At 48.5% G+C, this 72,089-nt stretch overlaps 1 protein-coding gene across 1 annotated transcript; it reads left to right on the top strand.

The window, feature by feature from the left end:
- Positions 1 to 24,261: 24,261 nt before the first annotated feature.
- Positions 24,262 to 34,388, top strand: LOC142468814 (AT-rich interactive domain-containing protein 3A-like). The gene is made up of 5 exons (XM_075575400.1): positions 24,262 to 24,441; positions 25,496 to 25,740; positions 26,830 to 27,096; positions 28,237 to 28,326; positions 32,464 to 34,388. The coding sequence occupies exons 1-5, from the start codon at positions 24,284 to 24,286 to the stop codon at positions 32,604 to 32,606; spliced, it is 903 nt and encodes a 300-aa protein (XP_075431515.1). The 5' UTR covers positions 24,262 to 24,283; the 3' UTR covers positions 32,607 to 34,388.
- The last annotated feature ends 37,701 nt before the right edge of the window (positions 34,389 to 72,089 follow it).

Genomic DNA, 72,089 nt, shown 5'->3' on the forward strand with positions numbered 1-72,089 from the left:
CAATTCCATCCTTCATCCTGATGTGAGGGTGGAATGAAGCCACTTTGGCCGTCTTGGCTGAGGGCAAAATGACCTCAAATGTCAGCCATCTTGGTAGAGGCAAGGCGCTCAGGGATGTGTTGGAGTAGGAGAGGGCTTCATGTCCTGTGCACCGATCTTGGAAAAGATTGGTATGAGCCATATTCCCAGGTGCTCGATGCACTTTTATCCCTTACACCCTACCTACCCCACACTTTTATATATTTTGATCTAACCCTACCCACCCAAACCCCCCCACCCACCACCACCATTCAGCTCTGCTCTCGCCTTTTTCTGCCCCTACCATTGCCCCTACAATCGTACCTGCTTGCCTAATCTCCGGCTGGGAGGCTGGCATCAATTTGTTGGTACCGAGTTCCATATCTGGTACGAAGAGAAACAATTGCGTGTTAATATACTGAATTACTTATATCAATACAGCATATCTAGTGTAACCATTCTCCAAACTTATCCTCCATAAACACCTGCGGTCTTGATTCAAATTTTAAGGAACGACTCACACCTTCTGAACTCAAAAAGTGGCAGGGAAATATTATCTTTCTTCAGGAAACTCATTTTAGCAATCAAGAACCCCCCCTCCCCCCCGCACCCCCCCCCCGCACCCCCCCCCCGCACCCCCCCCCCAAATACTTTGAAAAGTACATATCCTATGGCAGTCTTCTCTTTTAATGACCGGGTGGACATCTGGGATCACAGACATCTATTTGTCCAGTGACCAAGGAGAATATCTATAAAATGTATGTTTGGATGGTATTTAACACCTAGATGTTTCTAGGCTCTTCAGATGAATGCTGGAGACAATACGGGCAGGCAGGTGATCTTGAGCATGGTTCTGTCCAAAAGCACAGCCATTTTTGGATCATGATATAAAACCTAATAGAGGAAACTCTAGGAACTGAGACATAGGATAGAGGAGGTGATGTGAATGGAAAGACCTGCATCTTTCGTAAAACACAACACAAGAAAGTTCCACAAATTCTGGGTCCCTCGGGTGAATAGATAGTCTATTTCCCATGAATCATAACCACACAGGTAAAAAGCTGAGCGTCTCTCCAATGACAAACCTGGTGGGAACGAATATTCTCCTGGGTGTTACTCATTCCGCTATAGCTTAACTCGGTATTAGGTTGTGGTCACGTATCCCTCCCTCTATAACAGGGGAGGCCAACTCCTATCCTCATGGGCCACCAACAGGCCAAGTATTAGGGATGTCCCTGCTTCAGTACAGGTGGCTCAATCAGTGGCTCAGTCATTCTGGCTGAGCTAATGATTGCGTCACCTGTGCTGAAGCAGGGATATCCTTAAATCTTGACTTGTTGGTGGCCCATGAGGATAGGAGTTGGCCTCCCCTGATATATATATATATATATATATATATATATAGGCAGTGTTCGACAAACCTATACATTTGCACGCCCCGGGCGAGTGGATTTAACATCGTGGCGAGCTCCTATTGGCCCAAGCAGCACACGTGTGGTACTAGGTGGCGAGTAGATTTTTTGGTGATTTGTTGACCACTGTATATAGGCAATACGATACCGTGTGAACGAATATCAGAGGCAGCACTCCAGAAAGTAGTCAAAAAGAATTGTATTAGTGAGACATCAAATTCAACGTTTCGGTCCTACATGCGGGAGTGTCCCGCATTAAGCATGTAAGATATTGTTTGAATTTAATTATGTGTTGCACCTGTTTGTTATGGTTTGTTAGGGTATTTATATGTGTTCTATTGCACTCTGTATTCACATCCCCTTGAGAAAGGTCCCGCATGTAGGACCGAAACGTTGGATTTGATGTCTCACTAATACAATTCTTTTTGACTACTTTCTGGAGTGCTGCCTCTGATATTCGTTCACACGGTATCGTATTGCCTATATATATATATATATATATATATATATATATTTATATATATATATATATATATATATATATATATAATACTCTGACTTCGATTGTAAATGTTGACCACCTCACCCCCATCCCCTTTCCCCCACCCCTGTCCCATCCCCTTTCCACCACCCCTGTCCTGTACCCATTCCACCACCCCTGTCCCGTCCCCTTTCCCCCACCCCTGTCCCGTCCCCTTTCCACCACCCCTGTCCTGTACCCATTCCACCACCCCTGTCCCGTCCCCTTTGCACCACCCCTGTCCCGTCCCCTTTCCCCCACCCCTGTCCCGTCCCCTTTCCACCACCCCTGTCCCGTCCCCTTTTTTCTTTTTAGCCCTATAATTTCAATAAAGTTAAAAAAAGAGAGAGAAATGGAGTTGGTGTTTGGGAAGGAATACACTGCACATTTCTGTGTTTATTTATTGTAGTTCAGATATTATACATGTATCTTTTTTTGCTTCGGGTTCTGACACCGCCAATGGAGTGCAAGCTCATTGTAAAACCCTAAATGTGCAATAGGAAAACGTCGCTGTTATTGTGTTTTCAGCCCCGTATAAAAATCCCGGAGGAGAGGAGCGGTGGGGAGTAAATGTCGCTGCCTTAGGCTGCGTCCATAGACGGACAGGCCGTGCTGAGGCGTGCGGACGCTCCGCGCTGAGCCCCTGCATCCTCAATGAGGGTGCCTTGAGACACGCGAGCGTCCGCAGGCGTGCTCAGGCTTTGAAGTTTTCAGCCGAGCGCCAAGCTGTTTTTCAGCGCGCTGTCGGCTGAAAACCTCCAATCACTGCACAGCAGCGTCAACGTCACTGCCGCGCCTCCAACCACCTCCCCCCGGCTCCCTTCGCGCACGCTGGCTCGCCTGCAAGTCCGTGCAATCGCGCTGACTGAAACAGGCGAGCCTCAGTGTTAGCACGCCTCCGCTCTCCCTACACCTCTATGGCCCGGGCCTTAGGCTGCGTCCCCGCTAGCGCTGAGCGGGCGGCACTTGCGGCGGTTACTTACATATATTGATATATGTAAGTCCCTGCTCACGCTGTCCGCGCGCGGCGCTTAGGTAAACAAAAAAATCGAACTTTCCCGCGCGCTCAACTACCCGCAATGCCCCCCCCCCCACGCGCGTAAAAGCAGGACACCCGGCGCTCATGCTTGGAGCGCTCTCCAAGCATGAGCGCGCTCAGCGCCAGCGGGGACTCGGCCTTAGAAGCAGGTGAATCCAGTTTGACTCCCAAGGTCAGTTCTTATGACCTTGGGTAATGGGGTCAGTTTACTGGTCTGGTGCAAAAACAAACAGCACCAAAATTATCGCAGAAAATGAATCCCGTTGAAAGCAATTGCAGCTTTTCTTTAGCACTAGTTTTGCCTCAGTTTTGCATCAGCGGTAAATACGTCCCCAATACTGAGTTATAAACAAGCCGGGTTAGGAAATCACTATCGCAGCCACTGTCCAGGATGTGAAAGCAGAGACACACAGTGATCGTCCCGGGCTGCACGGGTATAGCAGGGGCTGCTGCACCCTCTGCAGCATTAGGGTGGGATATTCCGTGATATTCTGCGTTATCACTGCCACTAAATCCTATTGGAAATCTGAAATATTCTGCATTTGTTAGCGGGTGGAATAAATAACCCTTCATTCCTCTGTCGTTCCAAACCGTGCGGCAGCTATTCCAACGCTGCAGGGACCAGGGCAGTTGCCGACCTGCAGTATGTATGCAGTGCTAACTGTATTTAATAGTTGCCCCTCACCCCCCCCCCCCCCCCGTCCCTGACCCCTGCCGAAATAATGTCGTACAAGTATTTCTTCAAAATGGGAAGGAAGTGGAAGATTTCTCAATGTGGCATGGTAACAGGGTAAAAAGAGAAGATATAAGTAAAAATAACACAGGTTAACACACACGCACATCTCTCTCCGTGTATATATATATATATCATGTCAAAATATTACTTGTGAGCACATTCACATGTCTTAGACGGGTCTGCAACCCCGCTTTTCGCCATTATCACCTACTGTACCATACATCGCTCCCACTGCAGCAAGGGATTCTGGGAAATGACATGCAATTGAGCACACCGTGTCACCTTTTGTCTCAAGTCCACATTAAATGGAAAACCCTTAAGCCAATGCATGCTGCTTTAAACACAGCTTTTAAACATAGCCTGGGATGAGATGCAAAGCCAGTAAACCTACTCACAGACAGACAGTTTCGACCTTGTGGGTCTCGTCAGTGTGAGGTTGGTTGCACTGGCTTTGCAACTTGAGACATGAGTAGGTCTTCACCACACATTATTTAAGTTATGGTGGGTGAAAAGGTGACTAAAAACCCTCCACCTCTCTCTATATACAGTAGATATTTCTATGTGATGAAGGAGCTGCTGATAAGACTTTTTATCAGCCCAATGTGCCTCTTGCGCAAAGAGCTTACAATCAAATGTGTGTGCCAGGGAGATAAAAGGCCATATTAACTAAGTGATGCTATTCTACACGACGAACCTGACGTGCCATTCCCTTGAATTGGGAGTGGGGTGTCTTCCGGCGTAAGGAGTATTACGGTTTAACACCGCTAAGTAAATCTGGGCCAAAAATAACTTGCCAAAACATCACAAGAAGAACAAAAAAAGGTGGGGATCAAGTTCTTTCTGGCAGCAAAGGGGTTCCGATAATAAGCTCTAGAAGTAGCTATACTCAGTACTGCTTTATATTGCAGCAGACTCATTCTGAATTGGGCGTAAGCCCCACATCCTCTGCGGGTTTAACCCCTTCGCTGCTGGAGGAGCCGGCATTGCATGCCAGCCGCCGGTGAGGTTAGCGAGAGTCTACGTTGAATGTCTCCGATCTCCGGTGCGGGGAGTGAGTGACGCTCCCTTCCCCCGGAGTGAGTGACGCTCCCTTCCCCCGGAGTGAGGCTCCTAATAAGGGCCGCTTGACTCAGACTCATTACTCTCCCCCACCTGAGGGTGACCAGATCCCTCCTCCCACTGGCGCGCGGTTTTAACTAATGCACCTGTCGTCAGCCTAATGACTTCTAACCCGGGTTCCGGTGGCTGCCTGTCTAACCAATTACAGGACACTCCATTTGTCAGCTGGACAGAAGAATTAGCCAACTTGAGCAATGGACTTTCTAACCGAAAGGGCTTCTGCGTGGCCCTCGCTTAATTGTTATTAAACAAGCTGTTTAGTGTTGTTTCCTGCCTCCGGAAAGTTGAACCACTAATTCAACGTGTGTCTGTTTAAAGGGGCAGGGTACAAGGTTTCCCTATTCACATACGGCGACGTATTGACTGAGACACCTTCCTGTGCTGGGAGATACAGTGCAACATGTTCAAGTCCACAGGTTAGAAGGGGCCGTCCACCACAAGAAGGTGCCACATTATGGAAGGATAATGCCTAGTCAATGTGGGTTTATTGCCTCTATATTCCTTTTGTTTACCCAGGTGACATATTGCGTAGTAACATAGCCACTGTACGACATGCAGGGATCAAACCATTAGGGACATATTTACTAATACTCCGCATAAGACATCATTCCCTTATGAAGCCACGCTGGGAGCCACGCTGGGAGCCACGCTGGAAGGTGTCTTCGGAAGTAGAATAGCTGGTTTTGTGGTCTTCTGTGCTTGTTGTCCTTTATCGGCGCTGTTTTAACTTTCTGTAAAAAAGAGTATGTAATAATGATGATAATTCAATAGGCGGATAGCAGCGGGACCATTTCCCAGGTATTTATAACATCGGTCGTTGTATATATTCATAACCTGACCTCAGCGGGAATTGCCATGGGAAATGCTGCACTTGGCACACAGCTTGGACAAGGGGGACTAGGAGAACATTAGCAGATGGGCCACTCGGACCTTGGTGTGCTGGAATGGCCAGAGGCCACAAGTGTAAGAGCCCGGCTTTATATGCAGGTAGGGCCAGACTTAGGCTTTATATGCAGGTAGGCCCAAAGGCGGCACACTTCCTCCCCCCCCTCCCCCGCTCCCTGCCTGTAACAAAAAGTTAAGGGACCCTCATCCCTCATCCTGCCAGCGTCGCGGTGTCATGACGCTGTGACGTAATAAGATGTCACGCGTTGTCATAGGACGCTGTGGTGTCGTTTGACGTCGGTCACCATGGCAACGCTACAGGCGGGCTGCCTGCTCCGGAAAAGGTGAGAACCCTCTCACAGAGTGCTCACACACACACCACCCCCCTGCTCCCACACCTCTGCCGGTCATGGGGCCCCGCGCTCTCTCCTCCAGCTCCCCCCCCCCCCGTCCGGTCCAGTGGAAGTTGGATTTTGGCGCTGACAAGAGGAGGGAACACGGGGGCTCCCCGAAGACGCGGAGCCCAAGGCGGCCACCTTGCTCGCTTTGCCCTAAGGTTGGCAGGTCATATAAAGTCTTATATATGGCCTACGTGGTAGGGGATCCCAGAGCCAGGGGCAGCGTGGGGGAAGTCTTGTAGGCAGGAGTGAGAGGAGGTATCGGGGTAGGAAGAGGGGCAGATATCGTGGGCAGAATGTGGGGGCGTTAAGCTATGTATTTGGGCCCACTCTATCTCCATTTGCTCAGCACCAGAAAGGAGTTGCTATGGGACAGGGCGGTGTGTCTGAAAAATGCTAAGTACAACATACACTGCAGCACCGCGCAGGAGAGGAAGAGAACGGTGCTCGGAAAAGGAAAGGAATCCATGTGATTAGCGATTTGGGGTTTTTCAGTCACCCACCAGAAGATGAGCATGGCACTATAGATATATATATATATATATATATATATATATATATATATATATATATATATATATATATCTATAGTGCAGAATAAATTAGTTCTTCAGTATTAGGTGATACCTTTTTTATTGGACTAACAATTTATGTCATAGGACAAGCTTTCGAGTGTTCTCCTCTCTTCTTCAGGTCAAGCAATACTGATATTCATTTATTGTTAGTCCAATAAAAAAGGTATCACCTAATACTGAAGAACTCATTTATTCTGCACTATCGCAACTGGACTAGCACGGCTATTTTCTGCTTTATATATATATATATATATAAATATATATAGAATCCAACGCACAGCCGGCACACCATATGCAAGTAAATAAGTTTTGGTGCTTATCCCATAAATCAATAACAGACCATACGATACCGGTTGCAACACGACATCAAGGGACAGCACGCAGGTAAGTAAATCAAAAATGTTCTATATTTGATAGAAGACACAAAAACCGACGTTTCGGTCCCCCAGTGGGACCTTTCTCAAGGTGGTGCACCACCTTGAGAAAGGTCCCACTGGGGGACCGAAACGTCGGTTTTTGTGTCTTCTATCAAATATAGAACATTTTTGATTTACTTACCTGCGTGCTGTCCCTTGATGTCGTGTTGCAACCGGTATCGTATGGTCTATAAATATATATATATATATATATATATACTGAGTATTTTTATACGGTTCCCAGCTCCTTCTTTTTAGAGGATAAAAAACCTACATTTGTCAGAATCTGTGGAAATGTTGATTATATATATACTGAGTATTTTTATACGGTTCCCAGCTCCTTCTTTTTAGAGGATAAAGAACCTACATTTGTAAGAATCTGTGGAAATGTTGATTTTGCTCAAGTAAAATATTACCATAGTACCCCCATCAATAGCTGCCACCGGGCAGAATGTTTGAGGGGTGCTGCTCCCCTCTGCTCCCCTGGCAGCTCCTTCAGGGGTTCAGCATGCTGCACGTTGGTAGAAGTAAGCGCGTCTCGCAGAGGAAGTGAAGGCGCAGGGAGAGGGGGAACGAGGCTGTAAAAACATCCTTTTTTTTAATAGGCGTTAGGGCATTAAACACGAAAGCAGCCCGAGCTGATAAGTCCTCTTCATTAATCATTGTGCCGGCTAATTGTGACCTAACAATGGATATTTCCCCTGAAAGGGCTTTGTGAAGATTTGCAGGGAGAAGGTCCCCTGTGTCATCACTCTTGGTACAGGAGACAGCCGCCTTTGTCACCGCGGCGGGGTGCTGGCACCCTCCTTATAGCGATGGTGTAGCTGCCGTCAGGATTAATGTACCTCAGATTCATTAGGTTAAGCAAAGAGGGATAAAAGAAAGAAAGAACATCCCGGACCTTCATAAAAAGAGCCACCATCAATCTCAACGCTGGCACTCAAAGTCCGCATTGGGTCAGATGGAACAAGGGCCTTACAGAGAGGCACAATGACAAGGGCAGGGGTTAGCGGGGTGGGTAATTGTATTAGGGTTTAATAGGGACAAAAAGGCTACATTGTAACGCACATTAGGAAACTGAGCTTTTGCATTTTTTTGGAGGCTCAAATGTAGCCAACAGCATTAACCTGTTAATTCCCAAAACTGTATGCCTGGCAATCACACTTCTTTATGTGATCAATATTACAATGTAGTTGGAGCTCCTACATATATAAGGCTGTCCATAGGGAAGGTTCTGTAACTGTAATACCCCCCTGACACGGAAGGGGTTAACAGTCGGAGTTTATTTTGCCCCGTGGGACGGCTTAAGTCCCGCTTACCCGGATACAAGCATCTAGCACAGCGTTTTGACGATTTTAGCGTTACTATATACGGTTTGCTCGAGCTCGCGTGTTAAAATCCAACGCGCAATGATTTTGGAGATGAACGTTAATGAAATACTGGTAAATGTAGGTTGGAAAGTCCTGGCAATGTAACAGATGGACAAGGGCACACGGATTCCAATCATAAAGAATTTATTGTGCCATAAAACACACAACGTTTCGGCCTGCTGGCCTTCTTCAATGCCACTTCACTTGAGAAAGGCCAGCAGGCCGAAAAGTTGTGTGTTTTATGGCACAATAAATTCTCTATGATTGGAATCCGTGTCCCCTTGTCCGTGTATTATTACATTGGATATATTTGATGGAATACAGTCTTCCCTGGGACTAAGGTCAGGAGCTCCGGTAAATGTATCACTTTACTTTACATTTTTGGTGTGCAGCAAACGTCGCCTATTTTGTATTGTATTGTATGTCTTTATTTATATAGCGCCATTAATGTACATTGCGCTTCACAGCAGTAATACATGTGGTAATCAAATAAATAACAGATAATATAAATTAATAATAAATGGAAAGTTCTGGCAGTCACAAGCATGTTAAAATAGATAAGCAAAAAGGGAGACACTTGGAGAGTCATTACCCAGAATCCCTTGCTGCAGTGGAAGCATTGTATGCTAAGAGATAACGGGGATGAGCAGGGTTGCAGACCTGTCTGAGACGTGAATGTGCTCATACGGGGGATTTCTAGTTGCTGAAACCCCGGTGATAAATATGGCAGGGACTGCGATCCTGCAGCGTTCGGGGTAATGAGCAGACTATCTGGGAAGGAGACTCTTATCTGTCGTCTGCTCTAAGTGGTTCATAAAGTAGTGTTAGTTTTAAAAACACACTCACTTTATCCGCCTGATAACAGTTACTTGTTTCCTTTATCTTCTCTGGGGATTGTTCATGAAACTGTGATAGTGCCGAGCGGGTGCACTATCACACAAACACTCCCAATGATTTCCATGGTAGTTCCTGTGCAGAAGTTCCCCAAACAGCACTATCGTAGTCATCCCCCTTTTGAGTTTAAGCAGACAAGAGCCACAGAGATGTCCCAGTAGAATTCCACTGACTGGGAGCGCGTCCTTCACCCACAGATATGTCCCACTGGAATTCCACTGACTGGGAACACGTCCTTCACCCACAGAGATGTCCCACTGGAATTCCACTGACTGGGAACACGTCCTTCACCCACAGAGAGGTCCCACTGGAATTCCACTGACTGGCAGCACGTCCTTCACCCACAGAGATGTCCCACTGGAATTCCACTGACTGGGAACACGTCCTTCACCCACAGAGATGTCCCACTGGAATTCCACTGACTGGGAGCACGTCCTTCACCCACAGAGATGTCCCACTGACTGGGAGCGTGTCCTTCACCCACAGAGATGTCCCACTGACTGGGAGCGTGTCCTTCACCCATGGAGATTTCCCAGTGGAATTCCACTGACTGGGAGCCTGTCCTTGACCCACAGAGATGTTCCACTAAATTGAAGCGTGTCCTTTACCCACAGAGATGTCCCACTGGAATTCCACTTACTGGGAGCGCGTCCTTCATCCACAGAGAGAGAGCGCCCCCATATTTCAGGGCCTGGATGGGGGGTAACGTCACCTTTAGGTATGATCTAAATCAGCGGTGATCAACTCCAAGAATATTTTAGAGAAAATAATAAAGATATGACTTTATTAATACATATACTGTATATCACACCCAGACTCTCTCTCTCTCTCTCTCTCTCTCTCTCTCTCTCTCTCTCTCTCTCTCTCTCTCTCTCTCTCTCTCTCTCTCTCTCTCTCTCTCTCTCTCTCTCTCTCTCTCTCTCTCTCTCTCTCTGTGATATACAGTATATGTATTAATAAAGTAATATCTTTATTATTTTCTCTATAATATTCTTCTTCTGATATTAATTGTAACTTGGAATGTTAAACGTGTGTACAGTATATATATCCATGTGAACTTAAATGTATTGACAATATAAAAGAAATAACGATGGGGATAAGGGGGGCAGGTTTGAGCGCAGAGATCTAGAAATAAAAATGTCTACCGTACTTGTATATATGAGTCAATGACCCGAAGAGCTTACATTCTAAAGTAAGCTACTCCTGCTTCACTCTGAGACCGAAGAGGAGAAAACCAGTAGGATGTCCCACTCACTATTAATACTCTGTAAATACATCAGAAGCATCAATGGGGTCATTCCGCATAGATTGAGACGCCGCGCGGGCTGTTAGCAGCTAGAAAGTAACATTGACTTCAGACGGACTTTTCAGCCAATAGCTGGTGCGATCGGCGCATCGGGGAGGAACCCCTTTGTGGTGAACGTCTGTGGGTTACTATTGTGAGGTTAGCGGGTCAATACACCACACAAATAGCCGTGGCTGGCACTGTGGCAGTCTGCAGCTTGGGGCCACGGCACTTTCCAAGAAATTGAAGCTTAAAGCTTTTTCTTCTTCTTAGTTTTTAACATAGGATGGAAGCAGGGGGGTCTCCAGAGCTGAACCCCGTTAATTTCAGCTCAGGTGGTGCTATTAGCCGCTCTGGCTCGGCTGTGGGGTTCAAGTAATGTCCAGCGGGCCAATAGGAAGCCGTGACGTCATCAGTTGCAGCTTCCTGTTAGCCCTCGTGACTGGGGGCTTTTAACTCCCCCCGAGATACCGGCGCCCCCTACGGAGGTAAGTATCTCACGAAGCTGGGGGTCCCCGGAGCTGAAATTAACGGGGTTCAGCTCCAGAGACCCCCTGCTTCAATCCCCTCAGTCTTTGACCGAGTCACCCGTGCTGAAGCAGGGATATCTTTAAAACCTGACCTGTTGGTAGCCCCGGGAGGACTCGGGTCGGCCACCCCTGCCCTAGGATTTTAGCGGGGTACGGTAATGGAATGCATTAGCTGGAGACCCCGCAGGTAATAGGGCTGGCTGTGTAACCTCTGGTCCCTCTGACAGGAAAGAGTTAACAGCGGCACGTGAGCAGAGACACGATGAACATGAGCTATGGAGTATCTTTTAAGTTACATTAGGAGAGCAGAAATCACCGTGCAGCAATGGATCACCTCGGGTGTGCGGGGCGAGGCGGACAGGCAGCGGGAGAGAAATATATGACTTTTCAATACTCAGAGAGCTTGTTTTTTTTGTTGTTCTCTGGTAAATGCTCCGTTCCTGTTCTCACCCCGCTGCTCTCACCCGGATGTTACATATCATCAAAGAGTTTGCGTGATTTGATTTCTCTCTGTCGGCGGCTTCCTATCAATCAGTACAACAAAAAAGATATCAATACATGGACAGGGGAAATCCATCCTGTGTTTGCGGGACGCGTTTCAGCTGGTAAGGTTTTCGTTGTGCTTGGAACCCCGGGGCCAGCGGAGATCCGGGAAGGATCGCACAGGAACTCTGATAGAAGTCGGGGGGGTTTCCGTGCTTGGAACATTTGGGATTCTTTAAACTCAGATATTGCCAACGCTGGGTTGTCAGGATAATTGGACATGGAAGGAGACTGGTCAAATTAGACTTGGTAAGCTGTATGAAACGTCATAATCAGCATTCAGCTTGATAGAAGGGCCTGCTGTGAAAGCAGAGGGTTCTGGGAGTTAACAAGCATGACCACACCAGGCATCCATTTATCCATGTTTATTGGCTCCAGTACGTAAAACCAGCCTGCATTTTTTGGACATGATCGCATTAGGATTCTCCTAAAAAAACGTACAACTATTTCAGTCTGAAGGGAAATGGCCCAGACATTCAGCTATATCTGTCCTGAGTCACCCCCATAAAACTCACACCCGCAACACAAACTGGCAGTAAAAGGTGTTATAGTGCGGCCAAGTTATCAGGTTCTTCTGATTACATCATCTGCTTCTGGTTTTGTTCGATGAGGTCCCACTTTGTGCCCAGACAAAAATACAACGTATTTGAGAGTAGAGAAATACCATGTTTAGGCCAAGTCCGTGTGATGGTGCCTTATCTGCCTGTGCTTCAGGAGATCTCTCCCTATCACACTCTCTATCACACTCTCACTTTCTCAGTTCCTTTCTCTCTCTCACACACATCTCACACTCTCACACACACATCTCTCTTCCTCTCTCACTTTCTCAGTTCCTTTCACTCTCTCACACACATCTCACACTGTCTCTCACACACACATCTCTCTTCCTCTCTCACTTTCTCAGTTCCTTTCTCTCTCTCTCACACATCTCACACTGTCTCTCACACACACATCTCTCTTCCTCTCTCACTTTCTCAGTTCCTTCCTCTGTCTCTGTCTCTCTCTCTCACCCTATCTTCCTCATAAACTCTGTCTCCCTCTCTCACCTCTTCTCTCATCCTCTTCCTCATACACTCTCCCTCCCCCTTTCTTCTTCTCTCATCCTCTTCCACATATACTCTCCCCCCCCCCTTTCTTCTTCTCTCATCCTCTTCCTCATATACACTCTCTCTCTCCCCCTTTCTTCTTCTCTCATCCTCTTCCTCATATACTCTCTCCCCCCCCCCCTTTCTTCTTCTCTCATCCTCTTCCTCATATACTCTCTCCCCCCCTTTCTTCTTCTCTCATCCTCTTCTTCATATACACTCTCCCTCCCCCCTTTCTTCTTCTCTCATCCTCTTCCTCATATACACTCTCCCTCCCCCCTTTCTTCTTCTCTCATCCTCTTCCTCATATACACTCTCTCTCCCCTCCCCCTTTCTTCTTCTCTCACCCTCTTCCTCATATACACTCTCTCTGTCTCTACATGAGAGTGACATCACACGAGCGATCCCCTTTCTTCTTCTCTCATCCTCTTCCTCATACACTCTCTCTGTCTCTACATGAGAGTGACATCACACAAGCGATCCCCTTATTATTTCCCATACGAAGCCTTTGTAGCCGCAGACCAGCCGTGGGCACTTTGCCGGCTCCGGTGACACGGTAACACCTTTCTTTCTCTAAGTACCTGCTGCCTGGATGGTTCTCGCGACCTGTACCGGAGATAAATTCCGAGCCTTGACTGTGCTGTAAAAATGACAGCTTGGTTTAGGCCGCTGTAAAACTGTCAACGCTTTGTCTGTGTATGAATGTGTGCAAATCAAGTGCGTGGGCACGGACACCCCCGCAGGGTTACAGGACGTTGGGCGCTGCGCCCAGATACAGGGCAGACATAACGCAGAGGTGTATAATTACTGTTAGTAACATTTCAGCATCGCCTCGTTCTATGGCATCGTGAGTCCTTGGTCCCAGCCTGGTGTCCGATCTCTAACCCCAGTGCATTCTGGTTAGTGATAGCCCTACATCGGTACACATAATGGGGACCTAAATAAGATTTGGGCTTCAGTCTTGTGGAGCCAGGGTGGAAATGCTGGCATGTAATTACGCCGTGCCGGCATATTCCCTAATGGAGTACAATTGGGACTAAGAAATTATAAGGTGGTCCCTATCCCAAGGAGCTAACAATCTGTTTGCTGTAATCCCATACTGAAATCCTAATTCAAATCACTGGCGCATTGAAGGCGGAAATGTGATTTTCCTATATTTATGTGTCCGTGTTCGCTGGCTTGTCTAATGTGTCCTGTACAGGCGATTAACCCCAAACCCCAAAGACGTAATCTGTCGAGGACACGGAGTATTAAAGGGGTAACATCACTGGGCGATCACAGTTTCAATCTGTGCGTCAGCTCCTTGCGATCTCGGGCAAACGACTTTGTCTCCGCGGGACCTGGGCAAGAAAGATGGCACGTGTAAGGTGCAGGGCAGGGCCTTAAAAAAAAGCATCTGTATACTGCCAGCTGTATTAAAAACGGATTAGTAATATTATATTAGTATCCCAGAGCAAATGACATTTATTGGCGTGACAGTAAGGGGAAAACTCAGCTTTCCAAAGCACAACTGCAAATCCCCCATCACACCGCATGCTGTCTGCACAGTGTACCTGCTGCTGCAAATCCCCCATCACACCGCATACTGTCTGCACAGTGTACCTGCTGCTGCAAATCCCCCATCACACCGCATACTGTCTGCACAGTGTACCTGCTGCTGCAAATCCCCCATCACACCGCATGCTGTCTGCACAGTGTACCTGCTGCTGCAAATCCCCCATCACACCGCATACTGTCTGCACAGTGTACCTGCTGCTGCAAATCCCCCATCACACCGCATACTGTCTGCACAGTGTACCTGCTGCTGCAAATCCCCCATCACACCGCATGCTGTCTGCACAGTGTACCTGCTGCTGCAAATCCCCCATCACACCGCATACTGTCTGCACAGTGTACCTGCTGCTGCAAATCCCCCATCACACCGCATACTGTCTGCACAGTGTACCTGCTGCTGCAAATCCCCCATCACACCGCATACTGTCTGCACAGTGTACCTGCTGCTGCAAATCCCCCATCACACCGCATACTGTCTGCACAGTGTACCTGCTGCTGCAAATCCCCCATCACACCGCATGCTGTCTGCACAGTGTACCTGCTGCTGCAAATCCCCCATCACACCGCATACTGTCTGCACAGTGTACCTGCTGCTGCAAATCCCCCATCACACCGCATACTGTCTGCACAGTGTACCTGCTGCTGCAAATCCCCCATCACACCGCATACTGTCTGCACAGTGTACCTGCTGCTGCAAATCCCCCATCACACCGCATACTGTCTGCACAGTGTACCTGCTGCTGCAAATCCCCCATCACACCGCATACTGTCTGCACAGTGTACCTGCTGCTGCAAATCCCCCATCACACAGCATACTGTCTGCACAGTGTACCTGCTGCTGCAAATCCCCCATCACACCGCATACTGTCTGCACAGTGTACCTGCTGCTGCAAATCCCCTATCACACAGCATACTGTCTGCACAGTGTACCTGCTGCTGTTATTAGGGATGCAAACTATACAGGAGCCCAGGGGAGTCAAACAGTCCACATATTGTAACCACTTTTAGACCACTGACTGCCAAAGCTGTAACGAATATTACATTGTAGGATGTGGGGTTCATGTCCCTGTTTCAAGAGTCGCCCAGTGTGTAATGGGGATGAGTCCGAAACGCTGTGTTTTTAGTGAGTGTTAGGGGATGATTTTATCGCCAAACGCCATCTAAATCAGACTAGTTTTTCCTATTTGTCTTTGAGCACCACGTAGCTAACAAACAGGAGTTGTGTTCACTAGTGGTACATTTATTGTTATTCTTTTGATGACCCCCGGAGATGTTCTCTGAACATCACGTAGCCTGGCTCACTGCTCGTGGCCCATAGGACATGCAGTGAATGCGATCACAAGGGCCGTGACTGGGATACAAGAAGTGGACTCCCTCTCCTGTTCCGGACGTCGGGGTGCAGGGTGGGGCATATGGTCTGGGTACCACGATTGCCTTTGGCATGCTTGGTAGCAGCACTACGCTTTGGGTAAAAAGGCTGCAATATAACTAGAACTTAGCTCACAATGTATGTTGGAGGGGTTGGGCCTTTTACAGTGCTGCAATGACTGGTTGTGATCACTCTTACCCCAATCGCACGACCCTGATCCCTACCTCTTACCCCAATCACACGACCCTGATCCCTACCTCTTACCCCAATCACACGACCCTGATCCCTACCTATTACCCCAATCACACGACCCTGATCCCTACCTCTTACCCCAATCACACGACCCTGATCCCTACATCTTACCCCAATCACACGACCCTGATCCCTACCTCTTACCCCAATCACACGACCCTGATCCCTACCTCTTACCCCAATCACACGACCCTGATCCCTACATCTTACCCCAATCACACGACCCTGATCCCTACCTCTTACCCCAATCACACGACCCTGATCCCTACCTCTTACCCCAATCACACGACCCTGATCCCTACATCTTACCCCAATCACACGACCCTGATCCCTACCTCTTACCCCAATCACACGACCCTGATCCCTACCTCTTACCCCAATCACACGATCCTGATCCCTACCTCTTACCCCAATCACACGACCCTGATCCCTACATCTTACCCCAATCACACGACCCTGATCCCTACCTCTTACCCCAATCAAACGACCCTGATCCCTACCTCTTACCCCAATCACACGACCCTGATCCTACCTCTTACCCCAATCACACGATCCTGATCCCTACCTCTTACCCCAATCACACGATCCTGATCCCTACCTCTTACCCCAATCACACGACCCTGATCCCTACCTCTTACCCCAATCACACGACCCTGATCCCTACCTCTTACCCCAATCACACGACCCTGATCCCTAAATCTACCCCAATCACACAACCTTGATCCCTACCTCTTACCCCAATCACACGATCCTGATCCGTACCCTCTTACCCCAATCACACGATCCTGATCCCTACCTCTTACCCCAATCACACGACCCTGATCCCTACCTCTTACCCCAATCACACAACCCGAGCCCTACCTATTACCCCAATGACACGATCCTGATCCCTACCTCTTACCCCAATCACACAACCCTGAGCCCTACCTCTTACCCCAATCACACGACCCTGAGCCCTACCTCTTACCCCAATCACACAACCGAGCCCTACCTATTACCCCAATCACACGATCCTGATCCGTACCTCTTACCCCAATCACACGACCGAGCCCTACCTATTACCCCAATCACACGACCCTGAGCCCTACCTATTACCCCAATCACACGATCCTGATCCGTACCTCTTACCCCAATCACACAACCCTGATCCCTACCTCTTACCCCAATCACACGACCCTGATCCCTACCTCTTACCCCAATCACACGACCCTGAGCCCTACCTCTTACCCCAATCACACAACCCTGAGCCCTACCTCTTACCCCAATCACACGACCCTGAGCCCTACCTCTTACCCCAATCACACGACCCTGAGCCCTACCTCTTACCCCAATCACACAACCGAGCCCTACCTATTACCCCAATCACACAACCCTGATCCCTACCTCTTACCCCAATCACACAACCCTGATCCCTACCTCTTACCCCAATCACACAACCCTGAGCCCTACCTCTTACCCCAATCACACGACCGAGCCCTACCTATTACCCCAATCACACGATCCTGATCCGTACCTCTTACCCCAATTACACGACCGAGCCCTACCTATTACCCCAATCACACGACCCTGAGCCCTACCTATTACCCCAATCACACGATCCTGATCCGTACCTCTTACCCCAATCACACAACCCTGATCCCTACCTCTTACCCCAATCACACGACCCTGATCCCTACCTCTTACCCCAATCACACGACCCTGAGCCCTACCCTCTCTGCCTCAATCACACGATCCTGATCCCTACCTCTTACCCCAATCACACGACCCTGAGCCCTACCTCTTACCCCAATCACACGACCCTGATCCCTACCTCTTACCCCAATCACACGACCCTGATCCCTACCTCTTACCCCAATCACACGACCCTGATCCCTACATCTTACCCCAATCACACGACCCTGAGCCCTACCTCTTACCCCAATCACACGACCCTGATCCCTACTTCTTACCCCAATCACACAATCCTGATCCCTACCTCTTACCCCAATCACAGAACCCTGAGCCCTACCTATTACCCCAATCACACAACCCTGAGCCCTACCTCTTACCCCAATCACACGACCCTGAGCCCTACCTCTTACCCCAATCACACGACCCTGAGCCCTACCTCTTACCCCAATCACACGACCCTGAGCCCTACCTCTTACCCCAATCACACGACCCTGAGCCCTATCTATTACCCCAATCACACGATCCTGATCCGTACCTCTTACCCCAATCACACAACCCTGATCCCTACCTCTTACCCCAATCACACGACCCTGATCCCTACCTCTTACCCCAATCACACGACCCTGAGCCCTACCTCTTACCCCAATCACACAACCCTGAGCCCTACCTCTTACCCCAATCACACGACCCTGAGCCCTACCTCTTACCCCAATCACACGACCCTGAGCCCTACCTTTTACCCCAATCACACAACCGAGCCCTACCTATTACCCCAATCACACAACCCTGATCCCTACCTCTTACCCCAATCACACGATCCTGATCCGTACCTCTTACCCCAATCACACGACCCTGATCCCTACCTCTTACCCCAATCACACAACCCTGATCCCTACCTCTTACCCCAATCACACAACCCTGAGCCCTACCTCTTACCCCAATCACACGACCGAGCCCTACCTATTACCCCAATCACACGATCCTGATCCGTACCTCTTACCCCAATCACACGACCCTGAGCCCTACCTCTTACCCCAATCACACGACCCTGATCCCTACCTCTTACCCCAATCACACGACCCTGAGCCCTACCTCTTACCCCAATCACACGACCCTGATCCCTACCTCTTACCCCAATCACACGACCCTGAGCCCTACCTCTTACCCCAATCACACGACCCTGATCCCTACTTCTTACCCCAATCACACAATCCTGATCCCTACCTCTTACCCCAATCACAGAACCCTGAGCCCTACCCTCTCTACCCCAATCACACGATCCTGATCCCTACCTCTTACCCCAATCACACGACCCTGAGCCCTACCTCTTACCCCAATCACACGACCCTGAGCCCTACCTCTTACCCCAATCACACGACCCTGAGCCCTACCTCTTACCCCAATCACACGACCCTGAGCCCTATCTCTTACCCCAATCACACGATCCTGATCCCTACCTCTTACCCCAATCACACGACCCTGAGCCCTACCTCTTACCCCAATCACACGACCCTGATCCCTACCTCTTACCCCAATCACACGACCCTGAGCCCTATCTCTTACCCCAATCACACGATCCTGATCCCTACCTCTTACACCAATCACACGATCCTGATCCCTACCTCTTACCCCAATCACTCGATCCCGATCCCTACCTCTTACCCCAATCACACGACCCTGAGCCCTACCTCTTACCCCAATCACACGACCCTGAGCCCTACCTCTTACCCCAATCACATAATCCTGATCCCTACCTCTTACCCCAATCACACGATCCTGATCCGTACCTCTTACCCCAATCACATAATCCTGATCCCTACCTCTTACCCCAATCACACGATCCTGAGCCCTATCTCTTACCCCAATCACACGATCCTGATCCCTACCTCTTACCCCAATCACACGATCCTGATCCCTACCTCTTACCCCAATCACATGACCCTGATCCCTACTTCTTACCCCAATCACACGACCCTGAGCCCTACCCTCTCTGCCCCAATCACACGATCCTGATCCCTACCTCTTACCCCAATCACACGATCCTGATCCGTACCTCTTACCCCAATCACTCGATCCCAATCCCTACCTCTTTCCCCAATCACACGACCCTGATCCCTACCTCTTACCCCAATCACACGGTCCTGATCCGTACCTCTTACCCCAATCACACGATCCTGATCCCTACCTCTTACCCCAATCACACGATCCTGATCCGTACCTCTTACCCCAATCACACGATCCTGATCCCTACCTCTTACCCCAATCACACGATCCTGATCCGTACCTCTTACCCCAATCACACGACCCTGATCCCTACCTCTTACCCCAATCACACGATCCTGATCCGTACCTCTTACCCCAATCACACGATCCTGATCCCTACCTCTTACCCCAATCACACGACCCTGATCCCTACCTCTTACCCCAATCACACGATCCTGATCCGTACCTCTTACCCCAATCACACGATCCTGATCCGTACCTCTTACCCCAATCACACGACCCTGATCCCTACCTCTTACCCCAATCACACGATCCTGATCCCTACCTCTTACCCCAATCACACGACCCTGATCCGTACCTCTTACCCCAATCACACGATCCTGATCCCTACCTCTTACCCCAATCACACGATCCTGATCCGTACCTCTTACCCCAATCACACGACCCTGATCCCTACCTCTTACCCCAATCACACGATCCTGATCCGTACCTCTTACCCCAATCACACGACCCTGATCCCTACCTCTTACCACAATCACACGACCCTGATCCGTACCTCTTACCCCAATCACACGATCCTGATCCGTACCTCTTACCCCAATCACACGACCCTGATCCCTACCTCTTACCCCAATCACACGATCCTGATCCCTACCTCTTACCCCAATCACACGACCCTGAGCCCTACCCTCTCTGCCCCAATCACACGACCCTGATCCCTACCTCTTACCCCAATCACACGACCCTGAGCCCTACCTCTTACCCCAATCACACGACCCTGAGCCCTACCTCTTACCCCAATCACACGACCCTGAGCCCTACCTCTTACCCCAATCACACGACCCTGAGCCCTATCTCTTACCCCAATCACACGATCCTGATCCCTACCTCTTACCCCAATCACACGACCCTGAGCCCTACCTCTTACCCCAATCACACGACCCTGAGCCCTACCTCTTACCCCAATCACACGACCCTGAGCCCTACCTCTTACCCCAATCACACGACCCTGATCCCTACCTCTTACACCAATCACACGATCCTGATCCCTACCTCTTACCCCAATCACACGACCCTGATCCCTACCTCTTACACCAATCACACGATCCTGGTCCCTACCTCTTACCCCAATCACACGACCCTGATCCCTACATCTTACCCCAATCACACGATCCTGATCCCTACCTCTTACCCCAATCACTCGATCCCGATCCCTACCTCTTACCCCAATCACACGACCCTGAGCCCTACCTCTTACCCCAATCACACGACCCTGAGCCCTACCTCTTACCCCAATCACACGACCCTGAGCCCTACCTCTTACCCCAATCACACAATCCTGAGCCCTACCTCTTACCCCAATCACATAATCCTGAGCCCTATCTCTTACCCCAATCACACAATCCTGATCCCTACCTCTTACCCCAATCACACGATCCTGATCCCTACCTCTTACCCCAATCACACGACCCTGATCCCTACCTCTTACCCCAATCACACGATCCTGGTCCCTACCTCTTACCCCAATCACACGACCCTGATCCCTACCTCTTACCCCAATCACACAACCCTGAGCCCTACCTCTTACCCCAATCACACGACCCTGAGCCCTACCCTCTCTGCCCCAATCACACGATCCTGATCCCTACCTCTTACCCCAATCACACGATCCTGATCCCTACCTCTTACCCCAATCACACGACCCTGATCCCTACCTCTTACCCCAATCACACGACCCTGAGCCCTACCCTCTCTGCCCCAATCACACGATCCTGATCCCTACCTCTTACCCCAATCACTCGATCCCAATCCCTACCTCTTTCCCCAATCACACGACCCTGATCCCTACCTCTTACCCCAATCACACGATCCTGATCCCTACCTCTTACCCCAATCACACGATCCTGATCCCTACCTCTTACCCCAATCACACGATCCTGATCCCTACCTCTTACCCCAATCACACGATCCTGATCCGTACCTCTTACCCCAATCACACGACCCTGAGCCCTACCTCTTACCCCAATCACATGACCCTGAGCCCTACCTCTTACCCCAATCACACGACCCTGAGCCCTACCTCTTACCCCAATCACACGACCCTGAGCCCTACCTCTTACCCCAATCACACGACCCTGAGCCCTACCTCTTACCCCAATCACACGACCCTGAGCCCTACCCTCTCTGCCCTGGACAGAATAGACCTCTCTCTAGGCTGCTGCCGGGCTGTGACCAGCCCCAGGAAAGACTGTGGCAGCCCCGGCATGGCAACAAAGCCATGTGATCGCCCACACCAAGGCTGCGCCCGCCGTGCCGCTGACTGCGCTCATGCTTGAGACTGTTGACGTCACCAACTCTCCAAACATGAGCGGCGACTGTCCGGCAACTTTTTTGGTAAGCAGGGGTGGTTGGGGGCGGGGCCGAACAGTGACTGGCGCTGATTGGCTGAGGAGGTCATGGGACCCTTCAGCGCGCCTCAAACACAATTTAATCTGTCTCGGCAAGCACCTACCGCCCGCAAGCGTACGGGCGCGTGCCGCGTGAGCGTGGCCGGACAGATTAAAATGTATTATTCTGATCGTGCCAAACGCGATAAGCGGCAGCGTTGCCGCAGCCTAATTCTGTTCTCAAAATGACAAATAGGGCAATCAAAGGGTTCAAAAAAGATGGTGATGTTTAGGTTTGTACATTAAAAAGCAGTGGTACTGTGCACCCTCTCCGTACATCACTGTTACGGCCTGTCTGCTTGCGCGGGGTCAGCAGTGCTGTAAATCCTGCAGACTATCGAGCGATCTGCTCATAAATTCAGCTGGCACAATAAAGCTCAAAAGGCAAAACATAGGTTAATTATCCCAGGTCAGGCGCTCGTTAGAAACACACAGAGAGGCGCGTTTCTGCGGAGATTATCCCGGCTAATTGACAACATAAAAGCTGGAGAAGCGAAGGATTTGTCATCGCTTCAGCGCTGCGCCGGCCGTAAATATCGAGAGCTCTGGAAGCAGCGAAAGGGGACGGATTCAATTTGTGTTTCCCTAATTATTTCTCCTGGTAACAAAAGAGGCCACCGATCGGCGTGGGGCTTAACCGTATCCGTGCCGCAGGGGGCCGGCAAAGCGGGGCATCGGAAGGCTTAAAAGTACCCTCCCTAATACTGAGGGTTTTTTGTAGAGGGGTGGTGGAGGGGGGGGGGGTCTGAGTCTGTTTTTGGGGGGGAGAAGTACCCACCCTGATTCTGTTTTTTTTTTGGGGGGGGGGAGAAGTGCCCATCCTGATTCTGTTTTTTTTGGGGGGGGGAGAAGTACCCATCCTGATTCTGTTTTGGGGGGGTGGGGGGAGAAGTACCCATCCTGATTCTGTTTTTGGGGGGGGGGGGTGGGGAGAAAAGTACCCATCCTGATTCTGTTTTTTTTGGGGTGGGGGGCAGGGAAAGTACCCATCCTGATTCGCGTTTTGGGGGGGGGGGGGGGGGAAAGTACCCATCCTGATACTGTTTTGGGGGGAGTGGGGGGAAAAGTACCCATCCTGATTCTGTTGGGGGGGGGGGGGGGCGGTGGGGGAAGTCCAGGTCCAAAAATAAAACAGATTATTTAAGCAGAACTGGAAACTCTTCAAAAACAAATTTGGTTGGTTTAAAGTGTGGCTGATACAAAATCTGCTGAAATTAAATGTGCATCAAATCTCAATTGAATACGTGACATTGGCAGCTCTAGAGATGTCCTTCCCTATTAGCCACAGACCTTTCCAGTATGCTGGAATGTCTACCTCCTTCATTATGTAGCTAATGCAATATATATATTCTAATCCTCCCCCATTTTCACCTTCTTTCTTATGATAAGTCATTTGAAGTCAATTCCTCCGCTCCCTCCGTATTTCCTAGGACTGTTTTCAGCGGCGGAAAATCCGTACTGGGCGGGATAGAACAACATGGGGAATAGCATCAGGTGAAGCTTTCTCATTCCAGTCTGATGATGTCACTGCCCTCACTTAGGAGGGGGAAGCCAATTAACAGTGAGGATGAGACAAGCAGGAGAATCTGGCAAAAGCTCCCACAGAGTCGCCATGATACCGTTTAACCCTTAACACCACAATTGTACAATTCAGATATATATATATATTTTGGAATAAATATGGTGTAATTCATCCCTGGTTCACAAGAGGTGTTTAACCCGTTGTTGACTTTGCATTTCCCAAACACTTTGTTCTGTTTGACAGAGGCCTTATTGTAATTGTATTTTTTTAGGGGCGGTAAATAACATAGAAGCCTCGTGATGGGGCTCCCGGAGGACAAACACAGTACCGCTACTTTATATCAGGACACTTCAGCCGTTGCTCAGATCTTTGTTTTTCGCCTGGTTTTTCGCAGGGACGCCTGTGAATCGGATACCCATCATGGCCAAGCAAGTTCTGGACCTGTACACGCTCTACAGGCTGGTCACGGAGAAGGGCGGCCTGGTGGAAGTGATCAACAAGAAAATCTGGCGGGAGATCACCAAGGGCCTTAGTCTGCCCACGTCCATCACCAGCGCGGCCTTCACACTCAGAACACAGTGAGTGCTGGGGAGTGCGTGTACCGGGGGGACCATGCTCCGTCCTCTCACTTCCTGCTCTAGGGAATATCGGTGTATGGGTCACACTGCTATTGTATCCCACATCCTGCACGTGTGCTGGGAAACCACTACCCCCTCCCATTTGCCCTGGGAACTGCAGAGGGGAGGTGTGTGTCCTGCCCACCACTCTATTACCTCCTGCCCTGGGAACTGCAGAGGGGGTGTTTGTGTCCTGCCCACCACTCTATTACCCCCTACCTCCTGCCCTGGGAACTGCAGAGGGGAGGTTGGTGTCCTGCCCACCACTCTATTACCTCCTACCCTGGGAACTGCAGAGGGGAGGTTGGTACTGTATATGGGCAATACCACCATTGCTCACACTTCCAGTATGAGACAGTAGAAAGCATGTTTGTACCCGGATTCCTCCCGTCTACACTGTATCCAGGTTCAGCACTATTCTCTCCCACTTCCAGCACTGGGAACTGCAGAGAGAATGATTTTATTTATTTATACAATGGGTTACCCGGAAGTAATACAGTGAGAGTTACCTCTTGGTTTCAAGTATGTCCTGGGCACAGGGTTAAGATGACAAATAATACATGGTTACAAATACAGTTAAATAAGTGAACATTATATACAAGACATAGCATGCACAGTTAGAGATAATATATGTTAGAGGCGTGTGTAACAGTTACAGACCATGATACATGATACAGTGGGGTGTACATTATACAGCTACACTCCCACACTTTCAGCACTGGTTACTGCAGATTACAATACTGATCTCACATTTTATTTATTCTCAATGCCCTAGAATAATATTTATAACAATCCCTGCCCCACAGAGCTGACAATCTAGTGTTTGGCCAGTGTTTGGCTGAGGTACAGGGATACAATGTGACTCGCTTCAAGTGTTACAGACGTTGTATATTAATTACTCACATCTTGCCAACATCACTGTGCTTCCTCCTCATATATGACCGTGTATCATTCTATAATGACCATATATATGTGACCATGAAGGGCCTCCTGTTTCTCTCCTGCGCTTGTCTAGATACATGAAGTATCTGTACCCCTACGAATGTGAGAAGAGGGGCCTCAGCTCCCCAGGAGAGCTCCAGGCAGCCATCGACAGCAACAGACGGGAAGGCCGGCGGCAGAGCTTCGGCTCGGGGCTGTTCAGTTACTCCCCCGTGGGGACCCCCAGTGTCCTCACCTCCCAGAAAATCACTCTGTCCTCCCTCCCAGTATCAACGCACAATGGTGGTCACATCAACCATCTCCCCAGCATTAAAAAGGGTACGTTCCACATCTCCTGCACGTGGCATCTGGTCCCTGGGTCCGGAGGGGTCCGCTCTATTCTATTTATTGTGACTCCGATTGAGTCCTTAATGAGTTATCACCCCAAATCCATGGCAGTTTCCAAGGTTAGAATAGATCATTGGCTTGATGGTGGTGTGGTCTTAGCTATGATAATGTTCGAACGAGTTATGTTGTCTTATCTAGTGGCATATTCTGTCAAATGGTTTTAACTGTGAGAGAATTTCCCAACTAGTGGTATAGTCCCAACTAGTGGTGTGGTCTTAAGTGGTTGTATGATATTAGCTACTGGTATGGTCCCATCTAGTGATATTCTCTATGGTCGCAGCTAGTGATAAGACCTACTGGTATGGTCCCAAAAGGCGATGTTCTCTAGTGGTATGCTCTTATCTACTGATATGATCCCAGCTAGTGATATGATCTTATCTACTGCTATGATCGTATCTACTGGTATAGTCCCAGCTAGTGTTATGGTTTTATCCAGAGGCTTAGTCCGTGTAATCTGCTCTGTATTAGAGATGTGTGGAGCTGTCCCGCTTTTCTTTGTGCAGGGGAACTCTTTGAGAAGTTGGCCTGAAGGGGAAGAGTTTGACAAACGTTTTTATAAGTTAAATATCAAACGATAACGTTTCTTTGAACTTACAGAGTCTCATATACTGTATTAGGCAATATATGGAGAGAATTGATTAAAATCTGATTAAAGAAAAGGAATCCAACTAAAAGAAAATGGATGTTTTTCTGATAAATACGGGGCCGTTTGTTTTGCAGCCGATAAGTACAGTACAACCCCGTGTGTTACTAAAGCACAACAGCATCGCTATAGCATGATGTGACACGCTGGGTTAAGGAATGACTCCCCCAAACTGTTACTGGGATATCTGTAACTTGGAGCTGATAACTGGAATTCCTTTACCTTGCTCCCAGCAGAGATAGGAGAACCTCGCGTTTTAGACACCCCTCTCATTGCATAAGAGAAGGTGCCACTAGTCCTGTTGAGTGTAGGTGACAATAGACAATTCTAGTCATAGATGCCAACCTTCTAACCATGACCCCCTCCTTCCATTGCAGAAGATGCCCTCCACCACTCAGGCATTCCCCACAGACTAGGCATCCCAGTCAGTTTGTCGGGGCACCACGCGGCCGCCGCCCAAGCCGTGGCCATGCAGGCGGCAGCCCTGGAACAGCTGCGGGAAAAGCTGGAGTCGGGCGAGCCGCCCGAAAAAAAGATGGGGCTAATGGCGGAGGAGCAGCAGAGGCTAATGCAGCATGCACTGCAGCAGAACCTTCTGGCAATGGCTAGCCAGCTACCTATGAACATCAAAATCAACAGCCGAGGTACGAGGCAGCGACTGACACCAAATATTAAGGGGCCGCAAACCCCTAGACATCTTTTTAACAAAGCTCCCAGGCCATATTACATTTTGCCCTTAAAAACCTCATTCATATAAACGCTTAACGTCCGGATAAAACAGAATACCCATCGGCGCTCCACACGTCCTCACACCTGCTTTGTTCACCCGTTTCTCACATATTATATAGTAGTAACTGCAGATAAGGACGATATCATTTGTGGAAATGGAGTTCCCTGTTTGGCTCAGGCTGTCTGCTGCCTTTGATACGCTGAGATTGTATGCCAATTCAGTGACCTTCAGAAGGTCAGGTACTAAAGTTCCACCCATTCCTCCGTCGCATCCCATGGTTCATCCTCCGATTGGTTGGAGTCGAACCATTCAGATGGACATGGCGATTGGGCGACACAGATCCCCGCTGTAAAGAAAACTGACATAAGGCGAAAGTGATTGCAGTAGACATGTGCAGAGTGTACAACCAGGACGACAGATTTGGGGACATTTTATTCAGCCCATCCCAACACTCTACCCCTGTGTAAGGGCTAACTCACATTCCCTGTCCCTCTCTGCAAGGCTGGGAGGATAAGCCTCTTTCCAACCTATGACCCCAAAGTCCAAAGAGGTGCCTGTAAGCAGGGGGCCCCTTTACAGTACAGTATGTCAGTCTCTGGGTCTGGGTTGGTGTCCATTGAAGGGCCACCCTCGGGCGATTCCTGATGTCTTGAATCCTAAAGTGCTCAAGATAATGTCTCTTTCTGGCAACACAGTCCCTCTGTGCTCAAGAAATCTCTCCTGCAGTTCAAGCAGCAGGCTTTTCTACCTGTCTGATGAGCCAGGTGGAGGCTGGTTAATTGCCTGTAGCTGCAATTAACCAGCTTCCTGCTGGATTCCTCAGACCAATACAGGCTTTCTATTGAAACCCTTATAGACAGGGGTTAAGGCCCAGTTACAGTGACATTTGGTTCTGGGGATAACCACATTGTTTTAAGGAAGCATGTAAAAAAGTTGAATCCTTGCCCACAGAGCTTGCAATCTTAGAGGTATACGAAGTGACACAGTACAGTCCAGCAATGAAGTAGTTATTCACCATGGCTTTTCTTCTCTCTCTCTCTCTCTCTCTCTCCAGATGACAGACAAGAGACAGCGATGAACCTGTCTGCTACAGGCATTAGCAGCATCAACATGTCGATAGAAATAAATGGAGTTGTGTACGCAGGTAGATACAGGGCCTCCCTCCCGGGGTGATTGCAGGAAATCCAATAAGTTACAGTCAGTGTCCAAGTGCCCGAGTCCTCGCTGTAAAATCCATCGTAATGAAGTGGTGGAGGGGAGGGGGGTGGAGGGGAGGGGGGTGGGGGCAGGGGATATCTCCAACAGTTTGCTGTCTGCAGGAGTAGCCTGACCCCCCCTCCTCCAACGCTAGAGGGGCTGGTTCCACTTCAGAGACCAGCGCCGGCACCACCAAGGGAGTGACGCTCAGGCAATGACTTTCTGCTGATGTACACTGAAGGAGAGGGGTCCCCCTTTCCCAATTAGTCCGCGAGTTAAAGGGGTTAGGGCCTTCCACCAAAGGGTTAATTGCAGCGCCATGTTTAATGGCTCCGATATGCGAGGGTGACACCGTTTTCTAAACCAATCAGAGAAGTAGGGGTGTTTTTGAATGATAATGTTTCCACGGTAACCAAACGCTTGACCCCCATATGTTTCGGGATAAAAAAAGATGGCCGTTCCTCTAAGGAGCCCGGCAATTCCCAGCGCTGGCCGCGTGTTCTACGTTTGCAAGGGAATTAGGACGCCATCTTTACTTAACGAGATAAGAGACGACGCGATAGAAATTGCGTAGAAAGAGGAATAAACAGCATTATTATTCCCAGGAAAAGAAATCGGCAAAAAAAAAGGATTGTTTCATTTTAATCTAGTTATAGGGTTTAACAGATATCTTTTCCCTGCTGTGCGGGACTGCCCTGTTAACCCTGTCACTGCTAGAAGGCGCTGGGGCGATAAGGGGGCGCTGGTGGCAGTGGCATGTTTATTGGGTTAAATCCAAGTGACTGACACCATTATTTAATAGGGCCACACAAATCTAGTTATTATAAAATATGTTTTTCAAACTTTTAATGTTTCCGGAAGCGTAAGTAAGTATAGATATAGAATAAAGTATCTGTTGTCTAAATTTAGCATAGGTTGAACTTGATGGACGTACGTCTTTTTTTAACCTCATCTACTATGTAACTATGTAACTATGTAACCTGCTTTGGAGGGTTTTACGATTTTCACTAATATCTTTAGCCTTTTTTTTTTCTTTTCTTTTTTTTCATTGTGTTGTTTTTGCTTAAACTAATTTGCGCTGCCATTATCCGCCAAAGAGATAAAGGAGACGAACAGCAACAACAACTACTGCAAGATTTTTATAAGACTAGAAGAAAATAGAAATGTGTTAATTAAAAAAAAAAAAAAAATATATATATATATATATATATATATATATATATATATATATATATATATATATATATAGGGAACCATGTTAAAAATGGTTATTGAGGCAAAATGTGACACTGTGTGCTCATTTGCATGTCATTTCCCAGAACCCCTTGCTGCAGTGGAAGTGCTGTATGCTGGGTGATAATGGGGAAAGGCGGGGTTGCAGACCTGCCTAAGACATGCAGATGAGCATACAGTTATATTTGCATATATATATATATATATATATATATATATATATATATATATATGAAAACAAACAAAGGAAAAAGGCAGCGCCTCTGATTCTGGGTGATATATAAATCTCAAAAAAGTGTTACAAGTGAATATATGTTCATGAAAATAATCAAATCAAAAAAGAACATAAATAAAATTACAATCCTAATAAAAAATCAATTAATATAGTAACACCTAAAAATCTATACCTGTGCTCTATTCTAAGAGAAAACTATACACTCACGAATGGTATAACATTGACGTGCTTAACAAACAAAACCACATAAATGTGCAAAGAAAGAGGATAAAAACCAGTCCTTATTTCAAAGTCCAATATGAAATTGATGCTAATGCAGGGGGTCTCCGGCTGCTCTCGAAGTGGACTAACCACATCCACAGGGAATCTAGGAGAAAAGGAGAGGAGAGAGCGCACGCCCCATAGCGTAAAATAGTAAATTTAATGAGGGGAAGGGGGAGAGGGGGGATAAAAATGCACTTACAAAAGTACAAATAAAATAGGCATTGCGTGATAATAATCACCACCATCCGGTTACTTGTCTCTGTCCTTATGGTGAAATCCGCTCTCAATGCAGGATGGGCAAACGTCCCTGCAGAAGTCTTCAGCAGATTTCCAGGGCCAGTAGATGTAAAATGTTAGTTTGAGAGTCCAAGAAGGTAGCTCCGAATTGCCAGGCCTCTGTAACACCAGCGCATGGATCGGTCCACTCCAGCGCTCTATGATGACGTAGTGTCAATGCGTCCAACGTGATGACGCTCCCTGACGCGTTTCGTCACTCACGGGCTACCAGGCGGAGTGTATGCTGAGGGATCCTCACGGAGCAAGTCATCCATCTCCAGAGTGGTAACACGTCCCCTAAACACGTCCTGCTTTTAGGATTCATTTTCCTTGTACGTGCAATCATCTACATGTTAATATTGTCCCAATATAATTACTTTACTACAGTACACTATGAGAGGCGTGCGCTGGGCTCTCTCTTTTTGGCATGTTCCCTGTGTGATGTTGAGCCCTCCACACGTTTCCGAAATAGCCAAGACACCCGGCGCTCATGCTTGGAGAGCTGGTGACGTCACCGCTTGCAAGCATGAGCGCACTCAGCGCCAGCAGGGCCGCGGCCTGAGGCAGATGGGGCTGAGTTACAGCGCGGGGATTCCGGCGGGTGCTGTGCGAGGGGTGAGGGCTGCAGGATAAGCAGTGGGAAGTGCATGTGGGCTCCGGGCTGTGAGGGCGACTAAGGCCCGTTTTATAGTTAGCGCGCGCGTGTGCTAATGCGTGTGCACGTGCAGCACACCTCGTGTATACAGGTCTGTGCTGTGAGCGACAGGTGGGCGTGGCTAAGGCGTCACCCCCGGCTTCACACACAGCCACAGCCTATCCCAGCCACGCTGCGATTGGCATGGCAGAGGCACGTGGCGCGGCAGCAGCGCGAATATATACATTTTCACATCTTTGCTGCACTCTGCCACGCCACCGCTCACCGCTCTTTGATGGAGCCACGTGTGCTGAAGCAGGGTTTTCCTGAACACCTGACCTGTTGGTGGCCCTTGAGGACTGGAGTTGGCCATCCCTGCCCTAACAACAGATGCTTTCTAAACAAATTCACTTAGGCTGCGGCCCTGCTGGCGCTGACCACGCTCATGCTTGAGAGCGGTGACGTCCCCAGCTCTCCAAGCATGGGCGCCGGGTGTCCTGACTATTCCGAAAGCGCGCGTGGGGGGGGGGGGTGCATTGCAGGCAAGCTGAGCGCGGTTCAAAGTCACTTTTTTTTGGTTTATGTAAGCGCCAAGCATGGGTGAGCGTATGTGCCCGAGGGCGTAGCGCGTGAGTGGGGACGTCTAAATTTAAATGGCGAGAAGTAACCTCGCCAAGCACCACGCGGTCAGCGGCAGCGTGGCCGCAGCCGTAGATGTTAAAAGAAAAAGAGGTGAAAGTGTAGTTCTGTAGGATCTTGAAAGAAAACCCCAGAAAAGTCCCATTCCATGTTTATCTCGTATCCAGTGATCAGCCGCTCCTGTGACCGTCCCCTCTGCGCCTGCGTCAATCTCTGACATTCCTGCTCAATGGTAGTGGAGCTAAGTGAAAATCAATTGCTGATATATTTGCTGGCACATCCCTTATTCGTGCAGCTGGTACTGTAGATCTGATGTTATCAGAGGCCATTTATCAACCACTCCTAATGCATGCATTCCTTCCCGCGAGTGAGTGTGTAATATTTGTATCCGCCTGCCCAGCGGTGCGGGGATGAGTTCTGTACATACACAGCCCGTCCTGTTCCATTGTACCCCCGTCCTGTTCCATGATTATTATTTTTGTATTAATAATTCATTTACTTTAAAGCTGGTTGTCTTTATTATTCTAACACCAAGGCACCCAGTGGCTCTGGAAATATTGTGCCAATGGGAAATTCCGTAGACGGGCAGACTGGCGAGCTTCATGTGCGCGAGCCAATCACTATGGACAAACATACCGGCAGCCATATTTGTTAGGGGCGAAGTACCTCTTGTTATAAATGTCCATGTCTCCAGAACCCGTGTTGAGTAATTGGGTTTCCTACATTGGGAGATGCCCGTCGTTGTTACGTTGTTATATATTCCAGGATACGTTGGACTGATGGCACGTTGTCTTTGTTTCCAGGTGTGCTCTTTGCTCGCAGGCCAGGAGCGCCGGCTGGGTCCAGCGGAAGCTCCAGCAGCTCGCGTAGCCTGTCCAGTCCAGCCCCAGTACAGAACCAGCCGCTCTCATCACAAGGACACACTCCACCCAGCTCCTCCCCGTGAGTCTGCACAACCCCCGTCCTCCTCCACCGCCTCTATACTGTTACATCTCGCACCCTTGTGCTAGGGGCTCTCTCAGTGGTCGGGGAGGACTTCCCTTGCAGATGGTTTTCCCTGAGTTAATGATTACAGAGCAGGACAAGACAGGCCCAACGAGAGTCCTGCTCCCTGTTGGGTATAACTGTGTGGCTGTGTGAGTCAGACATGCCGCTTGGAACTTTTCTTCAGCCACGGCCCAAACGCTCTGCCTGAAACACACTGGGCCCCAGTCATCCTGCTTTGCATTGAACAACAGATGCCCACAAAAGCCAAAGCAAATTGATCAGTTGGATTCGGAGGCAGAGACATCACAGACCTGTATGGAGACAAGGATGTGTCCATTGACTCCTACTGAAAATCACATGCCTGTCCTGCTTTCATTCTTATGTCTACCCTACCCTAGACATGGATCCATCTCCACACGCACCTGTGTTACCCTACCTCTAACCGACCCACCTGGAGAACAATGTACCTGATAGCAATCCAGGTGCACTTACCTCTCTGTACAATGTACAATAACCCATATCTGCACACTTTACTAGGAAGATGCACAAGTTACACATCTGTACCAATGACCTCCAGATGTAAAGAAGCCCTATGTTCTAAGGACCACTGTGAAGAGTGGGGCATTGGTATAATTGGTTCAGAACACCACACGTCCAGCAACGAAACAGAGAAAGAACTCAGAATATGTAGCTTTTACCAAAGAGATAAAAAAAAAAGAGTTAATTTATTCAATCGTGACATATCAAGTAGGATAGATAAGAGTGTTGTTTTTTTATTTTGAAGTCTGTGTTTGCAGAATGGAATGTTGTCTTTTCAGAAGTGGATTCTGCTTCACGAGGTATCTTCCAATGTTTTGTGTAATGACGTTGGTTAAGACGCAAGCGTATCTTATCAGGAGTTGGTGGTTATTGCCAAAGACCGTTGTCGGCCTTACAGGTGCCACGCCAGGGCTACCATACATACCTCGAATCCGTCAACTTGCTCAAGAATTAGGGGAATATGGAGGAACAGATTTCTTCCAGAGACTTTCAAATCAAGGCGCCATTTGGTTCACCCAAGCAGTTCGGACCAATCCATGTTTTCAGTTACCCAGAAGCCTAAACCAGTCTCACGATCACATACAACAACTCTGCCCTACTTATCGGGGAGCTTCCATTAAACCCACCTGAACAAATAGTAGTATTTTTCTACGTTCTCGGATAAAAGTTCCCTCGGCCCAATGCAAGCCATTGGAAATCTTCCCTAGAGGTGGTATGTGAAAACATGCTGTATACAAACATGGATTGGGTCTGTTTGGGGAATCAGATGCCAGGTGACAACTTGCATTCAACAGTAGGCAGTGGATTTATGAATGCAATTTCAGATGGGGTGCGGGAAGAATTTGGCATTTAGTGAGGTACACTGGAGATGAAGAATGAATTGGTTACAAATGTTTAATTTGGGCATAATAAACTGTCAGTTTTTTCAGTGGTTGTTAAAACCCTTTCGCTGCCAAAGAGACCCACAATGCAATGCTCTGCACTAGTCATTCACCTCCCACCTTATTGCTAATGGCGTGCAGTCTGAGTCCTGTTCAGCTGTTTCCATTTGAATCACTTTACCAAAGATCTGGTGCAGCATTTCACTCGAGAGCGGACTAATGTACCTTCTAGAAGAAACGGTCTTTCCAATAAGAAGGGCTTTACATTAGATTTAGAATTGAAAAGCGTACAAAAGACAGGCGTTCGGTTCTACAGATGCGCCGACGAGTATTCTAAAACTTGCCTTGGAAAATCTGGGGCTATCACCAACAAGACCCAGGTACATGCTGGGTACATGCTGCAACATTTCAGTGACATTTCTGCAGAGACTAATGGCCCATCGGATTAACATAGCAGGGGTCCCTGGCAGTCCCATTCAGTTTGAATGAGACTGCCAGGGACCCCCACTGTTAATCCGATGGGCCATTAGTCTGTCTGCAGAAATGTCACTGACATGTTGCAGCATGTACCCAGCATGTACCCAGCATGTACCTGGGTCTTGTTGGTGATTGCCCCAGATTTGTTTTAGAATACTCGTCGGCACTACAGTATGTCTTGCAGTTTGGTCACATCTACTGATAGGCCCTCTCCTTATAAAGGGTTTAACCCAGGGGTGGGCAACTCCCATCCTCAAGGGCCACCGACAGGTCAGGATTTTCCTGCTTCAGCACAGGTGGCTCAATCTGAGCCACCGATTGAGCCACCTGTGCTGAAGCTGGGATATTAAAACCTGACCTGTTGGAGGCCCTTAAGGACTGGAGTTGCCCATCCCTGGGTTAACCGATCAGATGCCAAAGAGCGAGCTCAGCAAACCACGGCCCCTCCAGCATTAGAAGTGGAACCAACGATTATTGAATGAGTACACGAGCAAACTGTTCTTATGCACGTGACAACAGCATGCCGTACTACAGCCCTTTCCATGCTCAGAGCCTTACCTTCATCCTACAGATAACGTACATGCAGCCACAACTGGAGTGGAATCCTGGCCGCACATTTCTACATCCTGGTGCTGGTCCAGAATAGGGCAGGAAAGAACCATGGTGTCATCTTCCAAATACAGAGGTGTAACGTGAGGTGCAGGGGGATAAAGGGGGCCATGGAGTAGCAAAGAGCTGGGGTTTTTTTCTGTTGAATTGACTATATGGCTGATATTTCACGGATCACGTGTTTCATGTCTGCAGGTCTTAGTCGTTAATCCCTCATGTAAATGACTCGCTAATGCGGTGGTCGCTAAAGATCCATTTGGCTATAATAAGTGTTCCTCCCTTATATTCGATGCAATTTCTGCATCTCGTCAAAGAGCACATATCGTCAGCTGGAAATGGGGACCCCATCACGTTCTTACCATAGATCCCACAGAGTTGGTGGCAGAAGTGGGATCCAAACCCACAATGTGCCTGCTCCAGTTTTATCTCTCCTTAGATGGTCATGCCCTTTCCTATGGATTATATGTAATAAACCGACCTGTTACAGGCAGGAGTGAGGGGCTTCACATTTACAGTGTTGCCTTAGCCGACCATTGTCAAAAGTTTAATGTACAGGAAGGAGATAAAGTAGCTAAGAGAGAAAAGAGGCAGTCACAGGGAGATGGAGCAGGGGGGACAGAGAGAGAAGAGGCAGTCACTGGGAGATGGAGCAAGGGGGACAGAGAGAAAAGAGGCAGTCACAGGGAGATGGAACGGGGGGGACAGAAAAGAGGCAGTTACGGGGAGATGGAGCAGGGGGGACAGAGAGAAAAGAGGCAGTCACCGGGAGATGGGGCAGGGGGACAGAGAAAAGAGGCAGTCACTGGGAGATCGAGCAAGGGGGACAGAGAAAAGAGGCAGTCACCAGGAGATGGAGCAAGGGGGACAGAGGAAAGAGGCAGTCACCGGGAGATGGAGCAAGGGGGACAAAGAGAAAAGAAGCAGTCACAGGGAGATGGGGCAAGTGGGACAAAGAGAAAAGAAGCAGTCACAGGGAGATGGAGCAGGGGGGACAGAGAGAGAAGAGGCAGTCACGGGGAGATGGAACAGGGGGGACAGAGAGAAAAGAGGCAGTCACGGGGAGATGGAGCAGGGGGACAGAGAGAAAAGGGGCAGACACTGGGAGATGGAGCAGGGGGGACAGAGAGAAAAGAGGCAGTCACCAGGAGATGGAAAAGGGGGGACAGAGAGAGAAGAGGCAGTCACAGGGAGATGGGGCAGGGGGGATAGAGAGAGAAGAGGCAGTCACAGGGAGATGGGGCAGGGGGGACAGAGAGAGAAGAGGCAGTCACCGGGAGATGGGGCAGGGGGGACAGAGAGAAAAGAGGCAGTCACGGGAAGATGGAACAGGGGGGACAGAGAGAAAAGAGGCAGTCACGGGGAGATGGAGCAGGGGGACAGAGAGAAAAGGGGCAGACACTGGGAGATGGAGCAGGGGGGACAGAAAGAAAAGAGGCAGTCACCAGGAGATGGAAAAGGGGGGACAGAGAGAGAAGAGGCAGTCACAGGGAGATGGGGCAGGGGGGACAGAGAGAGAAGAGGCAGTCACCGGGAGATGGGGCAGGGGAGACAGAGAGAAAAGAGGCAGTCACCGGGAGATGGGGCAGGGGGGACAGAGACACTGGGAGGAGGGAATACAGGGGACAATTACAAAGAATAATGGTAGCGATAGAAAGGAGGAGTAGAGGGAACACAGGCGGATAAAAGAATGAAGGAACAGAGAGGAGGAGTAGAGGTGACAGGGGCCTTGAAGAAAATGAGCAGAGAATACAGAGACGGCAGCCGGCGGTGGGATAGAGCTACGCAGTGTTGTAATACAAGGATGGTAGCTGTGCTACTCAGTGCCAAAGACCCTAATGCACTTGTGGCTTCTCTGGTATTAAACTAGCTGCGTATATGCCGGGGGTGCCATGTTTTAGCCATCACATAAAGATGTAGGATGTTGAATGGAGTCTAGCAATCCACCAGCTCTCTCTGCAGGCACCTGTGGGGTTATTCACTCAGGTCCGTCACCGGTTCACACCCCTGAACTGGTGTTAGCTCCTATTCAAGTCAATGACTTGATGAGTTAAGGGGTGCGTTGTCCTGTAACAGACCTTGGCGATTCTGCCCCATTGCCCGCCACGCCCTCTGCGCCTTCCGTTTGCAGCGACAGGATTCCGGGGAGCGGATTTTTAACCCCTATGCGACCAGAGTGACGCGCACATGCAGAAGGACAGCAGCAGCGCGCGTGTGCAGCCTGGTTACCGCTGGATCGCACATCGAAGGCCCTTAGAGAGGCAATGAACAGCAGGTCGGCCTGACTCGCGGCTGCTGACCTTTCCACAGCTTTCTAAAGGGGAAATCAATGCAGCTGTCAAGCGGCCGTCTCCTGCTCTTAATCACTGATAATACAGAGGGAGACACGGGATAGACTTGTTCTAGGACTGCCGCACGTGAAGGAGCGTCCGCCGCTAATTTGTGGAGTGTTGAAAATCCCGCGCGCGAGCACCTTCGCACGTCTCGAGACAGGTCTGCCGCCCTTCCCCATTATCTCTTAGTGTGCAGTGCTTCCACTGCAGCCAGGGATTCTGGGTAATGACAGGCAACATGAGCACACAGAGGAGTGCGGATAGAAGTTAAGCAATGCACATAATAGGATGCCTTTGCCAATTCATTTTTACTCGTTTCTTAGCCCAAAAATTCAGCCGTAACATGGGCCCAAATCTCAGCCAATCGGGCTTTAATACACCAAATGTTTTCAGAGATGCCGTACTCACATACTTGAACCTTGTGCCGTTTGAAAATGAGAGCCATTTTTTTCCCCCGTTGTTTTTTCCCCCCCTTTTAACCAGCTATACCTCACTGATACGCAGACGTTCATTTCTTCCGCCTGCGCTGACTGATTTGCGCCTGTAATAAGGCTCATTAGAGATATTAACAAGTCACTGGATTTCTTTTCTTTTTTTTGTTGTATTATACCAAAGAAGGGAATATACCTGTATACTGTGCAAGATCACGTCTACCTCATTCTTCTATATTTATAATTAGAAATATACTTCTATATGATGGGACACGAGCAATCGCATCATGACAATGGGAACGCCACGCGGGGAGATCCGATGAACGCTTGTGTCGAGCTGTTCTTCAAATCGCCCGCCTCGCCAGTCACAAGTCGTTGATTTATTAAAACATTGTTAACGTTTCGGCGTTTTAACTTCCCACCTTCGTCATGTCTTATTCTAGGGGGGGGGGGTGCTTAACTCCGGTCCTCAAGCCTCCCACCAACAGGTCAGGTTTTCAGGATATCCCAGCTTCAGCGTAGGCGGCTTAATCACAGGCTCAGTCAAAGACTGATTGAGCCACCTGTGCTGAAGCAGGGATATCCTGAAAACCTGATCTCTTGATGGAGGGCTTGAGGACTGCAGTTGAACACCCCTGCCTTATTCTTCTGGGTACACAAGGACCACTCGTTATTAAACCCAAGCAAGAGCAGGTGGAGTGAAGCCTGGAACCTGGAGGAGATCCGGAGATCCCATCTTATTCATACTCTTCCGGCCGGTATCGCGCTTCCTGCGACCGCTCTGTTATCTCCGGCTTGTAGAAGCACAAAGAGACACGAGAGATAGGGACCCTGGCAGGGGGATGGATCATCGTGGTTTAATGAGGCGTTAAAGACCGAAACGTTGACACTTTCAATAAATCAACTCTTTTTTTTTATCAGGACTGGTTTGCCCCGCTGCATTTCCTACACACGGCCTTGGTTCAGAAGCTGTATCTGTCCACGCGTGGCAGGCAGTGTTTCTTCACGGAGCCACGTCGGGCTCTTTTACTTGGTAAAGCGTGCAGGCTCTGTACCTACCTCCTTCTCACGCTGCCCAAGCGTCTTCTGCCGGAGGACAGCTTGTAGCGTTGGAACCCACCTTACAGTCCAGTCACGACAATGGGCCGTGGGAAGTCTTCTAGCCCTGGAAGATGTCCTAAGCCAGAAGACTGCTTAGTAGCTATGGGCCTAAATCCGTAGTAACCAGTGGTTAGATTGTGATCATGCTGAGTACCGGTACTTTAAAAAATATATATTTCCACTTCCTTTTTACAACAGGTGTCTACAAACCTTGGCTCCTTTGCCTATGGCTTAACTTTCGTGCATTACATACAGTACCTCTCATTTTAATGCCACCTCAACCATTATTTGACGCCATTTAATGCACCCCAATGAAGGTTGGTGGGAGGTGTCATTTCCGTGTGACCTTGTGGATCTCACAAATAATATGTCAGTCCTTAACATCAATGTTATTATTGGTGGACGGCATGAATTTGTTACGTTTCACATATATGAATGTTGAGTCACACGGGGGCTTAGGGCTCAAGCCAAAAAAAGAGTGGCGCCCACAAACACGCAGCACGTAGCGTCCGTAATGGCGAATCTTCACCGGGAAACACTCGGCATTCTAAATGGGGTGATTAGAACCAGCTATCTTACTGGTGATACCATTTCTGGGGGAGGGGTAATGAAGTTACAAACAGTAGTTACATAGTTACACAGTTACATAGTTACATAGTAGATGAGGTTGAAAAAAGACGTACGTCCATCAAGTTCAACCTGTGCTAAATTTAGAAGACTGAGCCACTGATTGGGCCACCTGTGCTGTCTTCGGCACTGATTAAACAACCTGTGCTGAAGCAGGGATATCCTTAAAACCTGACCTGTTGGGGGGGGTTAGCAATCCAACATTAGGATACCCTCCAATTTGAGAACTATTGACCCCTGAACTTTGGGTTAACCTGGGTTAAATAAAGATGTCCGCTGACCAGTAATGGAGAGTTTTGCTGTCGTTACTGACAAACTGACATCGGCCACATTAGCTGAGAACAGGCTCTCTGTTTAACCCCCTCCCCCCTGGTTCTAATGCTACCCAAAACACAATGCCATGGCTCAGCCTTGCCGTGGCTCAGCCTTGCCGTGGCCCAGCCTTGCACTGGGAGGAGAGGTGGGGCAGACTGAGCTTGGCTGCTGAGCCATTAGCACAGCGAAAGAGACTGCGTGGCTGTAGTTGAAGGTGATGGGGCAGAAGTACTAGAAGGTGCAGCACTATTGCGTGTGTCTGACAGTATGCACAGTGTGCGTCTGTCTGCGTGTGTCTGACAGTATGCACAGTGTGCGTCTGTCTGCGTGTGTCCGACAGTATGCACAGTGTGCGTCTGTCTGCGTGTGTCCGACAGTATGCAGTGTGCGTCTGTCTGCGTGTGGCCGACAGTATGCACAGTGTGCGTCTGTCTGCGTGTGTCCGACAGTATGCACAGTGTGCGTGTCTGCGTGTGTCCGACAGTATGCACAGTGTGCGTCTGTCTGCGTGTGTCCGACAGTATGCACAGTGTGCGTCTGTCTGCGTGTGTCCGACAGACAGCGCTGCTGGGCCTGAACAAGGGTCTCCTGTGTGCTGTGACTAACATGCACAGTCGTGGCTGGATTGAATCAGTGTGTGGGTGGCCTTATGTTATTACTATGCCTTTGTTTTACGTGTATCACTTAGACATGTTGGGTCATTTTTTCGTGCAAAACCTCGGGCAGTACCTAAAATCATTACTGTCTGGAGTGGCCTGCCCAACATTACTATGCAGGCTGTGCTGGCAGCCTAGAGGTGAAATGTATGTCTTATGGCCTATATATATGTGTTTAAGCAGATGTGATGCCTTGGTTAACCTCTTGTGGATGATACCTCATCTGCCCCACCTGGACTTTCACATGCTAAGAAATACAAGGAGATACGTGAACGGAACCAACAAACCATAGCCCTCCGCCAGCATGTGACATCACACTGGCACCTGTGCATTCAAAATGGCCGCCACCAGGCCAAGCTCGTTGGTTAATTGAACCAAGACTTTATTTCTCTTTGAGCTGTTGTACCAAAGATCAACGCTGCGCACATTTAATTTTTTACTTGAAACCACATTGTTCCAAAACAAAATAATGGGGGGGAAAAAAAGACTTATGAATGATGTAATTATTATTTGTATGTTTTTTACTCTTGTTTAGACTGTTGTTTTTCTTTTTGCCATGCTCTGCTTGTAGAATGTAGTCTCTTTATTGGCTTTGCTACCTGTCTATGAAACTTTTTTTTATTAGAGCCACATTGCAAGTTTTACCCACATTCGGACAAGAATCTTGGTCAAAATGTATTTAACACCACGTCCGACCCGAATTTATCTCCAATCCGCTGGGCCCAGTTTAAAATAGGCAAATGTAAGTCTTACCAGTTGCTATTGTAACCTAAAACTTTATCAGGATAACTATTATCTATTTTATACTGAGCCAGAGGAAGGCAAACACAAAAACCCCAGTGACACATCATCCAATGATATCTCATAAGGGGAAAATACATTCCTTCCTGACTCCAAATACTGGCAATCAGATTACTCCCGGGATCACCATCCTTCCCACGCTGTGGGGGGGACTTACCCGGATCACCCTAATATCTGATGTAAAATGAAATCGGCGCTGTATATTTCACTTGCTGATGAACATCCTCTCGCCGTTATAACACGTGATCCAAGCTTCCCGTTTGCGGGTAGAAACCTGTAATGTGGCTTCCTAGGCTCATGTTTTCTTTTGTCTGCCGAAATCTTTTGATTAATCCAGCGCATTAGGTAAAAAAAAAAAAAGAAAAGAAAAAGAAACTGGATTGTGGCACTCAGGGGAATAAAATACCAAAAAATAATAATAAAAAAAAAAAAAGGTGAAAGATTTTTTTTTCCAGTTGTGTTTGTTTTTAACGCGTTGGGGGGAGGGGGGGGGGGAGGAGTGCATTGTGGGGAAGGTGCAGCCGATCGATTGGAGCAGGAACATGAACCCTTTTGATGATTTGCAATGTGGCGCTAGGCCTTCTGGCAGGGGAATGGTTAACGATGCAGACCCCCTACTTTCCCCCCCCCCTTTTTTTTTTTGCCTTTTCTATCTATTTCTTCTTATTTGTATATGTTAAGCATGTGACTGTGTATATTTCTACATTCTTACCTACCCTGGCATTCGTTTGGCGCTCCTGTTATAAAGCTGTCAAAATCCCGAATGTGTGCCTAATACAATGGGCGCCTTTCAGTTTCGATCAATCCCTCAGTCAGTGTAAATCAGCAGCTACAATGTATCCTTATATTATTAAGGTACCTTTGGCAACAAATGATCACAAACAGGAAAGTGTTGCAAAGATCTTGCACTGCTGGGCAGGTGGGCTAAAGCCTGCTATAGAAATGAAAGGATGCTTTAAAACTCATTAAAAATGGCATCGAGTTGAATAAGAAAAAAAATATTATCTAATACAGAGCTGCTTAACTCCTGTCCTCAACACTCCCCCAACAGGTCAGGTTTTCAGGATATCCCTGCTTCAGCACAGGTGAAGACAGCCCTGATTGAGCCACCGGTGCTGAAGCAGGGATATCCTTTAAACCTGAAGGGATATCCTTTACACCTGACCTGTTGGGGGGTCTTTAGGACTGGGGTTGAGCCCCTCTGATCTAATATTACAGAACTGATTTATTTGGAGAGAGAAAAAACCTCACGAGATTTCACGTTTTAAGAGATACACTAATAATAGATAAATAAATATATCTCCTGGATGTATCCAAGTCTTGTTTGCGGGGAGAATATAGATATGTCTCTCCCCGAGTGGCTTGTATGGGTGGATATAAAACATTTTTCTACGTGCCTGTCTCACAAAGCATCTCAGATTTCAGTGTCGTAGATGCCAGTGGAATCTCACTGATACTCACTGATACTCACTGATACTCACTGATACTCACTGATACTCACTGTCACGTTTTCCATGCTTTCAGTGCCACATCCGCTCACCCCCCGGATTTTGGTCCCTGGAGGTTGACATCTGTGACTTTTCATAGCGATCGTTTGCCCTCGAAATTGACACGCCCCAGGGAGCAGCATTAACAGGAAAGGAAGAGTAGAGCAGGGCACAAGAGCGACTTGGTGCAAAATCCTACAGTACCATGCACTGGGCCAGTACCGTGCCGGGACCCAAACCAGGAGCCGGTGTTACTTTCCCAGTCCTGTTTCCCACAGTCCTTATTTTGTATCCAGTAACTTTTACACCTCCCCAAACGCTCCTTCATACAGCATGAGAACAGACAGGAGCACACCTGGATACCCCAGAGGTATGCTAAGGATATTCAAATGATTCCAATTGGCCTGTTTCCCAGGCAGCCCAGTTGTGCGCAGTTCTGTTCACCGGTAGCTCTCTGTCTGTCTCACACCCCGCATTCCCGGGTCCGGGTGGAAGGGATGCCCCCCTTTAGTTATGATCTGAAGGAGGGGGTGGCCAACTCCTGTCTTCATGAGCTGTCAACAGATCAGGTTTTCAGGATACCCCTGCTTCAGCACAGGTGGCTCAATCAGTGGCTCAGTCAAAGACTGAGCTACTGATTGAGCCACCTGTGCTGAAGCAGGGACAGATTAAGCCACCTGTGCTGAAGCAGGGATAGCAAACAAATAAATAGAAAGCTCATCCATCAATTGGACGCATAAGTAAAATATACGTGAAAAAACAGTGATATAAGTCGGGTGCGCAAACTATTCGCGCCCCCCCCCCCCCTGCCTACTTCCCACGGTGCCTCTGAAGTAAAAAATCCTCTACAAGGTCTCACAGGAACAATGATGAAAACATTGGAGCGTAACTCCCAGGAACCACACGCGGGGCGGAAAAACCAGAGATAGTGCCATTCAGTGCAGTACAGTGTAAGTAGGGGGCAGGTAGAAGGGTAATAGGTACACCCACAGGTTAGCGGTATAAAGCAGGCGTGTATTGCACTTATACTGGCCAATCAGCGGTTAGACTTTGGGAATATGACAGCAAGCCCCAGGATACAATGGATATCCTACACCCAATAGTGCTCAAAGGGGGTCCAGGACCACATAAGGCGTGTGGGTATATCAGAAATGCACTCCAGCGCCTTTATAGAGGGGGAAGGATAATGGATATATTGCAAGTATTGCTTTTAATAACAAAACGAATAAACATAGAGGGTTAAACTCACCTGCAATATACAGGTAAAAGGGATTAAATGGGCACAAACAACAAAAAGTAATCACTATTTTTAAAGTGCACAAACAATATTAAAGTCCCCAGCGCTAAAGTCCAAGATACCGTGATCTTCAGATAGTCTCTGATATTAAAGATGGTAACTGGGCTCTGTTGAAAATGTTCCAGATGGGATGTGTCCTAGGAATGGACGGATGCACGTCTGAAATACAGATGAGAGGCACACCTGATTGCGCAGCGTTTTCTAGCAATCAGATCCCTATCTAAGACAGTGATGATTCCTACTCACATGATGAACGCCAATGTAGTCAGTGGAGAGAATCTGTGCTTGTTCCTCTTCTTTCAGCTCCTCTCACGACCCCACGTGCAGGCAGCTTTCTGGAGGAGACCTCAATCCACAATGGCGTCGGGGGTGGCTCCGTTGCGAAACCCCCACCGAGGGAAGGAATGGGCACAATATGGTGTAGTTTGAAACACTTTAATTAGCTAATACACTAAAAAACACATTAAAATACACTCACATGGTGCAATACCGATTTGTATTGCTCAAATTGCCGTCCGCAGCTTGCAGATCCTGCCCGCAAGATACAGAGATTCCCTGCACGCAGACACGCTGGTGGTACTGAGCGTGTGACGTCACCGCTGCCGGGAACTCTCCTTGCAGAGGCTACGGTGGCTGGGTTGGCTCAAGTGACTAGACTCCTCCCTACGCGTTTCGTGACACGTGGTCACTTCGTCAGGGGATAGTGGAGTCTGGTCAGTGATACCTTTTATATTATACCAAATGGAGAGAGCCTCCTACTTGGGGTGGAGCCTAGCTGTTGGAAAGTGGAGTATCAGCTTTAATATCAACAGCGTAATAGGAATTGGTACCTTGGCTTAAATAAGCACATGTACCCACATAATATAGAGATAAGGACTCAAAAATCTTGATAATAATGGCAATACTCGTAATAAAAAATAAAAATATAAATATATGTCCCAATCGCACTAGGGCAATAGTTAATTCCCACAGGGCAAATGGCATGAATAAAAATGATCAGTTAAAAAACTTTACATTACCTCACTGAACTTTACCACATCAATGAATAATATGATCAGTAATAACCTATGTACTATCCCAATGGGAAGAACCCCCTGTCGGGGGCGGGACTTGGGCAATGGAATATAGATTATCAGCTCTGGGTTTAACAGCGCAATGGGGGTTGTTATCTTATTGTAAATTGGCGCATGTCTCCGCATGGTACATTGATAAGAACTGAAATTTCAAGATGATGGTGGCAATAACTACAATAATGAAATCAGACTGGAATGAAGTGCATCCCAGTCACATAATGCAACTAAGGGTTGACATTTGGGAAATTTGGTACTCCAAATAACAATACATTTCATGTCTAAACTATACCACATCAGTGAACAGGAATGGACTAATGGTCCTAGGTCTAAACATCGAATTTGACTTGGCAGCCTTCTTGAAGGACCATTAGTCCATTGCGCTGTTAAACCCAGAGCTGATAATCTATATTCCATTGCCCAAGTCCCGCCCCCGACAGGGGGTTCTTCCCATTGGGATAGTACATAGGTTATTACTGATCATATTATTCATTGATGTGGTAAAGTTCAGTGAGGTAATGTAAAGTTTTTTAACTGATCATTTTTATTCATGCCATTTGCCCTGTGGGAATTAACTATTGCCCTAGTGCGATTGGGACATATATTTATATTTTTATTTTTTATTACGAGTATTGCCATTATTATCAAGATTTTTGAGTCCTTATCTCTATATTATGTGGGTACATGTGCTTATTTAAGCCAAGGTACCAATTCCTATTACGCTGTTGATATTAAAGCTGATACTCCACTTTCCAACAGCTAGGCTCCACCCCAAGTAGGAGGCTCTCTCCATTTGGTATAATATAAAAGGTATCACTGACCAGACTCCACTATCCCCTGACGAAGTGACCACGTGTCATGAAACGCGTAGGGAGGAGGAGTCTAGTCACTTGAGCCAACCCAGCCACCGTAGCCTCTGCAAGGAGAGTTCCCGGCAGCGGTGACGTCACACGCTCAGTACCACCAGCGTGTCTGCGTGCAGGGAATCTCTGTATCTTGCGGGCAGGATCTGCAAGCTGCGGACGGCAATTTGAGCAATACAAATCGGTATTGCACCATGTGAGTGTATTTTAATGTGTTTTTTAGTGTATTAGCTAATTAAAGTGTTTCAAACTACACCATATTGTGCCCATTCCTTCCCTCGGTGGGGGTTTCGCAACGGAGCCACCCCCGACGCCATTGTGGATTGAGGTCTCCTCCAGAAAGCTGCCTGCACGTGGGGTCGTGAGAGGAGCTGAAAGAAGAGGAACAAGCACAGATTCTCTCCACTGACTACATTGGCGTTCATCATGTGAGTAGGAATCATCACTGTCTTAGATAGGGATCTGATTGCTAGAAAACGCTGCGCAATCAGGTGTGCCTCTCATCTGTATTTCAGACGTGCATCCGTCCATTCCTAGGACACATCCCATCTGGAACATTTTCAACAGAGCCCAGTTACCATCTTTAATATCAGAGACTATCTGAAGATCACGGTATCTTGGACTTTAGCGCTGGGGACTTTAATATTGTTTGTGCATTGTTTTGTATCAGGTTTGGAATAACCTGACATTATTGTCACCTAGCTGCCTGCTCTTACAGCAATAGTTAGACTGTTTGTTGTGTCAGCACGTATTATATAATTTTTAGCACTGTATTTAACACACCTTAATTAGTGTAGGTAAGCGCTTTTTGGAGGGGTTATTTTCTTTGTTTTGTACTATTTTTAAAGTGAATAATTTGGTGATGAAATAATCTACAGTGCACGTGAAAGTATCTGTCTGTCTGTCTGTCTATCTATGTATCTATCTATCTATCTATCTATCTATCTATCTATCTATCTATCTATCTATCTATCTATCTATCTATCTACCTATCTATCTATCTATCTATCTATCTATCTATCTATCTATCTATCTATCTATCTATCTATCTATCTATCTATCTATCTATCTATCTATCTATCTATCTGTCTGTCTGTCTGTCTGTCTATCTATCTATGTATCTATCTATCTGTCTGTCTGTCTGTCTGTCTGTCTGTCTGTCTATCAATTCAGTGAATATAATACAAATGTAAAGTCGTACCTCCCTGCTCAAACCCTCTGGTGGGGTCTGTCTTCACCGGTCCCAAAACGTAGAGATATGTTCACGCAATCCAGGGGGAGCATGTAGGAAGGAAAAACAACAACACAGACAATGTACAGTAAGTGCAGGTGCAGTGCAACGCTGAGTAATTATCAGCTTGTATCTTGGCTCTATACTCGGCCTACTCACAGGATGCAAATGGTTTAAAGGCAGTTTCAGGAAAAGCTGTGGCAGTCGGTCCTCCGCAGGGCTGGTGTGGTTTAAACATCCTCCAGAATGAAGTACGCTTTTTATACTTCTAACATAAAAGTTTTTTTTTTATATCCGATTGATCTGTGTAATACAAAAAACAAAACACAAAGGGAGCCCAGAGCTACTTCCAATATGACAAAAATACACAGTGAAATACACATATATATATTGCTCTGGACTTTTTTGTTTCTTGTTTTATATATATATATATATATATATATATATATATATATATATATATATATATATATATATATATATATAAAGTGACACTGTGTGCTCATTTGTATGTCATTTCCCAGAATCCCTTGCTGCAGTGGAAGTGCTGTATGCTGGGTGATAATGGGGAAAGGCGGGGTTGCAGACCTGCCTAAGACATGCAGATGAGCATACAGTTATATTTGCATATATATATATATATATATATATATATATATATATATATATATATATATATATATATATATATATATATATATATAGTATATGTCTTGAAAAAACGTTCATTTAGTTTAACCCTTTGGCCAAAGCATTATAAGCCTACGAGCCACTTCAAGGCATGACAGGATATCGCAGGTCCTAACACTAACTGATTAAAATTCTTATTTACCTGTATAATTACAGGAAGAATGATCTGCATTGGATCTGTCACAACCAGCTGCATGAAAAGACCTGTACATATGGAAAGTGGGGAGGGGCGAGCTTAAAACCTGGGGAGGAGGGGCCACTAACCTCCAAAACAGCTAAGACCAGCTGGACAAAGTTAATAAACACACAGATACCCAGTATGTGTGCCGATTGATCTGTGCTATGGAGCTTTTTCTCATCTCTCATTGTTGGGGACATCTCTTCTGAGCATTCTGGAGGATGTTTAAACCACACTAGACCTACTGAGGACCGACTGCCACAGCTTTTCCTGAAATTGCCTTTAAACCATTTGCATCCTGTGAGTAGGCTGAGTATAGAGCCAAGATACAAGCTGATATCCAGCGTTGCACTACAACTGCACATTGTCTGTGTTGTTGTTTTTCCTTCCTACATGCTCCCCCTGGATTGTATGAACATATTAGACGCACATGCTACAGGTAAAAAATAGGCATTGAGACCATACAGAGTCACAGCGCCGCCGTAGACCTGCGCGTTTCACCGTTAAACTGCTTCCTCAGGGGCATCAGTATCAGTGTATTTAATTATTAAAGGCAATACCTGCCCTGTGTCCAGTTTCCTTCTGTCGCTATAAACGCACCTTTCTGCACACTGTAATTACCTGTGTAATATTTGGGAAAACTATCACATTTTATTATAAAATATAACAAAGTTCTAGTTTGATGAGCCAGAGGAAACAAACAGACGGCAGCCGATTAATACAAAGGTAAATATTCTGCGCCTCCCTGGGTACTTGGCGTTACTCATACACAAGCCCTTCTGCTTGTTGCATATATTTATATCTTTATTTATACAGCGCCATCTATGCGCGCTGCACCGCAGAAGTACGCGTGACATAATACTAGAACACGTATGGGAATAAGTGCTTCAGAATCCCCGCCCCGAAGGGCTTACTCTCTGAGTGGTAAGAACGTACAGAGACAGTAGGGGGTTATTATGGTAAGGGCTCATGGTCAATGGAATTGAACACGTGGTCGTGGCTGTGTTTCCGCGACCACGTTAATGGCGGAGCTTGGCCGCGGAAGGACCCATCACCACAGCTGCCCGGCCGCTGGTCACTCACCTGCCGGCTGTTTCGCCAATAAGGTACGTACATTGAGGGGTTTTAGCAGTTAGGGTAGGGGGTTAAGGAGAGTGGTTTTAGGGTACAGGTTTAAGGTTTTTAGGGTAAGAGATTAAGGTGAAGGGTTAAGGTTTTTAGGGTAGGGGATTAAGGTAAAGGGTGTCACGATAGCTTATGACAGGCTGTAATTTACACAAATAACTGGGTTTGAACTGAACGAGGCTTAGATATAATAAATTGTATTTATTCCTTTGGATAGGTGAACACACGATATAGTACAGTAACAAGACAAGAAATACACGTACTTTGGGGATGGGGGATGAGAAGTATGTAGCATAGCAATTCTCTCGCAATCAGGTAACAATTCAGATGATATCAGAAGACAAAGGGGATAGGGATTACCACGATTTATATATCTTTTGTAACCCTATCCTTAACATTAAGTACAGGTGATTGGTCTTCAATTACCTCTAGCCACTCATTAACGTGGGAACACATTTTGATACATGCCCCCCTGCTAGTTGGCACAGGCGCAGTAGCACTCTGGGGTCTCATTTCTGTAGCCCCACATTTGCATCAGGAATGCCAGCTAGTCTACCAATTTGGATTTCTGGCAGGATATTCTGTTATGTGAGGTGTTAAATGGGACACTTAAAGACTGCTCTGGTTTGAGCCGTCTCCGCCCTCAGGTAAACAGTGAGGGTGACAAAATCCTTTGAACAATACTCAAGTCCTAGACATTGGGTCGCCTTTCTGGCCATATGCTACCCTGGTATGCAAAGGAATTTCCTCTGGGTTCTGTCCATACCTTGGGACACAGTATTAAAGATAAAACATAAACATATTAAAATATCCGGTTCCGTTGGGTCCAGCGGGTCCAAACTTCCCAGTTCTCAATGCCGGAACTGGGACACCCTATGGTCCAATTTGCGACTTGCTACGACCTTCGGAACCGGAGTTACACAAATACACTTTAAACCGTTTCTCATTTTATTATAAAAATCTCCGCTAAAAAGAAATCTCAGCGTTTCACTAAATCCCCATTGAAAACAACGGGCTTCGCCGCCATAGACTTTCAATGGCAAACCGCCGCCGTTGGCTACTATGGGAATCCGCCGCCATAGACTTTCAACGGGGCTGCGCCGCCGTTTAAGTCAATGGGGGTTTTCCGCCATAGCCGGTCAATGGAGATTGGCCGCCATTGGAGTCTATGGGAAAAGTCCCGAACTTTCCAGGGGGTCCATACTCCGTCGGGTTGGTCCAAGAGGGTCAAGGATGGTTCTGCAGCGATGCCGGAGCAGTGACTACAGATACCCCAAACCCTGATCCTCTGGACCCTCCGGAACCGGAGCTATGGATTCCCAAGTTTCAGCTTTTGGCACTTAGCCGTTTTCCTGAGCTGTTTCTGCCGCCGCCATTGGAACCTATGGCGCGACCCGCTCTTCTCGGTTCGACCCTTATCGGGGGTCCAGGATTCGGGGACCCGGTTGTGGTCGAGTGGGGGGAGGCCTAGGAACTAGGGGCAAAAATAATTTTATATCTAGGTGCTCTAGAAGTGTTTATTCCCACGCCACTTGTCGTTGAACTTGGCTAATAAGTGATCAAAGCTCTCTTTTAGAAATTGTATCCGCTTTGCGGTTTTGCGGTTTGGACGGCAGCCAACTCGTTCCTGGAAAGCTCCTTCGAGGATTCTCCATTGAAGTCAATGGGCCCATTGACTTACAATGGGAAACCGCCGCTCCTCCTCTCGGACGCCATCTGCTGGTCTTCACAGGAAACAGGACCCAAACAGCAAGATTCGCCATTGAAACACATGGAGCCTCAATGGCGGCCTATGGGACCCTGCAAAATGGTGCCTGAAAATGCGGGAAAATTACACAAAGGGCTATAATCATTAAAGAACTATTAACCCTTGTACTCCCGGATGGATTCTAGTGTGTGTGTGATGCAGACACTGATTAAACCAGATATTACAATGAAACATGGGAACAGGGGAATACACATTTTCATGTCATAACAAGTGTTAAATCACATTGCTGGACCTCAGCCCAGTTAACCCCTTGTCTCCCTGGTGAGGTCAAGGGATGGCCAAATGGGGTGCAACCCCTTTAATCCCGGGCCACCCCCTTTCTCCCTCTACAAAGGGTTAAGGTTTTTAGGGTGAAGGGTTTTAGGATAAGGCCTTAGGGTAAGGGTGTTTAGGGTAAGGGTTTAACATTTTTAGGGTAGGAGGGTATTAGGGGTTAAGGTTAGGGGCTTTTATGGTTAGAGGTAAGGTTTGGGACTTACCTTGGTGGTGAAGTGGCCGGTGGAGAGATATCCCTGCGGTGAGGCAAGGGGTGGCTAAACGCCTGTGGTGGTTTGGTCACGGCAAAACGTCGGCGAGCACATGTCCGCGACCACAGGTCAGCGCGTATGAACGGTGTAGCATCAGCCAGTGGAGCTCCTCATATGCTTTGCTAAAGAGGTGAGTTTTCTGTCCCTCTAGCTGCCAGGAGGAGGACACCAGGACGGGGCGGGTGGGGGTTCTTTGCCTGGTTAAGGTTCTTCTCAACACACATAAAATGTTGGGTAGACACTGAAGGAAATTAAAAATATGTCTCTGCTGCTCATATTTATAGACTGACTTGAAAAAATATTTGTAAAAAAAAAACTAAAACTGATAAATCCGGTATTTCTGTTCTGGAGCAGCTCTGCGTGTTTGGTTTCCCTGTTCTGAGGCAGCCTTTGCTCCTCGGTGTACAGTAAGTTGCAACATTGTTGCTTTCCCCTCATCGCTCCCAACCTGTTGCCTTGGCAACCCCCCCTCTGCTAAAACCCCTGTTGGTTTGGCTTTACTCCCTTGCTATATTTTGATGGTGGATCAGTCCTCTGCTTGTTCCTGCCGGCACAGGAAAGTGTGCTTCCTTTTGGAGCCAGCAGCCATTAGGAGCAGCCTGTATCCCGTCTCCTGGTAGAATCCATCTTCATTGACCTCTCCCCCACTTATGTCACTTACTCACGGTTCCCCACATTTGTTTCTATTGTTTTGCCTTTACAATAAAGAACAGGAAGAAAGAAGGACTCGGTGTGCATCTAAAGGGAGGCAGAATAGGTATCTATTACATGACCCATATATAGGGCCATGTTTACTAAGCCATGCTATTCCACAAGACACTTTCCAGCCCGGCTTAGCAAATAAGGCCTAGTCTGGTGAATAGGCTGTAAGGTGTCTTCTTCCTGCATTTAATGTGCCTTGTTTAGCAGCACACATTGCATACACAATGTGTACATGTATGATGCATGTATCATGTGAACATGTATGATGCATGTATAATTGTTATATAGCACCAGCCATGTACGCAGCGCGTTACGTAATTACAATAGCAGGTAAACACATTACAAACAATGGGAAGAATAAGTACCACCGCTAAATGGGAACATAAGGCTAAAGGAGACACTGTCCCAAAGAGCTCACACTCTAAGTGATATGCCTCCGCCATGCTGGGTCTCAGAAGGGACTGTACCTTTGTCCTTGAGCTGCCTTGACAGATTAGTGATAAAACAGATAGTAAAAGTGGCCTTACAAGTCCTTACATCACCAAATTATCACCCCCAGCGCCACAGTGAAGTCGCACGCTAGCACACGCTGGGATACAAACAGTCTTACTATTCTGCGCCTCCATCAAGTAAATAGTTTGTTCTTATTCCATTGTGTTTGCAAGTAGTTGGACATATTAACCCTGCATTCCCCATCATTTGCAATCTAACAAGCGCGACGGGGCTATAAAAGATTACCTACCCCACATGTTTATAAACAGGGACATTGCAGTGAATCTCAATGCGATGTCAGAGTATTAGCAGAGTATTAGAAGAGTATTAGCGCTAGTAGAGCTATTATTATTAGCATGGATATGGCACTGACATATTCCACAGTGCTGTACAAAGGGAAAATGCATACACCCTGCTCCAAAGAGCTTACCATCTAAAATATATGAGTTGCTTCTGTTTTAAACCCTCGATTACCAGAAGGGCTTGCTGTGGTGCCTCACTAATAAAATATGAAAATGCCCTTTTTTGGGGTCCGGAACCTCCAAATCTCACTGGTTTTGGTCACTGGAGGTGGACGTCTCTGCGCACAAGACCCGGTAAAGATTTGAAGTTAGTGTGGGACCTGCATTGTGAGGTTTCTCCTTGTGTGGTAGGCAGGTTTGTCAAGAATTATATGCACCCAAAGAATGTCTCTTTTGAACCTAAAAAAGAATCAGTTACTGTAGTACAGCAGTTTCCAACCTTTCTTTGGTTAAGGAACCTTAAGTTAAATTCTGAGGAGCCCCCAACCTAATAACTGAGATCAGATGCATTGTAAGGAACCCCAACCCTCTCTAATAGCGTGTCTGAGATCAGATGCATTGTAAGGAACCCTCTCTAATAGCGTGTCTGAGATCAGATGCATTGTAAGGAACCCCAACCATCTCTAATAGTGTTTCTGAGATCAGATGCATTGTAAGGAACCCCAACCCTCTCTAATAGCGTGTCTGAGATCAGATGCATTGTAAGGAACCCCAACCCTCTCTAATAGCGTGTCTGAGATCAGATGCATTATAAGGAACCCCAACTCTCTCTAATAGCATGTCTGAGATCAGATGCATTGTGAGGAACCCCAATCCTCTCTAATAGCGCGTCTGAGATCAGATGCATTATAAGGAACCCCAACCCTCTCTAATAGCGTGTCTGAGATCAGATGCATTGTAAGGAACCCCAACCCTCTCTAATAGCGTGTCTGAGATCAGATGCATTATAAGGAACCCCAACTCTCTCTAATAGCGTGTCTGAGATCAGATGCATTGTGAGGAACCCCAATCCTCTCTAATAGCGCGTCTGAGATCAGATGCATTATAAGGAACCCCAACCCTCTCTAATAGCGTGTCTGAGATCAGATGCATTGTAAGGAACCCCAACCCTCTCTAATAGTGTTTCTGAGAGCAGATGCATTGTAAGGAACCCCAACCCTCTCTAATAGTGTTTCTGAGATCAGATGCATTGTAAGGAACCCCAACCCTCTCTAATAGCGCGTCTGAGATCAGATGCATTGTAAGGAACCCCAACCCTCTCTAATAGTGTTTCTGAGATCAGATGCATTGTAAGGAGCCCCAACCCTCTCTAATAGCGTGTCTGAGATCAGATGCATTGTCAGGAACCCCAACCCTCTCTAATAGCGTGTCTGAGATCAGATGCATTGTAAATTCTTCTGTATTTGATACAATTTTCAAATGACCAGAAAAATGCAGGGACCCCTTTAGGGATGTCCGGGGAACCCTGGTTGAAAAACACCGCTGTAGTATATTCCGGGAACAAATCTCACCCAAATTAAACTTTGAACGGAACACCTCATATGAAAATGCAGCCAATTCGAAGTACCACTCTAGAACCCCCACTACTGAATGGTTTTCCAGCTCCCTGCATGCCAGTCCGACCTGCAAGTGAGGGCAGTGACATCATCGGACTGGAATTAAAGCTTCATCTAATGCTATCTGCCATGTTGCTGTCTCCCGAGCAGTAGGGATGTTCACAAGTCCTATCTACCACGAAATAAACTGATGAGTGCACTCTCGCAGTTTGATGAAACAACCCTCAAAGGCTACACACAACTACAATGATCTATACAATGAGATACAGATTTGCACACGCACACACACTTGTGCAAACTTACACAGACCCACACATACCTGCATAATGTTATATACGACTCTATTTGCTATTATTTTCTTGCTGACATTATAATTGGTTACATGACTTGCTGTACTCCTGATTCCCCCTTTTTTTTAGACAGAGAATAAAATAATTTATTTTAACCCCTTCACTGCCAGAAGGGCAGGCAATAAGTTACTTTTATTACTCCGCAAATATAAATACCACTTGTGAGCACATTCACACGTCTCAAACAGGTTCACAAATCGGCCTTTCCCCATTATCTCTTAGCATACAGTGCTTCCACTGCAGCCGGGGATTCTGGGAAATGACATGCAAATGAGCACATGCAGCGTGTCATTTTTTTTGCTTCTTGTCCATTTTAACATGGAGCCCTATAGGCTTATGCCTACCGTATTACACAGCTGTGTGCTCATTTCCCAGAATCCCTTGCTGCAGTGGAAGCAGTGTATGCTAAGGAGAGATCATAGGGAAAGACAGCATCGCAGACCTGTCTGAGACATGTGAACGTGCTCACAAGTGCTATTTTTATTTGCTGGGCAGAGTAAGGTGGAGGGGTTTTGTCACTTTTACCCACCATTTCTTATTTTATTACTCCGAGAAGCTATGTTTTTCGGGGGGGGGTTTCAGCAGGCTTATTTCTTTCCTCATACTGAGCACACAAAAGTCCCTCTCCTTGTCTACGAGGATAATGACTTCTCTATACCTACGTGCTGCCTTTTTAATACACTGGGAGCGGTTCCCTGATAAACATCTGGAGCAGAGAGAGAGAGAGAGAAGATGGGGCCACCCGGAAACCGATTCATCACGCGGGTTGGTTTTGAGGATTTCTTTAGACTTGTTTGTTGACTTCTCCCCGGCCAGGCAGCCTATTCACAGGAGAAGAAACAACAGAAGGAACAATACAGGTGTGTGGGTGTGTAGCAGGGGAAACCGGCAAAACACAACCTCTGCTCACCCGTTCCCTCTTTGTGCTGGAAATTCTTCTGCCAATATTCAGTATGACTTGTTTATCAGGTTTAATGCCATGTTGTTAGCTCATGGTAGGTGGGGGGTCGGTGGGGGGGGGGGGAATCCCCTCCCAATGCCCCGGTAATCTGCTCTTCCCAGTGGACACTTGAGGTATCAAAACACGTTGAGCAAAATTGCTGCAAATGATGTCATTTCCATTTTTCGGCAATGTACCACAGTCTTTGCTCCCAATTGTGCTCCGTGTGCCTCACCGTGCGATTTGTGGAGTGTTAATAGGAGACGTTACATTTATTTATTTATAAAATGTTTTACCGGGAAATAGTACATCGAGAGTTACATCTTGTTTTCATGTACGTGCTGCCAGAGTTATGGTTACATTAAATGAGCAGAGGTTATACATTATATTTACAGACATTTCATGGACAGTAAGAGATAATATATGTGTAACACCTGCCCTCCCCCCACCACCCTAACGGGAGACCTGCGTGTTACGTGTACACCGGTTCTGGTTAGCTCACTTGCTGTAGGTCAGGAAGCCTGAGTCTCTGTGGTGATGGTGGGAATAACATTGGGACAGATTGATACTTTGTCAGTGCAGCGCCTCCATCCTGTAGGGTAGCTACTGGAGGCAGCTGGTATTCCCCACAGGAACCCCATTTTCCAGCAGCGACACAGAGAGTTAGAACGGTTCACCTTTTATTTGGCGGGCCAGCATCCAATTCCATCTTTTGCAAGAGAGGTACTTATCACATCCTAATCGATGACACTCTTCCCTCGCATCTTGCTCCTCTTGTCCCTGACTAGGCCCCCCATGGGCTTGAGGCTAGTCGCCACCCTCTTACCCCCTGATGGGGTAAGGCAGAACCCGCCTCACTCACTGAGAGCAGGCTACATCCTGGAATGGTCTTTCTAAATTTGGGTTAGGAGCCTCTTATATATCTGGGGAGGGGTTAGTGACCCTGCCCCAAACTGGGCAGGTGTTAGAGGAGTTCCCGGTGTCACACCATACTACGTGTGACCCCTTATACTCCCCCCTCCCCCCCCCCCTCAGGCATGACGCTCCCAATTGCCATCCAGCCTGCACCTGGCTATAGCAACAATGTCGCTAGTGTGCCAGCGGACTCACATCCTGGCTCCTGGCCATGTGAAAGGGATTTAAGCCCGACACTGCCTGCACTTACCAGGACTTACATGCCAAGGCCGGGAAACACAGCCAGGGGCACTAGGCTACATATGTTATAGGCGTATGTAACAGTTACAGACCAGATTGAAATGTGAGACAGCCTTAGTTATGAAAGAACTTAGACTGGTGGCGGCTGTGAGAGTCTCCGGTAGGTTGTTCCAGTTTTGGGGTGCACGGTAAGAGGAGGAGCGGCCGGATACTTTGCTGAGCCTTGGGACCATGAACAGTCTTTTGGAGTCAGATCTCAGGTGATAGGTGCTGCATGTGGTAGGGGTGAGGAGCTTGTTCAGGTAGCTGGGTAGCTTGCCCAGAAAGTATTTGAAGGCAAGACAGGAAAGGTGAACTTTGCGCCTAGACTCGAGTAATGGCTGATCTAGTTCTTTGAGCATTTCGCAGAGATGTGTGTTGTAGTTACATTGACCCAGATTATAATGAGATGTATCTATGTCTACGCATCACTTTCTCTTGTATTTCCGTCAAAAAATCCGCCAGGTCTTATGTGAAAGAAACGTCTCTGGCCAACAAATCGCAGCGCGCGTAAGAAAACGCTCTCTTATATATGACGCTCACACATACAGGACACGGAGCAGGACACGGAGCAGGACACGGAGCAGGACACGGAGCAATGCATTTCTGTATGCTGATACATAATGTTTCATTCTCTACGGCCACAAACATAACAAGTTTCTGCGGGGTTTCCCTTCAGGCCGCAGTTGTGCAGCAAAGTCCAGTGGCCGGAAATGCCCAGGGTGCGATGGCGAGAGTGGACACTGGACTATCACTACTTTGTTTTTTACAAACCCAGAGCGCTCTTGTTTTTACACCTTCCTTAAAGAATAAGGCATTTATTGTAGAAATACTTTCTCCCTGTATGTTTTAATAACAGACTGTGCACAAGAACTGTTTTCTTTGTCCATTAATAAATATGTTGCTGGCCCCTCTGACAACAGAAGGGTTAAGAGTTATCACAGCTTAATCTAGTGTGACAAACTGCAGCCTTCCATAGCGCTGACGTCTGTCTGGGCTCTTTACTACACGGTCTTCTAGGATTATTTTAAAGAGGATAACATGTGGTATACACAGTAGAGGCACTCAGCCATTAACCTTCAGTGGTTTATTCTTATATCAGTGACATTCCATGTTTCAGACACCGTCACTTTAAGAAACAAAATCATAAAAGTAAAGCCTACGCCTTCATAGGAGTCTGACTAAACAACAGCATAACCCTTTCTAATTGTCGCTGGCCAACTAACCTGGTTCCCAGCTCAAACATATAACCCAGTTTACAGATTTGCCATACTGTCACTATTACAGTCCTTAACTGTTTGTTGGGGACAGCGTCCCAAGAGATTCTATGCAGTCCTTCAAGATACTGTAACACGTGAAGGGGGGCGTCCTCCCCGACCTGGATCCAGGGGAGCAGCATGACCCCAGCTTCCAGGCTCTAGGAGAGAGACTGAAGCAGCAAACCTATCTGCCATAAATACCTGTTCCTGTAATTAGGAGAGCAGGTGAGGGGGAACCAGAACCACTATAAACTCTGGCCTGGACTTTCCATACTCGTGAAGCTGTGGAATGGATCCTTTTACACTATTTCTGCACTTTCTGACCTAAATCGTACAGAAAGCTGCCTAATATCCTTGGACTATGTCACACTAGTTAAAAGGTTAAGCGTGATAGTATAACTCGGCACTGTACTACTATTTTTTGTATTTACAAAGTTAAACTACTGTAGCACTTTGTAAAGATTAAGGGGTCAGATTTAAAAACACTAACTTGCCCCTTCCAACCTTATATTGAAATATTCCCCAAATATTCCACACAGCTTAAACAAAAAATGGTATGTGAATAGTTTCCCCCTTTGCATGAGATCATTGAGTTCTTCTGCTTCCAGACATGCTATTAAAGGCTTAGTGTCCCTACCCTTTGATTTTACCTGAACCTACAAATGGAGACGACACAGTTTTTGTGGAAGTTAAATAAGGACAAAGCTTTACTTCTTTAACAACATCAAAAAAGATACTGTCGGCTAGCCCGCTAGTATGCCGGGAGGCCCTTACGCCGCGTCCGGCTGGTCTCACACCGCAGTAATTCACCGGGAAAACCTTGTGCCGCGTCCAGCTGGTCTCACACCGCAGTAATTCACCGGGAAAACCTTGTGCCGCGTCCAGCTGGTCTCACACCGCAGTAGTACGCCAGGAGACCCTTACAGTATGCCGTGTCCGGCTGGTCTCACACCGCAGTAGTATGCCGGGAGACCCTTATGCCGTGTCTGGCTGGTCTCACACCGCAGTAGTACGCCAGGAGACCCTTACAGTATGCCGTGTCTGGCTGGTCTCACACCGCAGTAGTACGCCAGGAGACCCTTACAGTATGCCGTGTCTGGCTGGTCTCACACCGCAGTAGTACGCCAGGAGACCCTTACAGTATGCCGTGTCTGGCTGGTCTCACACCGCAGTAGTATGCTTGGAGGCCCTTACGCCGCGTCCGGTTGGCCTCACACCACAGTAGTATGCCGGGAGACCCTTATGCCATGTCTGGCTGGTCTCACACCGCAGTAGTATGCTTGGAGGCCCTTACGCCGCGTCCGGTTGGCCTCACACCACAGTAGTATGCCGGGAGACCCTTATGCCATGTCTGGCTGGTCTCACACCGCAGTAGTATGCTTGGAGGCCCTTACGCCGCGTCCGGTTGGCCTCACACCACAGTAGTATGCTGGGAGACCCTTATGCCATGTCTGGCTGGTCTCACACCGCAGTAGTATGCTTGGAGGCCCTTACGCCGCGTCCGGTTGGCCTCACACCACAGTAGTATGCCGGGAGACCCTTATGCCGTGTCTGGCTGGTCTCACACCGCAGTAGTATGCCGGGAGACCCTTACAGTATGCCGTGTCTGGCTGGTCTCACACCGCAGTAGTATGCTTGGAGGCCCTTACGCCGCGTCCGGTTGGCCTCACACCACAGTAGTATGCTGGGAGACCCTTATACTGCCTCACACCGCCCTGCTCGGGAAAACTCCACGCTCAGTCCCCCCTTTGGCAGCTTGGGCCTAACCACATAAATTGGCACCCAGCTTCCTAAGACTCGGGAAGGGGTACAGCCGGGCCTGCCCTATCTCCTCTCCTATCACAGGCCCAACCACAAAAGTTGACACTTTACTTCTTAGCATTTCCCGTCAACTTTAAGCTGGCTGGCATGACAGTTCCGCAACCCTGAGGACTCATTAAGGCCACTTACTGGGGTTGAACCCCCAACCCAAGCTGTGACCCTGCACCCTGATTGTTTATTACATGTAGAGGCCGACTGGGGTTTTTGATAAAAAAAATTCTAGGCCTTTGTCTGTCAGGTGCACCCAATCGATTCTGTACCAAATACATCTCTTGTCCTCAAACTCAACATGCTTCACTATTTGCCCATTACAAGAGAGTATGAACTTACAGATGGATTTATTTACGCCCTGTTTTTTTTCGGTATTCACCCAGCTGGAGGCCCCCTCCATACTAACTTTGGGATAATCTCGGACCAAATAATGATGAGTCATTCCATAGGGATTTTAGTCAAGCGCAGTCTGCCTGTATCTGAGGATTAAGTCTAGTGATTAGGTTGACACAAGATCCTTCCCACCCAGGTATTACATGGGGCTTACTCTTATACTGTAGTCCGCCAACGCTCTTGTAGCGGTTGGTACCAAATATCCCCAGCACATTCATCTCTCATCCAGCCAACATACGTTCATTCTCTCTTGTGGTATCCCCAGCTGCAGACTACAGAACGTAGCATATTTAACGCCCGCTACGGGGCCCAGTGATCAAGAGTGGCCTATCAGCCAAACCTTGTGAGCCGTGCTTGGTTTTCCCACTGAGTAGACAGGAACTATGTTACAACGGCAGAAAATTCAACTACTCAAGTGTTTAGACCTAATATGTGCTCTGTATGTGTTAGATTCCCAGCTCCTCGATCTGCTCAACATGCAGACCCTGCCCTGCTGCCACCGTTGGGGGCCCTATCCTAAAGCAGTAGGTCCTGAAATTGTGATACATTATGCCCCCACTTTAAGGCAGCGATTAAAGATGGTGTTGAATTGGAATTTTGTTAAAGGGGTTAGACCACTATGCGTAAGGAAAACCTCGCCCCGTTGTGGCCGCTGCCTGGCGTAGCGCTTTGCGGTCCTCACAGGTCACACCCTGCAGTCTTTGTGCTTTTTAAGATGTACCCAGTGGTCTAGGATACTTAGTCGCGGCCATTTCACCGCAACCAAAAGACCGCCGGCGTTTAGCTGCTGCTCATCTTGCCGCAGGGACACTCAGCCACCGGCCACTTCGCCACTAAGGTAAGTCACTAACATTAACCTTTACCCTAAAACTATATAGTCAAGATTGTGTGTGAGTGCTCAAGTAATTCCGGGTTAAAAGACAAGAATCTTTAGTGAGAATATCAGCATGCAGATACAGAGAGACCTCCATTATACAGAGAGACCTCCATTATACAGAGAGACCTCCACTGAGAGTGGGTGAAGAATGAGCAAATTCAAAGTGTCTTTGAATGAGGAAAATGTTGTGCTCTTCTTTATTAAGGAATGATAATTCCCTAGAGGTGTAGGTGAGCCAACTGCGAGGAATCCGCACCCCGAAATCCTCATCGGGAAATGTCCGTACACAGATTTCTTCAGCAAGACATCCAGAAAAAGGTCAATCCAACGTGCTCACGTTTTCTTCTCTTCTTCCTCACCCACTCGACGAGTCTCTGTTTGGGGTGCGAACCGCCGTAAGTAGCGAAATCCAATAGCAACAAACAACATGGAAGCAGCGGCCAGCCACGGGAGCCGGGGTCAAAAAAGTGAATGTAGAAATATTGTATCAGTAAGACGTGGGGTATTGAACATCAGCAGAGGCTTACCGTGTCTCAGGGTGCTGGCTGTGGTTGGCTGGGCCATGGAAAAGATGGGCGCCAGGTATTTTTATAGTACAACCTCAATCTTTATTCATGTTACCAGGCTTGGGAACATGGTATCCACATGTACAATAAGATTGACAGGTCTGTACCTTGTTTCACCCATACTGTTATCACTAGACATAGTTCTTCCCTGGTTGCGTTGTATTAACACTCCTGGGAGGTGCATACCCTTGCTACTAATAGGAATACCTGTATTGGGCCAGGCCCCCTTGTTTCGCTTGCTTAGCACTCTCCATGTGATCCCGCTATTTCTGTCCCCTTTGTCAGATCCTATTCTGTGGCGGTTATTCTTACACTCCTTTCTAGACAGGTTACTGCTACTTTCTATGGGGCTGTAACCTCCGTATATGGAGATCCGCTTGTAGGGCTGATCCCGTGACATCCTAGAGTCCTATCTATGCAGCTCGCTATGGCATGTCTGCATTCCCTCTTTATATATCTGTTTTCCATGTAATAGGGATCCTAACTCTTACGGTACTGCCCCTAACTAAAACATAATCAACAGGGGGACCTAATCTCTTCTTTACTGGTGGGGACTTTTCCCCCGGCCTCTACTCCCCGAGGCTCATACTCTCCTCTCCTTCTGGAACCTAATCTTCCAGAACATTTTCCCTCTACTTTGTAATTCCTATGACACAGTACCCTGGTGTCACCACACGGTGGAGTTTAGCATCTTTAACTTCCGATTAATACCTAGTAACATACTAGTAACCTCACAGGGGAGGGGTTACATCTATGTATAGGTTTATTCCATTGTTACTATTACTATCAATATTTTTTATATGTATGGCACCGACATATTCTGCAGTGCAGCACAATGTCCGAGAGAGGACAATCTCATTGCATACGTAAAACAGTACATATAGTTTAAGACAGACTGAGACAATAGGAAGGAGGTTATGTGTTTAAACGCACTTTTCAGGAGCTTGATACATGAGCCCCAAATTTCTCTCTCTTTACCTTAACTGTGGTGAGCCTCCAAGCCGGGGAAGACCTGCCCCTGTCTTATTACCAGGACTCCCCCCTCTAACCTGGCGGATCAGGGATATATTTACCTTACTAAATGCCCTGGTTTTCGCAGGTCTGTCGAAAGACACAAATAAGCAAATCACACCTGTAGTCAGGATTAAAGGGATAACATTACCCCAAATGTAATTCTTAGATTACCGAACTGGCGTGATGCCGAGGCCATCGGTACGACTGTACCAAGCACAGCGCTTACCGATGCCCCGCGCTCTCCATCGGGGATCCCACCTGTGGGGCGGCAGTGGCGCTGGAGGGAGCCCACCCAGACGGCGATCCCCGAAGCCGGGCCCAACTTCTGGTGGGGCCCAACTACAGTGTCGGTACCCCCGGGTGGGCTCAGTCCAGTACTACAACCACCATATAGGTCTACGGTGAAGGGAAGAGGACCAGCACAAACACTGCATCGGGCAACGCGATTTTACAAGCCGGTCCTGCCATCTCCAGTATGCCGCCCATGCTGAGACTCCAAGGAGTTTGGTTTGTAGGGTGGCTGTGACTGTCTATTGTCACAGTGGAGGTTCCCTAAATGTATTACCCACAAGCGCCATGATAGTAGAGGTGAATATTGTCTGAAGCGGGAGACAGTTTGGGGACAGTTGGGCAATTCCGGCTTCAACCCCCTTCTGCATTCTTGCAGCAGTGCAGGGGTTAAAGCCTGCACGTGCATTGACGTTTGTCTCTGATATTTGCATGGACATTATACCATGTCACCACTGCTGTTTGGGCACCTGCATCCCTGCATTACTCCCCTGATACCTCTGCACCATAGGAATCCCTGCAGCAATCCTTCCTCACCAACTGTACACCCCAAGCAAAATGGTGTTAAGATGATCTACGGTATGTCACTCAGAACAGTGCTCACACGGCTTGGTCCAGGACATATTTACTTGGTCCCCTGCTTCTTCAGTTCTGTTGACCACACACTTCGGCTTCAGCTTCTTTACTTCCTTGGCAACCCAAACAGGTTCTGACACCTGATTCTCCCTTCTCTTCTCTTGTTGTTTTTATAGAGTGCCTCTTGCTTGCTCATCTTGTTCCTCTGAGAGGGAGATGTGGTTTGAACGCCATAGCCAGCGCCCTGCGACCTTGGCCAAGTCATTTTATTTCCCGGTGCCTCTGATATCCCAAAATAGATTGCAAGCTCAGTGGGGCAGGATACAGTGCTGAGTAGACTGTCGCATTTAAAAGAATAAAATTATTATCCTTAATAATCATAAGACACCCACATACACTGCATCTACGTTCCCTTCTTTGCTATCCAGTCCAAGATCTCCACATGTCTCTTTATAATAACATTCCCCCAATGGGACTCAGAGCGCGTCACAATTACAGCGCAGCGCGGTACGCAGCACATAGGAAAGTTACAGACACAGCCCCTGCACAGGTGTTTTTGGTGCCTGAGGCACAGGGAGATAAAGGGATTTGCTCAAGGTCACCAGGAGCCGACACCGGGAATTGAACCAGGCTCCCCTGCTTCACATCACAAAAACATTGTGGAATGCTGCTCATAACACATAAGCAAGCGGCTTAATCAGCACCGAGGTTCTGAAATCCTTTGATGGAATTCCCCATAGGTATCAGAATGTATGATAATGGGTCAAATCTCACATGAAATCGAATCCAGCTGGAGACATCCCACTTAGCACTGTAGTAAGGAGTTCACACGATGAAGTGTCCAGACATATATACATTGACAGTGTTCGACAAACCTATACATTTACATGCCCCGGGCGAGTGGATTTTACATCGTGGCGAGCTCCTATTGGCCCAAGCAGCACACGTGTGGTACTAGGTGGCGAGTAGATTTTTTTGTTCGGCGAGTAGATTTTTTGGTGATTTGTCGACCACTGTTAACATTGATATAGTATAATATCATAATTAGTATATGAGATGTATCTCAAGGACTCACATACAGTGCAGTATCCGTGGGTGGTGATCCCACATCCCAGGGTACAGGTGCGCTTCCGTCTCTCATCAGGTACAAACACAGGAACAAAAAGAGACACAGCACGACTTCCATGCAGGGCGAAAAAGGATCAAAAACGAGCGCGTTCCCAAAGTGGAGAAAAATAAACTCATTTATTGGATCATAGAAAACATACACAGGCAGGAGGCCCACACCTACGCGTTTCAAGCCGTAGCCCTTTATCAAGGTGAATAAGAAGTGCACTTACCAGAGTGTATTTATGTGTGTTGTGAACGCCATCGTCTCCAATTCCCTCCACTTCCGGGATCACCAAAATGGCACGGGAACAGTGCCATCAGTGCGTCATCGCAACAAACAAAACTTTATCAACAAACGTGCCTCCCCAGCACTGTCACTGTTAGACACCATGTGCTATAAACACCATCGCCTCCTAATCCCACCTCCTTCCAGGAGTGTCGAAGTGACCGTGACGTCAGCGTGTCTTTATTAACAAACGTCCAGCAAAAATACACTCACTCCGGCAGTTGACATAAGGAGTTAAAAACAACATCGAATTGAACAACATATATAATAAAAACCATAATGGATAAAATAAAAAGAAAAGTAGTGCTGTGTCTCCCCCCCCCCCCCTGTTTCTCTCCCCCCCCCCTGTTTCTCTCCCCCCCCCCCCTGTTTCTCTCCCTTGTTCACACATTGTTTTCAGAGTCAGTGTCTTTACTCGCTGAGCCGCACAATCTCAACATCTCCTTAAAGATCTCTCTACAACTCCATCATTTGAGCTCTTTACACCTCCACCTGACACAGGTCTCCTGTGGTGGAGATCTCCGAGCGATTAGGAGGAAACTGCATGCCCATGGGCTGGATGAGTGCCAGCTCGTGTGCCGCCCTGCACTGGCACATGATCACCAAATGTTTATATCACATCACTGCCGATCCTTCCCCTTGGTCCTACGCAGAACTCATCCTTACTTTCCATTGGACATCCAGGTCATGCCCCGTTCCGTGAAAACCTCCAGTTGTTGCTGCTTTGGAGAAATACTTGTGTCATCGTCAACATTTATTTAAACGCACCTGTATATTCCCCAGAGCAGTATAACAGGGGTGTGAAATACACCCACAATAAAGTTACATTAACATGCAATGGTACAGTAGGTAAAGGAGATCCCTGCTCCAAGGAACTTACACTCTAGGAGAGGGAAATATGATGTTATTCATGTAAATGCGATGATTTCCTCCTGCCTTATTACCTCCTCTCACTCCCACCTACAAGACCTGCCCCTCTGCTGCCCCCTCTCTCTGGGATTCCGTACTGCGCTCCATCAGACTCTTCCCCCAGCTTTCGGATGTTAAAAACTCCCTGAAAACTCACCTTTTCAAGGAAGCCTGCCCGCCTTACCTCTGAGATCCAACTCTCCTCCCCCTCCAACCCCATGAAGACCATCTGTGGTGCTGGACCAACGTCCATTATATGTAAAATCCCCCTCCCACCCCCAACACCTTAATGGCTTCAGCTGTCACACTGGGCCATATTCTAACCCGAGCCCTACCTTATCCTACTCTGAGCAGCCACCGTACCTTCTCATTGTCCCTTATTCCCTCTGGACTGTAAGCGCTCACGAGCAGCGCCCTCATCACCTCTCTATATCTGTTTGTGTGTGTTTGTCCCCACTTGCATGTAACTGCTTGTGTTTTTGTAATAGACATAACTCTGTACCCCCGTTGTACCACACTATGGAATATGCTGGCGCTTTACAAATAAACGATAATAATAATAGAACAACTTTTTTCTTAGGCTGACTAAAATGGTCAACATTTTGATGGCATTCTTCCCTGCGTTAGGCGCGAGGTCTTAACCGTGTGGGATTAGACGGCTCCTCAGTAGCGTTCTCTTCATTTCATATGGTTTCCGAATGGTTCTGATCGCCAGCTCATACGGAAGAGATCCGAGCAGAGGACAGGGAGGGGTTAAGGGCCAGCAATGGAAGACACGGCCTTATTGGGGTCAAAAGGATGCAAAGTGTCTTATAGCCGAATACTGCTTAGCCATTATGGGCCTAAATGGTACCTCTGTAACAGTAACCTCAAGCCCCCTGAGTAACAGAAGCAGCGCCTGCTCTTCATACTGCCAAACCATGTTATTCACGTTCGAGAAACTAGCCATTCTCGCCAAAATAATGTTGCACGCTCCGCCAATCGGTAATTCGTGAAACAAGCATCAAAAAATAGTCAGGCCGATGTGATCGTAACCTCTGGATATGTTCCGCTGAGGCACTTCCCCCTGCAGCAGACCAGCACGGAAGAGGTTAAAGTTCAGTTTTCTCTCCCTCCGCCTCAGCTGAACATCCCCCCAGAGCCCTCCCTCCCCCCCCCCCGGTCTGCAGGTGCAGCCACTAACACAGCGTAACCCTGTAATCCACAGCTAATTTCTGTTAGCAACTCAATATCATGCCTTCTATTGATGCGAATGGCTTGTGATTAACCAAGGCAGGACTCGCGCTCAATATAAGGCTCTTAGGCTGATAAATCCTGCTATTGACTGCGGCCAGGGATCAATACCTGTTTATAAGGATATGATTAGGCTGCTGGGATGGGAGCAGGGAGCTGTGTGATTAGCAGGACCAGAGTTTACATGTATTCTTCCCCCTAGTTTAATTCCACAGCGGAACGAATTACCGCAGCACCCCCCGCGTGAAGCAGCGTATTGGGAATTCAGAGCCAGAAGGGGCCCTTGGAATTTGCCTCCTCTGCAAGAGGACGCTGCTGTCGCCGGCAGAGGTGGCCGGAAGTGTCCGAAATCCATTTTGCCACATTGTAAGTGTTTTTAATCGCCAAATTCGATTCCCAAACGTTTCCCCAAGGCACAAAGGGTTAATAATGTGAGCTTTAAAGCAGCTATTTATTTAGATTTTTTTTCACAGGATGGAAGCAGGGGGTCCCCCGAGCTGAACCCCGTACATTTCAGCTCCGGGGACCCCCTGCTTCCGGAGATACTTACCTCCGTAGTACGTGCCGGCAGCCGCTTTGGCTAAGCTAGCTGGGGTTGAAAGTGTAAAGATCTCGCATCACGCGGGCCAATAGGAAGCCGCACCTGATGATGTCACAGCTTCCTATTGGCCCGCAGGGCGCGGGAGCTGTGAAACTCCGCTGTCATAATATGAATCCTGGTAGCTGAGCGAAGCGGCTACTGGCACCCCCTTCAGAGTTAAGGATCTCCGGAATCAGAAGGTCCCGGAGCTGAAATTAATGGGGATCCGCTCAGGAGACACCCCACTTCACCGCTCCGGAGACCCCCCGCTTCACCGCTCCGGAGACCCCCCGCTTCACCGCTCCGGAAACCCCCCGCTTCACCGCTCCGGAGACCCCCCGCTTCACCGCTACAGAGACCCCCGCTTCAGTGCTCTGGAGACCCCCCGCTTCACCGCTCCGGAGACCCCCGCTTCACCGCTACAGAGACCCCCGCTTCCCCGCTCCGGAGACCCCCCGCTTCCCCGCTCCGGAGACCCCCCGCTTCACTACTCCGGAGACCCCCCGCTTCACCGCTCCGGAGACCCCCGCTTCACCGCTCCGGAGACCCTCCGCTTCACCGCTCCGGAGACCCCCGCTTCACCGCTCCGGAGACCCCCCGCTTCAGCACTCCGGAGACCCCCGCTTCACCGCTACAGAGACCCCCGCTTCCCCGCTCCGGAGACCCCCCGCTTCCCCGCTCCGGAGACCCCCCGCTTCACCGCTCCGGAGACCCCCGCTTCACCGCTACAGAGACCCCCGCTTCCCCGCTCCGGAGACCCCCCGCTTCACCGCTCCGGAGACCCCCCGCTTCACCGCTCCGGAGACCCCCCGCTTCACCGCTCCGGAGACCCCCCGCTTCACCGCTCCGGAGACCTCCCGCTTCACCGCTCCGGAGACCCCCCGCTTCACCGCTCCGGAGACCCCCACTTCACCGCTCCGGAGACCCCCCGCTTCAGCGCTCCGGAGACCCCCCGCTTCAACGCTCCGGGGACCCCCCGCTTCAGCGCTCCGGAGACCCCCCGCTTCACCGCTCCAGAGACCCCCTGCTTCAGCGCTCCGGAGACCCCCGCTTACACTGCTACTTTAAGGGAAATATCGCAGACCGTGAGCGGTGTTAGTTCCCTGTTATCAGCAGTCTGATAACCCACTGATCAGTGCCAGATTACCAACCAGGCACATGCCTAGGGGCCCCAAGGTTAGGGGGGGGGGGGCATCAGGTTGCAGGGGGCCGGTGCTGCAGCCCTCGAGCTCCCCATGTAGCAGCCCGGCGGTCACTGTCTGCCATACTCTCCCTCCTCCGGTCAGCGCCGGGATCCAACTTCCGCCCGGCCGGAGAAGGGATCGGCCGAGTCCCCGGACCTCACCCAAGGTCTGTGTGTGTGTAAGAGAGAGAGAGGGGGGAGTTTCTCTTACCGGAGCCACGGTGCCATCATCCTGCAGCGTCGCGGCAATCCGTCAACATGACGACACGTTGCCATGACAACGCAACATCACACGAGTACCGCAACGCAGCAGGAGGGCCGCCTACAGGAAAGCCCCCCCCCTCCACCCCCAAGTCTTTGTGCCTACTGAGCAAGCCGCCTGTGCTGAAGCAGGGATATCCTGAAAACCTGACCCGTTGGGAGGGCTTGAGGACCCCTGCGTTACGGCTGCCGTGTTATCTAACCGCAGCGCTGTTGAAGACAATGGTTAAGGAGATAACACGCGTAGTATTCACCGCGTTATTTTGTGTGTTAACTCGCGTTAAACAGGAGGGGTTAACATCTGTACCCTGCAGGGGGATAACGAGCCAGTCCTGATTTGATATTACCATTTTCTGATCTCTTCGTTACTTCCCTACAATGGAAGAAAATCGGAGCCTATAATGTAGTCCCATTGCCGAGTTACTTAGTAGACATGGAAGGAGACGCTTAACAAACCCGCGAGACCTCAGGAGTGGCTAAATGGTGCCGGTCGTTACCTGGTTAACGCTGCGGGCCGCTCTGGCCTCAAGGGGAATAAGTCGAATCCGGGGGAAGTGTCGGTTTTAATAGGGCACCGTTACATCAATTAGGGTCGTTAAAAAGCGGTGTGCGTTGGCGCCCATTAAACTGGAGGAAAGGGAAAAGAGCAGAAAAAGATGACTTAATTAAAAGCCGAGAGACTAGTTTAATTAGAGGAAGCGAAGATTTGTGGCCTTGCGGGGGGAGAGGCGGCCGGTCGGTGCGTGTGGGTTTGCAGAGAGCAATTTGCAGCTAATAGACTTTAGACTTGCAAAGGAGCAGCATTAATTGTCAGCGTAAACACAAACAAATTCACAGCCAGCTATCTGCCGGGGGTCTCTTACTGCCGGGGGTTCTCTTACTGCCGGGGTTCTCTTACTGCCGGGGGTTCTCTCACTGCCGGGGGTTCTCTCACTGCCGGGGGTTCTCTCACTGCCGGGGTTCTCTCACTGCCGGGGTTTTCTTACTGCCGGGGGTTCTCTCACTGCCGGGGGTTCTCTCACTGCCGGGGTTCTCATACTGCCGGGGGTTCTCATACTGCCGGGGGTTCTCTTACTGCCGGGGGTTCTCTCACTGCCGGGGTTCTCTTACTGCCGGGAGTTCTCTCACTGCCGGGGTTCTCTCACTGCCGGGGTTCTCTTACTGCCGGGGTTCTCTTACTGCCAGGGTTCTCTTACTGCCGGGGGTTCTCGTATTGCCGGGGGTTCTCTTACTGCCGGGGGTTCTCTTACTGCCGGGGTTCTCTTACTTCCGGGGTTCTCTTACTGCCGGGGGTTCTCTCACTGCCGGGGTTCTCTTACTGCCTGCCGGGGTTCTCTTACTGCCGGGGGTTCTCTCACTGCCGGGGTTCTCTTACTGCCTGCCGGGGTTCTCTTACTGCCGGGGTTCTCTTACTGCCGGGGGTTCTCTTACTGCCGGGGTTCTCTCACTGCCGGGGTTCTCTCACTGCCGGGGTTCTCTCACTGCAGGGGTTCTCTTACTGCAGGGGTTCTCTTACTGCCGGGGGTTCTCTTACTGCCGGGGGTTCTCTTACTGCCGGGGTTCTCTTACTGCCGGGGGTTCTCTTACTGCCGGGGGTTCTCTTACTGCCGGGGTTCTCTCACTGCCGGGGTTCTGTTACTGCCGGGGTTCTCTTATTGCCGGGGGTTTTCTTACTGCCGGGGGTTCTCTTACTGCCGGGGTTCTCTTACTGCCGGGTATTCTCTTACTGCCTGCCGGGGGTTCTCTTACTGCCTGCCGGGGTTCTCTTACTGCCTGCCGGGGTTCTCTTACTGTCGGGGTTCTCTTACTGCCGGGGGTTCTCTTACTGCCGGGGGTTCTCTTACTGCCGGGGGTTCTCTTACTGCCGGGGTTCTCTTACTGCCTGCCGGGGTTCTCTTACTGCCGGAGGTTCTCTTACTGCCGGGGGTTCTCTTACTGCCGGGGTTCTCTTACTGCCGGGGGTTCTCTTACTGCCTGCCGGGGGTTCTTTTACTGCCGGGGTTCTCTTACTGCCGGGGTTCTCTTACTGCCGGGGTTCTCTTACTGCCGGGGGTTCTCTTACTGCCAGGGGTTCTCTTACTGCCGGGGGTTCTCTTACTGCCGGGGGTTCTCTTACTGCCAGGGTTCTCTTACTGCCGGGGGGTTCTCTCACTGCCGGGGGTTCTCTCACTGCCGGGGGTTCTCTCACTGCCGGGGGTTCTCTCACTGCCGGGAGTTCTCTTACTGCCGGGGTTCTCTTACTGCCGGGGGTTCTCTTACTGCCTGCCGGGGGTTCTCTTACAGCCGGGGTTCTCTTACTGCCGGGGGTTCTCTTACTGCCTGCCGGGGTTCTCTTACTGCCGGGGGTTCTCTTACTGCCGGGGTTCTCTTACTGCCGGGGGTTCTCTTACTGCCTGCCGGGGGTTCTTTCACTGCCGGGGTTCTCTTACTGCCGGGGTTCTCTTACTGCCGGGGGTTCTCTTACTGCCGGGGGTTCTCTTACTGCCAGGGTTCTCTTACTGCCGGGGGGTTCTCTCACTGCCGGGGGTTCTCTCACTGCCGGGGGTTCTCTCACT

The sequence above is a fragment of the Ascaphus truei genome, chromosome 1 (genome assembly GCF_040206685.1).
Source record: "Ascaphus truei isolate aAscTru1 chromosome 1, aAscTru1.hap1, whole genome shotgun sequence".
NCBI classification, from domain to species: Eukaryota; Metazoa; Chordata; class Amphibia; order Anura; family Ascaphidae; genus Ascaphus; species Ascaphus truei.

Excerpts from the sequence above, each read along its gene's own strand:
- LOC142468814 (XM_075575400.1), top strand. The coding sequence starts at position 24,284 with ATGGCCAAGCAAGTTCTGGACCTGTACACGCTCTACAGGCTGGTCACG. Across the intron at positions 24,442-25,495 it reads GCCTTCACACTCAGAACACA|ATACATGAAGTATCTGTACC; the intron begins GTGAGTGCTGGG and ends GCGCTTGTCTAG. Across the intron at positions 28,327-32,463 it reads AAATGGAGTTGTGTACGCAG|GTGTGCTCTTTGCTCGCAGG; the intron begins GTAGATACAGGG and ends CTTTGTTTCCAG.